Below are 64,938 nucleotides of genomic sequence, written 5' to 3' on the forward strand. Positions count from 1 at the left end.
ATTTTAAATCAAATACTCTCAATGTGGCTGCAAATTGCACTGCATTTGCTACAGGAATTGTGGGAGCAACACTTGTGGGGTATAGAAATACAGCAGCCCTTAAAAATGTCAGATCTGAAGCAGCCACTTCTGAATTTGCCATGCATTCATTCCAGGAGCAGGGAGGGCTTCTGCGTAGAATTGTAGGACATGCTGTGGCCACTACCCCGAAAGCAGCTCTTTGCTTTAATGCTCCTTTTGTGGATAAGGAATGGTACTGCAATACTGATTAAGATTTAAACATTGCAGTTGTGAAGTACTCCTCATAGCAGGAGATGTTTGAATAGAAGTGCTGCAGTATGTTACCACCCACCAATCCCCCTAGATGGGTGCCTGCTGACCCTTGGGTGTAAATCGGAGAGGGAACTTATGAATTCATCTGTCTTGTTACAAGTAAGGGGAATAATACTTTGGTTTCTTCACCATTCTGGTGTCTTAATATTCCAGTCATGATGATCAGAAAGGATAATACATTGCCTCTTAGAGGCCTTTCCCTTAAAAGGAGCTGGAACTAGGTATTCTCACTGGGCCTTCCTAGAAGCTCTCTTCACCCTTGAGAGTGCTGATGTCTGTGTGGTCACTGAGACATGTTTAAGGCTGCGGAGAGCACACCAATAGTGTAAGGGTAGTAATGCCTTCCACACATTTAGACCAGCAACTACACAGACTGAGACTGTTTCCTCCCCATTTTCTCTTCTCAGTCTTTATTTACCTTGCTTCCTACATCTCTACTCAACCCCTACAACCTTGTACTCTTTATCTCCAAACATGACTATAACTGTAAAACCTAAACTCACCAAAACCATGTTCTTAAGCATAATTTCTACTTTCCTTATTTATTCCTACATCACCTCATTTGAAAAACCATACCACTACCACTTTTATTACTCCCATAAACAAACAACAATTTACAATTCTATCATCACTAAAGGTCAAATTAACATTACATCAACTCCCAGCTACCTTCTCCCTAAATACCATAGAATCTCACACATCAAATACCATACATCCACAATAAGGAAAGAGAAATTTCTAACAAACTTTATAAATATCCCTACATCACGACTCTGTAAACCCAACTTAAAAGATGGTGACATCCACCCCAACCTTGGCCCCACAAATCCCACTCTAACAACCCAGCCCAATCCTCCCAACTCTTTCGTAATAGGACACCTGAATATCCAAAGCATTAATAACAAAATAACCCATCTCCATGCCCTCCTTGATACCCATAACTTTGACATCCTCTGTCTAACAGAAACATGGTTAAAACTAACAACCAAAGACAATGAAATCATTCCACAAGGCTACAATATACTTAGGCTAGACTGTATAAAAAGTAAGGGTGGTGGAGTTGCCATCTTATTCAGAGGGACTTCAAATCTCCACTTTACCATTTGACCCACCTAAAAATAGCAAGGCTGAGGTACTTATTACCAAATTCCAGACTAACACGAACAAATCCCTATATATCATTTGCATCTACCTTCCACCTGGTAATAATATTAGTAAGATAGAGAATATACTAAGCCAGGTGTCCGCATACCCCCAAGAAACTATTATACTTGGTGATTTTAACACTGATTGGACAACTATCAAAGCTGATAATCCCTCGTCGTTAATCAACCTTCAAGGATTCAGTCAAACTATAACCTCCACTACCAGAATCAACAAACCAAACAAAAAAGAGAGCATACTAGACTGGATTCTTATAAATAGACAACAACAAAGGTACAATGTTGGAACTCTACCCGATATTAGTGATCATACTTTAACCTATATCCTTAGGCATAAAAATGATATCTCAAATCCTCCCATTTATAGAATCATACGTACCAACAAACATTTCAACCCAACATTATTCCAAAATGAACTAAATGCTTGTGACTGGAACCCTTTAAAAATTCTACCACTTGAACAAGCAATTGACTATCTAAACTCTAATTTCTATCTATCCTTGATAAGCATGCACCCAAAAGGACCATCAAAATGAAAGCCAAACCAGCCCCCTGGCTTTCCAAAGAAACCAAACAAAAAATCTTACTTAGAAATAAATCCTGGGCGAAGTGGAGAGCTAACAAAAATACTTCTGAGCAACTACTGTTTAAGCAACTGAGAAATAGTACAAAAAAGGCAATACTATCCGACAAAAAAAACTACTACTATAAACTACAACAAAACCACAAAAATAACCCCCAGAGGTTTTGGTCTAGTATAAATAAACTCCTTTCCCCAGGGCACTCTGACGCCAGCCCCACTTCCAGCAGACCCAAACACCCCCCAGCAAACAGCCAATGCCTTTAATTCCTTCTTTACGGAAACCATACAAACACTAGCAAGCCAACTTACTCTAGACAGCTCAAACCTTGTCACTTCCACACATAGTACTCTACCTGCTTTCTCAATACAACCAGTCTCTACCACTCTTATCTTCAAACTCATCCAAAAACTTAAGCCCTGTACCCCTTCTGCTGACCAGCTACCTTCTGAATACCTCCAAAAAGCAGCCAAAGTAATTTCTTATCCTATATCCATCCTCATAAATAGAACCATTAACATCTGGAAAATCTCCCATATCATTCCCCTTCACAAAGGTGGAAACTCAAACGACTACTCTATCGGCCAATAGCACTTTTATCTCCCTTAGCTAAAATTATGGAAAAATGTGTTCATCATCAACTGTTAAACCATTTAACTCAAAATAACTTGATAGCTAAATGCCAACATGGTTTTAGGCCATCCCATAGTACCACGACAACCCTGCTATCCTTTACAGATGTTATAAATAGAAATCGCAATAACAACCTCTCATCTGCTCTCTTTATTGACCTCTCCAAAGCTTTCGACATGGTTAACCATGCCCTTCTTAACATTCTTGAATCCTTCGCCCTTGACTCTTTAGCAATTAAATGGTTCAGGTCCTACCTAACCAATAGACAACAAGCAGTTCTTTGGGCAGATAATATATCATCTCTTCTACCTGTCACCCTGGGAGTCCCTCAGGGCTCTATTCTAGGTCCACTTCTCTTCTCTCTTTTTATTAATGACCTGCATGTAACAATCCCAAATGCCACCTACATTCAGTATGCAGACGATTCAACATTAATCTGTTCAGCAAGCTCACCATCTGCACTACATTCCCTGACACAAAGTATTCAATTCAGTTGAAACTTGGTTCACTAAACGTTGTCTCCTTCTTAATGCTAAGAAAACCAAGCTCCTTCTTTTTACACCAACCAATAAGTCCACCCCAATAGATTTCTCTCTCACTTCCAATAATGATACTATCATACACCCTGACTGCACAACCAAGTTGTTAGGAATTACTATTGATAACCTTACATTTGATAATCACATAACACCATTAAAGCTATCAGCAAGAAAATTGGTTCCTTATATCGAATCAAATCCTTAATTCCAACAGCTAAAACCCAAATTGCACACTCCCATTTAATTTCTACTGTTCTTTATGCCTCTCCCATATATACTAACCTCAAAAAGAATAACCTTGTCAAACTAGAGCATGCCTATAACAACATCGCCAGATTTGCCATGGGTAATCCTTTTCGTACCCACCACTGCCTAAATCTCATGCAGCTGGACTGGCTAGAAATTCAAAACCTTCTAAAAATCTCCCAACTAACCATGGCCCACAAGATATTTTATCAACCTAATAGAACTCCTATACTATCCAATCTCATAATCCCCTATAAAAACCTAGATATACTACGCTCCTCTAACAAGCTTCTAGCTAGCATAACCAAAACTAACAATTTGGCTGGAAACTCCCTGTTTTCTAACACTGTGGGAAAAGACTGGAACCTACTTCCCAAAGAAGTAACATCACTCTCTTCTTTGCCTCTCTTTAAACAAAAGCTCAAAACTCACTTTAAAATACACTGGTTATGCCCATGCAGTTAACCAGACTTAACCCTTCCTTGCCTGTGCTCATATTTGTCTATACCATACTAAGTTTTTTTGTTTTTTTTTCTCATTTCTCTTTTGAGGAACTGAACTGGTGATCACAATGATACATACCGGTTGACAAAAAAAAAAAAACCCTGTGCAAGCATGTTAATAGCTGCATAGAGGCAGCTGTACCCACCAGGAAAAAGTACAGAACTAACTCAAAACAAGCCACCCTGGTAGAATCACAAAGGCTGTATAACAGAAGGAAGAACATCATGGCAAAAATTAGGAGGTGCAGCACCCAGCAGCATAAAAGCACTCTCGTCAAACTAAAACAACTTTGAGGGCAAATAGTCTACAAAGCCAAATTTGAGGTAAATTGGCCAAGGACAACCACACAGCATTATTCAGCTATGTCCACAACCTCAAAGGCAGTACACTGTTGTGTGCAAAGCTAGTTGTAAATGGAGCCAACTACACTGAGCCAGATGTAGCAAACCTACTGGCCAATAAATTCTGCTCCAACTTTACCCCTTGCTTCCCTTCAACCTTCCTTCAGGAAATACCATAGTGTAACTTCCCTTATCACTAGGGAACATGTCTTTAGTGAGAGCATTAAGGCCTGGAACATTGCATCAGTAGGCCCAGACAATATCCCAGGATGCTTTCTAAATAGCATGAAACATGACCTATCAGGAACTGTGGAATTGCTATTTAACTGCAGCCTCCATATAGGCTTCTTGCCTTATGAATGGAGAACAGCAGCAGTCATCCCTCTGCACAAAGGTGGGCCATCTACAGAGCCTGGAAACTACGGACCCATAAGTCTCCATGGTCTTGTATGTAAAGCCATTGAAAGAGTTATGGAAATGATCGATGGTGATATGATATAGTAAACCTCCAGACACTAGACCCAACCCAGTTTGGTTTTGTCAAGGGCAGGTCATGCCTACTCGACCTGGTGGACTTCTGTGAGAAGGTCACCAAAGCGATGGCAAAATGGTTCACACTGCCTACCTTGACCTGGCCAAGGCATTTGACTGGGGCATTGTTGACAAACCAGTGAGTTACCCAGAGGATAGCCATCTGGCTCACAGACAAGGACCCAAGAAGTTAGACCTGGGGAGTCCGCCTCTACAAAGAGGTTAGTCACCAGTGGAGTCAGTTAGGATCAGTTCTTGGACTGCTCCTTTTTGGCATTTACTTCTCTGAAGTAAAGGACAATGTCAGTGGTCCCTGGCTTACTAAATTTGCAGATGATTGCAACTTTTGAGTTGTCATTGAATCCCACACTGACACAAATGTTCTTCAGGAAGGGCTGACACAAGCAACTGGTGTCAGAGCTATAGACTAAAGGTAAATACCAGGAAATGCATAATGGTATCTTTTGGGAAGTCATCCACCCCTGGTAACATTGACAACACACCCCTTAGAGTTGAGCCAGTAGTCAGGGACTCTGGGACACGCACAGTAATCTAGCCTTTGACCATCACTTGTCTACAGTAGTGAGGAAGTCATTGTGTGTTGCATTACTTGTAAACAAAGGTATGGCATCCAAGTCCAAGGAAGTCTTGTTAGACTGTGTTCTGCATTCATCAGACCTATCGTTGAGTACAACCCCCCCCCCCCTTTGGTATGTACCTCACTAGACCTAATTGGTACATGTAAACCACCTCAAGACCATGTCCCTGTCCTAAGCCTGGGCCCCAAGCCAGTCTCCTACAGGTGTTTGATGGGAGATCTATGCCTGGCACACAGGGCATTGTCAGACCTCACTCTGGACCTCACAGAACAAACAGCACCAGAATGACCAATTCTAAAGACTTAAACCTTGCCTGTGATACAAGTAGGACCAGTTGGAAAGAGGTATGCATCCTAGAGACTACCCTTTCTCTGGAACATGCTCCCCATCCATTTGAAGCAGAGTTCCTCCCTAACCCAATTCAAGTGCAACTTGGACAATTGGATGGAGAGCAGGAAATGTTATCCCTGGCTTGGCATTTGTCTCCAATGGGCACAGGCAGACTGTATATGTTTAATCTCCCAGGCCCTTGCTTGTAAATGTTTAATCTCCCAAGGCCGTGCTTACACTTAAAAGCATCAGAACTTGTCAGAGATTTGGGATGCATGGCTAGGCTTAAAATGCTATTGTAGTTTTCCTTGTAAATACCTATGAACCTATTTTCAGGCATACAAGAAACGTTCAGAGTTGACCTTATCCCTAAGTAGTAGGGGACATAAATGTAGGCCTTATTTTCCACCAGGCAGTATCTAAGCATGTTGGCCAAGGTGCTTGATCTGTACTATCCAGAGCATGCTTAGCCAAACTTGCACTTCTTTCACTGATTGTCAGTTTAACATTTTGGGTATGGGAAGGAGGTTCCCCCTTCCTAGGGACCTTTAAAGCTTTGATCGGCCAGCTGGAAGGACAGACATAAAGTTTTGGTAGCCCTAGCAGTGACCTTTGTATTCAAATGTCTTTAATGGTGAGTGTATTCGGACAGGTCTACTGTCCCTGAAGTAGAACGTTTCAGTTGTAGCTACAGTTGATTGCTTCCATCACCATTGTCACATTAGTTCATAGCTGGCACACCCAAAAACATTATCTATTGCCTACAACAAACACTATTCTCTCAGCTGCTGTAATTCACCCTCTGCCCACTAGTCACCTATTTGTATACCTTTCGGGAACTTTGTCTTCTGACTCTACAGTTTTGAGATTTGTAGATCACCAGAAAAAGGAGTGTGGGGATGACTGGGCTTGCAGAGCTGCGGGAGACTTCCCTTATTTTTCTGCATGTCTTTTGGACTGTGAGCAACTTCACAGCAACCATAAAGAACACATTTGGCATGCTTTTCTAGCTTTAATGTTGGCAGTGTCATGTGTCCATAATAAATGGGCCTTACTGTGTCTGCTCCATAGTACTGGCTGAAGCTATACTTTTTCCATGTGCTCTGCTTAGAGGTTTGCTTATACCCTTTGTTTGTGCTTCCAGGGCCCTTTCTCTATAGAGTGTAGTAATACTTCCTGTTTGTAGTTAGTAGCTTTTTTTCTGGATATTCAGTGGAAGAGGCTGGCCAAGATACCCTACCACCACCCACAGTGAGTAAAATGTAGTACATTAATATAGTAGTACTATGATTTTAAGTTTTGTCTTCCTCACAACTGTTAGAATTTAATCTAGCAAGTTGTGGAACTTTATAGTTATGTAAAATGAATGCCTCAAGTCAGCTAGCAGTAAAAGTAGGTACTTTGTACTACCATTTTAAAAGCCTAGATGGTAGGGACTGTTCTGGAACTGAAATTTATTTAGGAATTTTAAGTCATTTGATCTGGTACATAGTCATTCATGTGTGTCTGGTTATATGCAGAAATGCAGTAATGAAATTTGTTGAAAAACGTGTAAGTAGATTGTTGGTTGGTTATAAAAGAGCCATGTGGATGATGGAATAATTGAGAAGGAAAAAATTATTGGTGTAACCACAATTCTGATGGTACGATCTTGACACACACACTGTTTCAGTAAGAAACACGCTTGATCAGTCTGTAGAGGGAGGGGGTGCATAAGGGATGCAGTTTTTTCTCTGTTTTCATGTTTTTGCTTTTCATTATGAAGGAGCCCAAGTCTTCAGGCCAGTTACTGCAAGAGTGGGGCATGGAAGACATTGATCACGCATTCAGTGAGGAGGATTACCGGATGCTAACAAACTACAAGGCCTTCAGTCAGTTTGTAAGGTGAGACTTGTTAAAAAAAATCTTCTAGTTAAATTGGTTGTGTGCTAGAAACTGGGCACAAGGCATGTGGGGCCTTAAGGGCTTTTTAATTGTAAGGTTAACTGCTTTGCTTTGATCTGCAGCTGTAAAACTGTCCTGGCCTCCTACTTAACCCATTTTTTTCTCCATGTTTACCGTTTAGACATACAATGTGATGTAGTCCTGTTACAGCTGACTCTTTTTTCCTTGTGTCTGTCAACTGGTCTGCAGGCATGGTATGCGATGGCATGCTTTGGAACTTATATGCATGTAGGCTACACCTCTGCCCCATTACCGTCCCCTGTCCCCCCGGGCTAGGTTTTGATCTCTGTTCCAGGACCTTCCTGCAGCAAGGAACCCCCCCCCCCCCCCACCACCACCAATATTAGGTTTGATCAAGTTGCTACTCTGGCATGTCTGTGTGGTGCAAGTCCTTCACTTTTTGGATTATTTGACTCTAGATGATGGTGACTGCTTCAAGGGATGTGTTCAGTGCTTTTGTGGTAAATTATGTATTTTTTTCTCTTTAAGGAAACATAAAGGTAGTTTGAGGCAGATTTCTAGCCAGGGTGGGATGCGGAGTGGATTTTTCATTTCTTTGTTTGCCTCATCTGCTGGATTTGAAGAGAATCTGGTACTTCTCCCTGAGTGCTGTCTGCAGTCTTGAATGCCAGTTAACTTTTCTGTGTAGATGTTCTGTGTTTCACTGTTGCAGTCATCACACTTGGGTTGTCTGCCTGCAGGTAGCCCTCATTCGGCCCGAATACCAGAGACTTAGTATTTCTACGTCAGATGCTGTCGCTCCAGGACTGATGTCAGCTCACCTGGGGTATAATAACAGGCAGCTGATGCCATTACATCAGTCTTTCTTGCCAAGGAGCCTGAAGCAGAAGCAGTTTGCACGAGTGCTGGTCCGCCGTTACCTGAGTTTTCGTTTATGAATTGAATCATCCTGAAGTCTTCTAAAGCTAAGTACCCCACTGGGGATCCTTTTTTCTTGCTCTAACAATTGTCTTGCCTGTGGAAAGCAAATACCCCAGAGATTTCCATTCTTACTGCGTCACCTGTTTAGGCCCAGACCACGATGTACCTCGCTGTCTGATGATCTTCGTGTTTCACTGTTGCAGTCATTACATTTGGGTCATCTGCTTGCAGGTAGCCCTCAGTTGGCCTGATTAACAAAGTCCTGGGTCCTGCGTCGGTTGCTGTCCCTTTTTTCATGATGTCAGGTCGCCAGGGATATAAAACATGCAGCCAACGCCATTACATCAGTCTTTCTTGTCGTGCGGTGCCCGGAGAAGAAGCATTTTGCAAGTGCCAGTCAGCAGACTCCTGAAATTTTCATTTTAGAGTTTCAGAACCGAAGTCTTCAACTAAAGCTCAAGTACCCTGTTGGGGAAACTTTTTCTTGCTCCTTTCCAATGTCAGTAAAAGTTAATAATTGCATTACTTGTGGAAAGCAAATACCTCAAAGATTTTCATTCGTACTGTATTCCTTGCCTAGGCCCTGACCACAACGTACCTTTGTGTTGGTTTTGTGCTTTATTTAATCAGCGCACTATCCATCGTCTGTATATTTTCGCCTCTAAATATTTCTGTTCTCGGTTTAATTATCCAGAAATGTCATCTGATAGCCATCCGACTACCGGGATTCTGAAAAAAGAAACAGGCCGCCGAGGTCCAAAACTGCCGACGACGCTTCTAAGCCAGTCGCCAGTTCGCCGTACTCAGTGAGGCGCTTTCGCAGCCCCTGATACCTGCTACTTCTGATTCGCAGGCCTCTACTGAGACCCATTCGGAGTCCGGTATGCCATGAGATGCTTCAGCTATGGAACCCGCGGATGTCTCTACCTTGTATGGGTCCCGAGCTGCTGTGCAGGCACCGCCTTCTGAGGGTGTATTCAGGCCTACAGACTTGCATATTAAACAAACGTCTCCTTTGCTTAGACCTAAATCTCGAGCCATGTCTAAAAACCAGCGCTCAGGTCACATGCTCAGGCCTCTATGCCTAAAAAACAAATAAGAATGGCTGAAGATCTAATAACTCTAATCAGGGGTAGCCACCCCCCCCCCTCTTCTAAGAGGCCTAGGACTGAAGTTGATTATGAATCTTCTGATCAGGATTCTGTTTTTCCTGATTTATCTGGATTTGCCCTTATCTACTTATGAAGATTCTGATGCAGAGAACTCAATTCCCTCTGCTTCCCCTCCTGAGGATTTTTCTTTTGGGGAAACCTTACATACTCTAAGGGAGCATTTCCACTGGGAAAGCCAGGATGTCCTTCAAGGATGCATCTGCAGTCATCACATATGGGTTGTCCTGCCTCAGGCAGCCCTTCGGTCGGCCGGATTCCAAAGTCTGGGTCCGGCGTCAGCTGATGTCGCACTTTCCCCGACGTCAGAGCGCCTGGTGTATAAAAGCATCAGCCGACGCCATCTTCCTCAGTCTTTCTTGCCGCGTGGTGCCCGAAGCAGAAGCAGTTCGCAAGTGCTGGTCGGCCAGCTACTGTAATTCAGCTACCGAAGACTTCAAAAAGCTAAGTACCCCATTGGGGACTCTTTCTTGCCTCAGCCGATGTCAGATAAAGTTAATAATTGTTTAACTTGTGGGAAACAAATACCTCATAAGGATTTCCACTCTTACTGCCTCCCCTGCCTAGGCCCAGACCACGACGTCTCGGCCTGTTCAGCCTGTTCAGCCTGTGCTTCCTTCAACCGACGCACTTAGACGTCGGGCGGAGTTTGCAGAGGAATTTTTTGGGGCTAGTTTTTCGTATAAGATGCCGTCGGAGACTCCGACTTCACATTTAAGAAACTGAAGGACAAGGACTGACACGCAGGCCGCGGTTTCGGCTGAAACCACGGCCAGGCCTACCGCGAGTGTCTCTGTCTCGGCTGAAACAGAGTCCTTGGTACTTCCAATTACCGAAACCGCTCAACCGACTACCTCGGTCCTGGAGGCCCCGGCTGAGTCTGTTATTGAATTTCCAACAAACTGGTGTCAAAGCACGTGGTGTAGCTAGGCCTCCTGCTTCCATGTCCATTAAGGCATTCTCCAGGGCTAAAGCTGCTAAACTCTCAAAAGCTTCGCCTCCCAAGGTTATTCCTCAGGGACCCTCTACTGGTTCACAGATTCTAAGCTTAGCAGAGGATCTTATCTCCTTAATTAGGGGCTCTCAACCTCATCTGGACAGGGGCTCTCAACCTCCTCCAGACAAAAGGCCCAGGGTTGAGCCCTCTGATCCCCACTCCTCAGATGAGGCCTCTGATGGCTGTACTCTCTCGGACCACCAGGAGGAGTTTTTTTTCGGCCTACGAGGATTCTGATGCCGAGGAATCTATTCCCTCGGCCTCCCCTCCTGAAGAGTTTTCCTTTGGGGAGACACTACACACTATGAGAGAGCATTTCCAATGGCAGGGCCAGGAATTCTCTGATTCCAGGAAAAGATTAAGTACCTTTTTACATTTGCCTCAGCATAGACCTTTAGCTATTCCTCCTGTTTTGAATGTCATTGATGATGTGTACTCTGACTCTAGCACTACCCCTGATTCTCTCCCTCCGGCTCCTGCCAAACCCGATAGGTACTACAGGGTCCCGGACTCGCATCTTTACCTTTACAAGGCCCACTCTGCTGATCCAGAAACTATTTCCCAGGGCCCTAAAGGGGTTGCAGCTGCCACTGCTAAAAATCCTCTCCCCTCCGAAAGGAGTCCAGAGCTTTAGAGAGATGGGGTAAAAAAGTGTATACTTCTGCTCCTCTTTCTATGAGGGCATTAAATTGTCAATTTCATATGATACAGTACCAAGAGTATTTGTTAGATGAATTGCATAAAAAACTGTCTTCACCTGATCCCCTAGACCGCAAGTCACTTCAGGATCTGGTACATAACTCACAACAGGTTAGCAACCATTTCTTGCAATGTGGCTATGATGCATTGGAAGCTTCATGTAGGTCAGCTATGACTGGCGCAGTCATACGTAGGCTTGCTTGGCTGAAGGAACAATCTCTGCCAGACCATGTTAAAGCAAAGCTGCTGGATGCTGCACTGGAAAAGCAAAAGTTATTTGGCTCCACGGCTCAGGAGGTCCTAAAGAAATTTGAAGAAAAGGCTAAATCCGTACAAACAGTCAAAGATTTTCTCCAAGTACAACCACCAAGATTCAGCAGGAATTGGCCTTCCAAGAATAGGTCCATTCCAGACAGAGAGGTTTCAGAGAGGCAAGAACAGGCGTGCCAGAGGTAGAGGGCAAGCTAGAGGCTCCTACAGAGGAAGTCAATGGCAACCTCCCAACCAGATAGGTAATGCAGGACCTTCAACTGCTGCACAAGGACAGGCTCAATGACTTTACTTTGACACCGCCAACCAGGGCTCAATTGGAAGCACCTTTGGGCGGAAAGCTTTCTTTATTCTCAGAAAATTGGCACAGTATTACAAGGGACAAATGGACACTACAAATAATAGACAAAGGATACAGGTTCCATTTCCACACATTACCAAAAAGAAAAGGCATGCCAGACCTGCCACCGAATCAAAGGGCAGAGGCTTTGAAACAAATTCCCAGCTTAATGCAAATGAAAGCTATAGAAAAGGTTCCTCTCAGAACAAGGCCAAGGATTTTATTCCAGACTATTCCTTGTTCCAAGAAAAGAAAAACAATGGAGGCCTATTCTCGACTTGTCCGCACTGAATACTTATCTCATTGTGCCAAAGTTCAAAATGCTGACTCTACAGCAGCTCCTTCCCATGCTGGGCAGGGGGTCTTGGCTGGTAACTCTAGACCTCAAGGAGGCATACCTGCATGTCTCTATCAGACAAAGTTGCAGAAGACACCTCAGATTTCTTGCAGGGTCAGAGCATTATCAATTCTCAGCATTGCCCTTTGGCTTATCTACTGCGCCCAGAGTATTCACAAAATGCCTGGCATCAGTAATGGCACACTGCAGACTTCAGGGGATTCAAATATACCCATATCTGGACGACTGCCTTATACAAGCGGACAGCCAGCAAACTTTGGTAAAACACTTGAATTATGCCATCCACCTACTTCAGGCCTTGGGATATACAGTCAACTTTCACAAATCAAGACTTGTTCCATCCCAAAGAATAACTTTTCTGGGTGCAAATCTAGATACAACCACCCAAATGGCCTTCCTCACAGAAGAAAAACAGTCAACTACCAGATTACTTCAAAAATCTGACAAGACAAACCCAGCTGACCGCAAGGAAAATCCTGCAGGCCCTGGGTTACATGGCTTCTTGCATCCTTCTGATTCTGCAAGCAAGACTACATATGAGGAAACTACAATGATACCCAAGGAGTTTATGGACTCAGCACAGTCACAGCCTGGAAACTTTGATACCACTCATTCCATGCCTTCAAAAGGAATTTCTGTGGTGGGCTCAAGCAAGCCAAACGGGGGTCTGCCTTTCAGCAAACCAATAGTCAGCCAAACCATTACAACAGACGCTTCAGACCACGGATGGGGAGCGCACTTGGTGGGCAGATGCATTCAAGGTCTATGGTCACACAAAGAGTTACGCATGCACATAAACGAAAAGGAAATGCTGGCAGTGATACATGCAGTCGAAGCCTTCAAACCCTTTCTGCATCAAGGCCATCTGCTAATAAGGACAGACAACTCCACAGTTATGTGGTACATAAACAAGCAAGGAGGCACCCATTCTTATCCTCTTTGCAGGCTGGCAATGAATCTATGGGAACTTTCCCTGGCACAAACTGGGATTGTAGCTGTATATTGAGCTTCAAGGAAAGACAATATACTGGCGGACAGCTTAAGCAGAAATATCATGGATGCACACGAATGGATGCTGCACCCAGACATCTTTCTACAGATAACACAATCATGGGGGAGGCTGGACATAGATCTTTTTGCCTCCCCCACAATCAACTGAAGAAATTCTGCTCAAGGACATACCACTCACAAGCGTGGAAAGTGGACGCCCTCTCTTTCAGCTGGAGAGCTCTAACAGTGTATGCATTTCCACCTCTCCCATTAATGACCAAGGTTTTACTGAAGATCAGGACAGAGCAGCCAAAAGTGATTCTGATAGCTCCGGACTGGCCAAGACAGCACTGGTACCCACTGTTAAAGAGCATGTCACGCATGAAACCATGGCCTCTTCCTCTATGGCCACTTCTACTGACACAGCACAATTACAAAACTCTGCATTCCAACCTGAAAACTTTGCAACTAACAGCCTGGAAAATACCTTGACTCCTCCTCAGGATAAGCTATCCCAGAGAGTGAAAGATATTATTATGGAAGCTCGCCGGCCTTCCACAAGAAAGGCATATTCAGCAAAATGGAAAAGATTTCACATTTGGAACACCACAAAGGGCCTAGATGCGACAGTGATGAACATGGCACATATCCTGGAATACTTGGCAGAAATGTTCCACAATGGTCTGTCTTACTCTTCCATTAAAATTCATGCTTCAGCAATTTCAGCAGAGTACAATACTAATCCACCTGTTTTCTCTCATCCTCTCCTAAGGCAGTTTCTAAGAGGAATCAAAAACATCAGTCCTCCAAGGAAACCACCTCTACCTACTAGGGACCTTAACTTCGTGTTGGAAAAATTAACACTGCCTCCCTTTGAATCAGCAGCATCTGCAGAACTACAGTTCCTGTCTTGGAAGACTGCTTTCCTTCTGGCCATAACCTCAGCAAGAAGAGTATCTGAGTTACAGGCCCTTATGGCAGTACAGCCATTTCTTATTTTTTATCAGGACAGAGTTTCATTGAGAACCAATCCTACATTTATGCCAAAGGTGGTATCCAGGGTTTCATTAAACCAAGCTATTCACTTGCCTACCTTCTTTCCAAATCCACAAAACAAAGGGGAGAAACTTCTGCACACCCTGGACAGTTGCGCTACTACTTGGACAGAACTAAAGGTTACAGAAAAACTGACCAGCTGTTGGTAGCATATGCTGCTGGTACATAAGGAAAAGCAATTTCCAAACAGAATTTCAAAATGGATAGGGAATTGCATTCGTTTTTGTTACTTCCTTCATGGAAAAACTGTGCCAGCTAACATTAGACCTCATTCCACGAGAGCCACAGCCACCTCCACAGCCTTCTTAAGAGGGGTGGCTACCAAGGACATTTTAGAAGCTGCTACATGGAGCTCCGTGCATACATTTGCCAAGCATTACAATTTACCTATATTTTCCAGATCCAGAGCAGGCTTTGCTACGGCAGTCCTGCAGGGCATTTTAGCTACACCATCCTTTACATAGTTCCTCCACCCCCAGATTGGCTATGGTATTCTACCCATATGTGATGACTGCAGATGCATCCTTGAAGGACATAGTGCAGTTTTGTACCTACCATAAATGTAGATGTCCGATAGGTATGCATCTGCAGTCAGGTTTACCCTCCCTCCTTCCCCTCTGTGGTATTTCTTGGGTACTTACCCCTCTTATAGCTAGCTGGGGTGATCTATTATGGTGTATTTGTTTTTATATTACTGTGCATGTTTGGATTTTTAAATGCATCTCTCCAAATTTAGCCTTCCTTAGAGGGCACCTGGCATCTGGGGCAAGAAAAACTGAGGAAGATGGCGTCTGCTGATGCTTTTATACCCCAGGCGCTCGGACGTCGGGGAAAGTGCGACATCAGCCGACGCCGGACCCAGACTTTGGAATCCGGCCGACCGAAGGGCTGCCTGAGGCAGGACAACCCATATGTGATGACTGCAGATGCATACCTATCGGACATCTACATTTATGGTAGGTACAAAACTGTACTATTTTTCTGATTCAAAAAAGAGGCTTAGGGATTTCTCCTACCTCAGCATAGGCCTTTAGCTATTTCTCCTGTACTAGATATTGTTGATGCTTTTTCGGAATCTAGTTTGGCCCCTGATTCCCTGCCTCCTGCTCCCAGAAAACCTGACAGATACTACTAGGTCCCAGAGTCCCACAAGTTCCTTTTCAAAAATCCTATTGCAGATCCAGAGACTATTTCACAGGGGCCCAAGGGCATTAAGGCTTCTACTGCTAAAAACCCTACCCCTTTTGATAGAGACTCCAGGGCGCTGGATAGATGGGGTAAGAAGGTTTACACTTCTGCAACCTTGGCCGTTAGGGCTTTAAACTGACAGTTTCACATGTTAAAGTATCAGCAACATGTTATTGGACTGCTTAAACAGAAAATGGTTGATTCCTGACTCTGTGGAAAATAAAGAATTAAAGGATTTAATACATTCTGTCGAACATGTTGGAAAATATACTTTGCAATGTGGTTTTGATTCTTTAGAGGCCTCTTGCATGGCTGCTGTTACTTGGTCTGTGCTCAGAAGGCATGCTTGGCTTAAGGAGCAGTCTTTGCCTGATCATGTTAAAGATAAATTGTTGGATGCTCCTTTAAATCAGGACCGCCTGTTTGGCTACAAGGCTGAGGACGTTCTTAAAAAGATGGAAGATGAAGCTAAATCTATGCAAACTGTTAGATTTTTTACAAGTTCAGCCTCCTAGATTTAGTAGACACTGGCCTACTAAGAATTGGTCCTTTCCAGCCCCTTCCAGGTCTTCTCAAGCCAAACCCAGACACTGCAAAACCCCCAGGTTTCAGTCCTAAGGGACACTCAGAACTAAGCAGTAGGGGGGCCTCCACTCCCAAATCTGGGAGAAGACCCCCTGCCATGGTAAACTGTCTCAGTGACTTCCTTTTAAAATTTCCAAGCGCTTAACTGACTGCCCCTTTGGGGGGGACGATTGCTCTTCATGCAAAGAATTGGGAACTTGTTACCCAGGACAAATGGGTTTTAAATAGTGTCCCAGGAATACAGATTTCACTTCCACATGTTGCCAACACCAAGTGGGTGGCCAGACCTACCCACAAATCAGTGGGCAGAGGCCCAAAAACAAGTACCTTCTCTCGAGCATTGGGGGCTATTCAACTGGTACCAGATGAGGAAAAGGGACAAGGTTTCTTCTCAAGACTTTTCCTATTACCCAGAAAAGACGATTCATGGTGTCCGTCCTGGACTGGTCTACTCTAAACACCTTTTTGGAGATTCCAAAATTCAAAATGCTGACTCTTCATTTACTTCCTATGCTAGGAAAAAATGCTTGGTTGGCAACACTAGATTTAAAAGAAGCATACCTGCACATCCCAATCAGGGAATCTTGCAGAAAATACCTATGCTTCAAAGCAGGCTACATGCACTATCAGTTCTCTGCACTGCCCTTTGGCTTATCTACTTCGCCCAGGGTATTCACAAAGTGCCTAGCTCCAGTTATTGCATTTTGCAGGCAAAGAAATATTCAAATATACCCATACCTGGATGATTGTCTAATTCAGGCAGAAAGCCAGGACATACTTTTGAATCATCTTTCCTTTGTAAAAAGGGTTCTAACTTGTCTGGGGTACACCATAAACGAAAATGTCACACCTGGTACCCTGTCAACAAATTACGGGAGCAAGCTTGAATACAACTTGCCAGATGGCTTACCTCACGCCAGAGAAACAAATTCATTTGACAACCTACTTCAAACAAGTGGCCACAAATACCCTGCTATCTGCAAGACAAATACTGCAAGCCTTGGGGTTCATGGCCTCCTGCATTCTTCTAATTCCATATGCAAGACTGCGTATGAGGAAACTACAGTGGTATCTAAAAAGCCTATGGTGTCAACATTCTCAAGACCTAGAAACAATGATTCCTATCCTACCTTGCCTACGCCTAAAGTTCCTTTGGGCAGAGGCATGGCACCAAAACAAGGGACTACCTTTCACACCACCCCCTGCTGCCCAAACCCTAACAGATGCATCAGACCATGCATGGGGCTCACCTGGCAGGGAAGTGCATTCAGGGCAAATGGAACCCAAGTCCAGTGCACCTGAATATCAATCAAAAAGAAATGTTAAGTGTACAAAATGCTCTGTGACAGCCTTTAAGGACCACATTATTCCAGGACCAACTAATGTTAAAGACTGACAACACCACTGTTATGGGGTACATAAGCAAGCGGGGGGTACAAATACTTACCCCCCTCTGCAGACTAGCCATGGCATTGTGGAACACAGCCTTGAGCTACCAAGTGCACCTACAAGCTCAATTCCTGCTGGGAAAATTAAATACACTGGCAGACGGACTAAGCAGGAACCTCATGGGACCCACACGAGTGGAAACTGGAACCAAAGATTTTCAACATGTTGACAAGCAAATGGGAGACCCCAGATATAGACCTGTTTGCCTCTCCCCAGGACTACCAATTGGACAAATTTTGCACAAGGACTTCCCACAAACAAGCATTGGAAAGTGGATGCTCTGTCCTTAAGCTGGAAAAAACTATCAGTCTATGCTTTCCCCTCTCTGCCTCTGCTCTCCAAAGTGCTACTAAAAATCAAACCGGACAAACCAAGGATGATTTTAATTGTTCCAGACTGGCCTCGCCAACACTGGTGTACCCCCTCCTGTGTAGTGTGTCATGGTTATATCCATGGCACCTGCCTCAGACTCCTTCCCTGCTGTCTCAGCAGGAGAACCAGGTTCTGCACCCTCAGCTTCTAACATTGATCCTAGCAGCCTGGCTAATTAATCTCTCCTTTACCATCCCTTAGCAAACCTGTGATTGATATCATTTTAGAGGCGAGGAGGCCTAGTACTAGAAAATCTTAAGCTGAAAAATGGAAAAGATTGTGTGCCTGGAACCAATCTCAAGGGATGAGCACAGCAGCACCCAGTTTACCTCTGATTTTTACATTACTTAACTGAGATGCTTCACAAGGGCCTGTCTTTTTCCTCCATTAAAATCAATGCCTCAGCCATTTCAGCTCATTATAACACGGAACCTTTCCTGTACTCTCATCCACTGCTCAAGCAGTTCCTCGGGGCCAAAAATTTGAGACCACCCAGGAGAGCTCCAACCCCAGCCTGGGACCTTAACTTTGTCTTAGAGAAACTCACTCTACCTCCTTTCGAGCCAGCTGCTACTGCGGACTTAAAATTTCTTTCTTGGAAAACAGCTTTCCTTTTAGCAATCACTTCAGCTGGAAGGGTATCTGAATTACAGGCCCTTATGGCAGTAGAGCCTTTCATCTTTCATGTGGACAGGGTATTCCTCAGAACCAATCCATCCTTCATGCCCAAGGTGGTATCCAGCGTGGCTCTTAATCAGTCCATTCATTTGCCAACCTTCTTTCCCAATCCACAAAATAAAGGGGAACGGATACTGCATTCCATAGATGTGCACAGACAACTTAGATTCTACTTGGGCAGGACTAAACCTCAAAGGAAATCTGAACTGCTGGTGACATTTGCTGCAGGGGCAGAGGGGAAGGCTATTTCAAAGCAAACCATTTCTAAATGGATAAGCCATTGCATTCATTTCTGCTATAAGCACCATGGAAAACCTATCCCCCAGGGGATCAGACCTCGCTCCACCAGGGCTGCATCTACCTCTACAGCCTTTCTCAGAGGCATCCCTACCAGGGACATCCAAGAAGCTGCTACCTGGAGTTCTGTACATTCTTTCACCAAGCATTATCATTTGCCAATTTTCTGTAAATCCAGAGCTGGCTTTGCCACTGTAGTCTTGCAGGGCCTTATAGCTGGCCTAATGCTATCCAAATTCCTCCTTCCAACCATAGCTTTGGGAATCTACCCAAATGTAATGACTGCAACAGTAAAACATGAAGAACATAGTACAGTTGTGTACACTTACCATAAATGTAGATGTTTAAGTGTATTCACTGTCGCAGTCCTGGTTACCTTCCTTCCAGCCCCCTAACTTCTTTTGGCTATACCTCTACTTTTCTTTACTATGCTTAAACACCTGTTTGGTGTATTTGCTTATTTGTTGGAGGTATATCTTTGTACTTTATATTTAAGCTTCCCATTAGGGGAGCACCTGACATCTGGGGCAAGAAAAACTGATGTAATGGCATCGGCTGCATGTTTTATACTCCTGACGTCATAGAAGGGACAGCAACCGAAGCAGGACCCAAGACTTTAATCAGGCCGCCTGAGAGCTACCTGCAAGCAGATAACCCAAATGTAATGACTGCTACAGTGAATACACTCTAACATCTCCATTTATGGTAAGTGTACACAACTGTACTTTTTGTGCCTTGTTCAACGCCTGAACTATTCGTCATCGGGCCCTTAATTGTCGCTAAATACTTTCGTTCTCAATCTCCATATTCCGAAATGGCTTTGGTAAGCCATCCGACTACCGATATTCTGAAAAAAACATAAGGATAAAGACAGACAGACTGCACAGGTCCAAAGCTGCCGACGATGCATTCGTTAAGCTAGTCACCAGTTCTCCGGTACACAGTGAAGCGCTTTCGCAGCTCCTGATGCCCGCTTCAATGAATTTGCAGGCATCTACCAAGACCCGTTCGGAGTCCGGTATGCTGCGAGAGACTTCGACTATGGAACCTGTGGATGTCTCTACCTTGGATGGGTCCGGAGCTGCTGAGCAGGCACTGGCTTCTGATGAAGTTCTTCGCACTACCAATGTTCGACACAACGACTTTCGCATCTTCAGTTCTGCCTAAAACTGCTGAGTTTCTAAGGCCAAGAGTACGTGCTACGCCTAGAAAACAGACTACCAAAGTGCATGCACCTGCTCACTTGCCACAACATCAAATGCTTAAAATGGCAGAATACCTTATGCTGATTAGGGGAAGTAAACCTTCCCCTGCTAAGAGAAAGAGACCCGTCCCCAGCAGCTTCAACAGACAGAGTCCGACTGAGGTATCTGATTATGAAGACACCTCCTTATCTGCTTAGGAGGATTCAGATGCAGAGGGATCCATTCCCTGTTCCTCTTCTCCAGAGGACTTTTTTAGTGAAACCTTGCAAGCTTTAAGAGAGCATTTCCGTTGGGAATGCCAAGACTATCCTCAGTCCAAAAAGAGACTCAGAATTTCTAGATTTGCCACAACATAGGCCTTTAGCTATACCCCCAGTCCTGGAAGTTGTGGATGATGTCTTTATGGAATCCAGTCTTAGTCCTGATACTTTACCCCCTGCTCCTAGGAAACCAGATGGGGTACTACAGAATACCGGACTCTCTCAAATTCCTTTTCAGAAATCCTACTGCTGACCCAGAGATCATCTCCCAAGGGCCTAAAGGTATCAAAGCAACTACAGCTAAGAATCCCACCCCTTTGGACAGGGATTCCAGAGCTTTGGACAGATGGGGTATGAAAGTATGTACCTCTGCAACTCTCGCCATTATGGCTTTGAATTGTCATTTTCACATGCTGAAGTACCAACAACATATTATAGAGCTTGTTAAACAAAAAATAATCTTGACAGACTGTGCAGAAAAAGAATTGCAAGAGCTTATGCATTCTGCAAGGCAAGTCAGCAAGCATACATTGTAGTGTGGCTTTGACGCCCTAGAAGCATCTTGCAGGGCAGCAGTCACTGGTTCTGTACTGAGAAGGTATGCTTGGCTTAAGGAGCAGACCTTGCCAGACCATATCAAATCAAAGTTATTAGATGCTCCTTTGAACAAGGACCATCTGTTTGACACCAAAGCAGAAGAGGTTCTTAAAAAGATGGAAGCAAAAGCTAAATCTATGCAGACAGTCAACAAATTCTTAAAAGGTACAGCCTCCTAGATTCAATAGGCATTGCCCCTCGAAGCATTGGTCCTTTCCAGCCCCCTCAAGGCCATCTCAAACTTGACCCAGGGGAAACAGACCCCCCCCAGACTACAGTTTCAGGGTATGCAGAAAGAATTCACAATGACTTCCTACTCCTCTCCCACCTCTGCCCAGCTGCTTGTGCTGCTAGGAGGAAAACTTGCCCTTCATGCAAAAAACTGTCCATCACCAAAGACCGATGGGTCCTCAACATTGTATCCCAGGGGTACAAATTTTACTTCCCACTCTGCCAATCCCAAAAGGGTTCCCAGTCCTTCCTCCAAACCAGTGGGCAGAGGCACAAAACCAAGTTCTATCCCTGATCTCTATCTGCGGAACAGATGTCAAGGATTCTATTCCACACTTTTCCTGGTACCCAGAAAAGAGGGCTGTTGGCACCCAATCCTAGATATTTCAATTCTCAACACGTTCCTGGTGGTACCAAAATTCAAAATGCTCATCCTGCAGCAGCAGCTTCTACCTATGCTAGCCAAGGATGCCTGGTTAGTCACTCTAGATTTAAAAGAAGCCTATCTGCACATCCTATAAGGAGTCATGCAGGAAATGTCTACGTTTCAGGGCCGGATCTATGCATTCAGTTCTCTGCACTTCCCTTTGGCTTATCCACTGCTCCCAGAGTATTCACAAAATGCCTGGCTTCAGCCATTGCTTACTGCAGGCAAAGAAATATCCAAATTTACCCATACTCTGACTACTGCCTGATTCAGGCGGACAGTCAGGAAATGCTGTTGCAGCACCTGACATTTGTAAAAAATCTAACATCCCTGGGGTACACCAACAAAAAGAAATCAAAACTAGTCCCCAGTCAAAAGATTGTATTCCTGGGAACAAGCTTGGACACAGCATCCCAGATGGCATTCCTCATTTCAGAAAAACAAGCCTATCTGACTGTTTTACTCAGATGGCCACCAGAACCCAGCTATCCACAAGGAAAATTGTGCAGGCCCTAGGGTTCATGGCCTCATGCATCCTACTAATTCCATATGCCAGACTGCATATGAGGAAGCTTCAATGGTACTTTTTGGTGCCAGCATTCTCAGGACCTGGAAACTGTCATTCCTATCATACCCCAAGGACAGAGTTTCTTTGGTGGGCAGCTGCATGCAACCACAAAGAGACTGTCCTTTACTCAATCCCATGCTGCCCAGACCCTAACCACAAACTCATTAGACTATGCTTGGGGAGCACACATGGAAGGCAAGTGCATTCAGGGCCACTGGAGCCAAAGTCACATTCATCTGCACATCAACCACAGAGATGCTAGCTGTGCAGCACGCTCTGACAGCTTTCAGATCCCTAGTCTCACCAGGACACCTGCTAATAAAAGCAGACAACACCACAGTTATGTGGTACACCAGCAAGCAGGCGGGGAACCCACTCTTACCCACTCTGCAGGCTAGCCATGGCCCTGTGGAACACTGCCTTGGACATGCAAGTCCATCCGCAAACTCAGTTCCTACCAGGTAAACAGAACTCACTGGCAGATGACTTAAGCAGAAATCTCCTAGACTCACACGAGTGGCAATTAGAGCCCAGCACCTTAAACCTTCTGATTCAGAAATGGGTGACTCCAGAGGTGGATCTCTCTGCCTCCCCCTGCAACCACCAGCTCAGCAAATTCTGCACCAGGAATCCTCCCAGCAGGGCCTGGAAAGTGGATGCCTTATCTTTTCAGTGGGTAAATCTCTCAATCTATGCCTTTCCCCCTCTGCCCCTTCTCTCAAGAGTATTACTCAAGGTAAGACAGGACAGACCAAGGACAATTCTGATTGCCCTGGACTTGGCCACCCCAGCACTGGTACCCACTCCTGTGCCGCCTGTCACCCGTGCTACCCTGGCACCTACACCAGAACCCAACCCTGCTCTCAGCAGGAGGGACTGATTTTGCATCCGCAACTGCAAACCCTAAATCTTGCAGCCTGGCTTATCCTTCAACTCTCCCTCGGTAACCCTAAGCAAGCAGGTGCTGGACGTCATTTTTGAAGTCAGAAGGCCCAGTACAAGAAAGTGGAAAAGGTACTGCTCCTGGATTCATTCTAAAGGAGAGGACACAAGTCTGCCCTCCCTGCCTCTAATCCTGGATTACTTGGCAGATCTACTCTACAAAGACCTGTCCTCCTCCATTGAGATACATGCCTCTGCCATTTTGGCTCATTACAGCACTGAGCCACCTCTCTTCTCGCACCCTCTTATCAAACAGTTCCCGAGAGGGGCAAACAGATTAAGGCTGCCAAGGAGCGCACCCACCCTGCTTGGGACCTTAACTTTGTGCTGGAAAGGCTCACGCTTCCCCCTTTCAACCTGCAGTGTCAGCAGAGTTAAAATTCTTGTCTTGGAAAACAGCCTTGCTTCTGGCCATCACTTCAGCTAGAAGAGTGTCTGAGCTACAAGCAGTTATGGCTGTGGATCCCTTCATTACTTTCCATGCAGACAGGGTTTCCCTCTGGACTAACCCTTCCTTTATGCCTAAAGTGGGTGTCCAGTGTGGCTCTCAACCAATCCATCCGTTTGCCAACCTTCTTCCCTAATCCTCAAAATAAATGGGGGAGGATCCTGCACTCCTTGGACGTGCACAGACAGCTCAGATTCTACCTTAGTAAGACTAAGTCCTTCAGGAAATCTGACCAGTTATTAGTCAGCTTTGCAACAGGGGCAGAGGGGAAGGCCATTACAAAACAAACAATTTCCAAATGGGATAGCACACTGTATCCGTTTCTGCTACAAGCAACATGGGAAACCAACCCCCTTAGGGGGTCAGAACGCATTCCACTAGGGTAACTTCTACCTCTGCAGCATTTCTCAGGGGATTCCCTACCAGGGACATCCTGGAAGCTGCTACCTGGAGTTCTGTACACACCTTCAAGCATTACCACCTGTCTATCTTTTCCAAATCCGGGGCAGGTTTTGCAACTGCAGTCCTGCAAGGCTTACTGGCCAGCCCCAACTCTTCTTGACTGCCTCCACCCTTCAGCCTTGGGAATCTACCCAAGTGTGATGACTGCAACAGTGAAACCCGAAGAACATAGTACAGTTGTGTACACTTACCATAAATGTAGATGTTTGAGTGTGTTCACTGTTGCAGTCCTTGTTTCCCTCCCTCCCTCCAGCCCCCTGGTTTCTCTCTCTCCTTTCTATGGCTATTACTCACCCCTTCAGGGGTATTGATATTTACTTTTTACTGGTGGTGTGTTCCCCACCATGACTTGGCTCCCTATTTGTGGGGCTCCTGACATTTGGGTAAGGAAAAACTGATGTAATGGCGTCTGCTGCCTGTTTTTTATACCCCCTGAGGACCTGACATCTGTGCTGGAGTTGATAGCATCTGACGCTGAAATACTAAGTCTCTGGTATTCAGGCCGACTGAGGGCTAGCTGCAGGCAAGATAACCCAAGTGTGATGACTTGCAACAGTGAATACACTCTAACATCTTGCATTTATGGTAAGTGTACACAACTGTACTTTGTGAAGTTGAGGCAGTCTTGTGGGATGATCATTAACTTGCTTGTCAGACCTTTGTAGGAGAGGTGTTTCCTGTCGACTTTAAGACTTTTAGTAGTGCTGCAGCCTGACAAGAAAATGTATACCCAGTGCTGCTCGTTTCCAGCTTTGGTACTGATATACAGTCAAGTTGAGAATATGTGCAGTGAAATAACTTTGGAGCTGCTGCAATCCCTGATAGTGTACTATAGGAGTGGCATTGCAGTTACGTGTTCAGGACGGGGGTGGGTTGCGATGGAGAGAATCATAACCTTCACTACCCTTGTAGTCTCTCTCAGCATGAGCTGCTGTAAGCGGTGGAGGAAGACTGATGTGGAGTGAATGTAGTCACTGCCATGCTATTTTCCATGTAGGAGTCCACTGAATTCTGAGGAAGTCACATTTGCTTGCTTTCCATTTCGATTGATGGTATAGTTGGCTTGACCCAGTAGGAATCGCTAAAGGTTGTAGGAGCTCAGTCTAACATAAGTCACTACTGTTTGACGCAAGAAGGGACTGGGAGGGAAATCTGTTTAAGTAATGCTGTAAGAGCTGGGTCTGGAGACAAGTGACAGCATGTTCCATCCTAGCTGCTTTCCAGCAAGAGTCTGTTCAAGCTCTGACTGGTGGGGGAAAGCCGAAAAGCAAATACTATTCATCCTGATGAACAGAAGAAACCTTTAATTTATAAGCTTAAACTAGGGTAAATGTGAGAACTGGTGCCACCCCAGTTTGTTCCATCAATAGTTACTAAAAGTAATGAAGTCTGAGATCAGATTCGTAGGAGGGGAATAGCAATACAACTAACTTTGACTTTTCCATCCTGATTTTGCCATTGTGGTTCATGTTGAGAATTGCTGTAGGAGCACAAACTAGGATGGTGAGGTGAGTGGATAGTGCCCCTCCAGCATGTAGGAGAAATAGGAGGTGGGAGAGGGCACATTTCACTGAGTTTTTCTTGTGTCACAGTAAATGTTTTCTTCATATTTTACAGACCGCTGATTGCTGCGAAGAACCCAAAGATTGCAGTCTCAAAGATGATGATGGTTCTGGGGGCTAAGTGGCGAGAGTTCAGCACAAACAACCCCTTCAAAGGGACATCAGGGGCATCAGCAGCTGCAGCAGCTGCCGCAGTGGCTGCGGTAGTTGAAAGTATGGTAGCCAACACAGAGACTATATCTGTACCACCTCCTGTAGAGGTACAGCCACTCAGGAAAGCAAAGACGAAGGAGGGAAAAGGTGAGCATGGGCAGGTCTGCCTTTGAGAGGTGATGTACAAAATGTTCATGTCATGGGAACTCTGTGTTCAGTTTGACTGAGTTAGTGTACAAGACTGAGTGTAGCAAAACTTCGACAGTGTAGGCAAACGATGCATGTGTATCTAATAAAACCATTGCAACATTTGGCTTAGTAGAGTAGCTGGAAATGTGTTCAAGGGAATGCAGCCAAAGTAGCATTGTTTGAGACTTTTGTGTTAGCTTGTGTAAATGTTTGTTTAGCCCTTTTTGAGACAGTTGTCTGTAAATATTTTAATTCAGTTTTGTGATAGTGATGCTTGTAATCAGTCCTGCACTACCACTATCAGAGAGTGGGAACATGACCATCTGGTGTTAAATTGATTATTATGCACCGTTTACCAAGAAGTCTTATTTTGTATGGTTGGTAATTTTAAAAGTCATAGCAATGTATTATGATGGTGTAAAAATGAATAAATTGAAATTGTTACCAAACCTTCCATAAACGGAGCGTTAGGCCTTAAACACAACCTACCTTGCAAGATCCTGAGGTGCATGTGCTCTGGAGAGGTTCAGTCTTATTGGACCCTGGCTGTTTTGTCCTGGTTTCCAGCTTTTGCTGCTCCTTGCAAACAGTGGAACAGTCGCATCACACAGTTAAAATTCTTTGAATTTTTCAGACATGCGCATGGAAGGCACATGCTGCTAGTCTGCTCTCATTCCTATGATATTTAAATGCAGGAACCTGTGGTCCTCTGCACAGGAGGACACTAAAGTCTTTTTTTTACATCTAAAATATAAAAGGGAGGGGGGTAGATATTCTCAGAGTTTACCTTGCAGGATTGATGCTTAACAGTTGGGTGCATGTCTGGTAATCCCCACTAGGAGAGCTGTCTTCTGGTTCTGCTTCTCCTGTCCAAATAAAGGGGGTTCTATTCCCCCAGCTCTTTCAGGCCTTCTCATTGAAAGATGTCCCCTATGGGTTGGGAGGGGAAAACTGAATTTAAAACAAGAAAATTGTAAACTTTTAGAGAAAGATCTATGGGACGTCTGCAAAGTGTAGGCAGGCATGTTTATTGAGGAACCCAAGCTTGTGACCAGTCCAGACAGTCTTTCGCGAATGCTTCTCTTGAGCTAGTTTCACAGCCTTTGGGTACCCATGAAACTGGCCCTATTTTAATGTTTTGTACTAGTGTATCTTGTTCTAGGGCAACTTTGAATGCCCCATGTACAAAATGCTGTGTAGGCTTTCATTGTACAAAAAAAGGGCAAGAGGGACTAAAATTGATGAACAAAAAACTGGGATCCCTTTACAGAATTGAGCCCTTTCTAACTCCAATAGCTAGGGCTGTTACAGCCAGAACCCACTTAATCTCAACCCTATTCTATGCCTCCCCTGTATATACTAATTTACCTAAAAACAGCCTCAACAAACTGGCCACATCCTATAGTAATATTGCTAGGTTTGCCACAGGCTCTCCATTCAGAACCCATCACTGTCTGAATCTTAAAACAACTAGACTGGCTAGAATTTCACAACCAGCTTCAATTTCTACAGCTTCCCATTGTCCACAAGGCCCTGTATAAGCCCACCAACACCCCTATACTCTCTACCATCATTACACCTTATAATAACAATAAGAACCTATGTTCCTCCAATAAACTGCTGATTAATACTTCAAGATCCAATCACTCAGCAGCTGACTCCCTGTACTGTAACTCTGTAGGAAAACTGTGGAATTTACTACCCACTGATCTCACTACACAAATGTCACTGCCACTCTTTAAAAAGAATCTAAAGCTCTTTTTTAAGACGCACTGGCTTTGCTCCTGTACTAACCCTGACTAACTTTTCTCCTTTCAAATTACAACTACTCTAATACCTAATAATTTCTGACTTAAGAATCTAAATACCAAGTTATTATAAATATAATGCATGTATACATAGATATTGCATCTCAAATACAATACCCATTGATTATTACTGCTAGTTCTATTCCTTGCTTAGACTAATGTATCTTTTATATATTAAAAAAAAAAACTGTAACTGCTTTTTTAGTTCTTGGTAAGTTTTAACTGCTATTACTTTTTTAAATGTATGTGTGGATTTTCTATTTTTGTTTTTTTTTTTTGGAGCTTTTCTCCCTGGGCCTCTACTGAAAATGGACATGTATCCAGCTAGACTAGCCCGGTCAAAAATGTAAAATAAAATAGAGGAAAAAGTAAATTAAACCAAAACAACTGTTTAGTTCCCGGATGAGAGTACTCCATATTTTTTTCGTCATGTAGTGGCCCGTAAACAATGTTAGCAAGTAGTTCAAACAAAAGGAGATGTGGACTGGTCCCTCTTGTAGTCAAAATGGTAGTTCTTAGTTAACTGTCAAATTGTCCCTTTTCTGCACTTGTAGAAGGGAGTTTTTTTCCCATCAAAAACAAGGGGTTTGAACTGCCCACAGACTGTGGGTGAGGGAGCTTCATTGGGAAGCTTGACCTTGGGGCATTTCTAAACATTGCCCCCCCCCCCCCTCCACAGCTGCAGAAATGGTCCTGCCCTAGCAGATAAGGGGGCAGGGTTTTACTTGAGAATCCTCCTGGTCTTTAGAATGAACAGATCCTGGAGACCCATTTAGAGCTCTTTGATCTTTTTGTAAGGTTCTATCCCTTCAATACTTCCTTACCTTTTTTCTTACTGGTCCTTAATGTCAGGTCACCCTGTACATGAAAGCTGTGTATGCATATAAGCCAGTCTGCAAGGAGACTTGAGATATTCTTATTATAGTAACACAGCATTTCCAATTCACATCTAGCCATTATGAGCTTGCTAAACTGCTTCCAGGTTATTCATAAAATGCTTAGCCATCCTAGGTTAAAGATCGTATATGTTTGAGGACTACTTGCTCCAGGCAGCTTTCCTGGAGGTGCTTTCATAAGCCATGGGCTACACCTCATACCTGACCAGTCTAGGTATCTTGCTTAACTGTCTAGTCTTCTTTCCTAATACAGGACTTTGCTCTCCACAGCAAACAGGACTGCACAAAGCAGACAGTCCACCCCCGTGACAAAAATGTCATTGTTGCCACCTTCTTTGAAGTAGCATGTGTTTGATTCAGTGAATCGTTAGAGGTGTCTGATATGTTAGCCTCCTTAAGTCATGGCTCCTGCTGCTGCTGTGGTCGGACAGCAGCACTGTGGCTCCTGCTGTCGGACTTCACATGAAGAAAATCTGTTTGCATCTGATTGACTTGTATTGCTAACCTTTTTACACACCGTAGAAGGTGCTACCACTCATGCTTGCCACCCACTGTTGAGTTCAGATGTTGCACTACCCAGATAATAGCCAGCCCTGTGCTGTGTATGCATTTATGGGGACTCGAATCCTGATAGCAGATACACTGGACTTTGGATGGGGAAGGTGGGACAACCAGGCAAAAACATCCATACTGGAGAGGTGTTCGTGTCTGGAAGCAAAGGATATTACACATGGTCACAGACATTACCACTGTCATGCTGTTTGGGACAACATAACACCGTTTGGGACTTCATAAGAGGTAAGAATGTTTATTCACATTAATAGACACTTTTTGTGACTTATTTAAATTGGGAGCATGTATGGAGAAGTTTTTGGGACAATGAGAAAGAAAAATCCATGGAATTTGTGTGTAAGTATTTAGTAGGGAAACAAAAAAATATATATATTCAGTTTGAACTGAAGTTGAAAGGGTCAAAAGCATAAAAATTGGCAGGAACACCACAGCTTCACACAGTAAAACTATTTGTAAAAATGGGCCAGATAAGTGCTTTCACATTGTAAAGCCAATGTTTCTTAGAAAGTCAAACATCAGTTTAAAAACAGATGTTCAATCAGCTATGGTAATCAGTTTATTAAACCAATTTCCTCCCTTTCAATAGAGGTTTTAAAGATACACAAGCATTAATACCAGGATGTTTATCGGCCTGTAGCCTCAAGATCCATTTAAGTTCTACTGTTTCAGTATAGTTAGTAAGATCAAACCCCCCCCTCCCCGGTGACCCAAATTAACTATTTATAGTACTCTAAAAACTCATGTCCAGCATTTTCTTTAATATGTTTAGCTAGTGCATTGTTCATATTGCAAGTCCTAATCTCGTAAGAATGACTAAAAATTCTATCTTTTAATCTTATTGGTCTTACCAACATAGAATCCTGTGTAGGACTTGCATCTGGCTAAGTAGATCACATTTGCTGTGCTACAGTCTGCATATTTGTTCCTGTGAAATATATGTACAGGCTCTGCAATGCATGCAACTGTATGTACCACATCTGGCAGATATCAAGTTACTTGACCTAGTATTAAAATTCCCTGTGCACAGTTGTCTTTTCAAGTTTAACCAGTTTTTGTACATAAAGGAGGGATTATTCCCAACTATTTCAGCTGTCTTGTCACTTGAGTATTCCCCAGTTTTTTCATATACTTTAGACCAAATCTGAGTTTACTGACAAAGCTCCTATCCTCATGGGCACTAGAAGTATGTCTAGAGAAGTATGGGGCAGCAATCGTTTTTCTATCCTTAACCACCCTCTCTCTCTGCTGTATCAGAAGGTCCTTGTGGAAACTTAGAGAAAGAACTTGTAAGTAATGACTGAGTTTTTGAGACTTGTAAGAGAACTGGAAGATAATTAAAGTTGGACACAACAGTGGCAATGCCTCCATTTGGAGGCTTGTCTGCACTGTAAAATTATCCCTAGGGGATTGAGTGCTTTGTATGCCTAGATGTTATGTAGTCCTATCTCGCTTACATTCTTACCCGTGGGTTCGGAGCCGAATATCTGTTCCGACTCCGCCGATTTTTACTAGCTCAAAGTCTCTCATTGGCTGGACTAAGAGGTTATCCCATGGTGCACTGCTCCCCATCCCCAGATCTCGTTTGCCGCTTGTATAGCTCTGATGTGGTCTCACTTGGCTGTGGCTAAGCTCTTTTTTACTATTTCTCTTTGAGAAAGTTGTTCAAACCCAAAAGCTATTTTAATAGCTATTCTTGCTGATCGCTAATTTGTGTGTTTCAGTGCTGTGTGTTAGTTGTTTGGTATCCCTCCTGTTCCAGCGGGCTAGGCCTGTTTTAGAGGACCTAGTCCTCCCCTCTGTTGAGTTAACCTTTGGTCTTGTGTTTTCTGAAGAACAGTTTCAATTAGAGGTTCTTGTGTGTGACTAGTACTGCCTTCCCGGTGTGTCTTTTTGTGTGAACCGTTTTAGGTTAGAGGTTCTCAGTGTGCCTGTTGGTTTTTGTATCTGGTGGTCAAAATTGTGTGGCATTTCCCACCTTTTTTTTTCTTGCTTGCGAGTTACATCTAGGCTTCCTTTACCGTTCGTTGTAAATGTCCAAAGATCAGAAGGAACATAAGCCTTCTGGCTTTAAGAAATGTTCCAAATGTGGATATAAAATGTCCAGGATGGACATTCTGTGTGTCTACTACCTCAAAGCCATCCATTTACAGGAGTTGTGTAGCTTTTGCCATGCATTCAGTCCTAGGGTGCTCCAGGAGAGAGAAAACAAGTTAATTTTAAAAGGGCTTTTAAAACCATCTTTTGAGGAAGCAGGAAGCTATTGATTCGGCTTCTAGTACTAAGTCTAAAGCTTCCAAGTCCAAGAAAAGGTCTCCGGCTCCTTCTGCCACTTCGGAGTCCCCGGAGAAGATTAAAGGTTTGGACTCTACCTCCTCGGCTCCACTGTCTTCGGGGCCGCAGAAGGTATCTGTATTAACCGAATCGGCATTGGCTCCAATTATCCTTGAGCCCATTTGGAGCTGATCGCCCAGTGTCAGACTTGGTTCACCAGACAAGAGATCCCAATCTCCATCCATCTCCTCCAAATCCTCCAGGCTTTCTGATTTGGATGTTGACAGGGTAGTGCCGAGGCTCCTGCAATTGCTGGTGTTGGCCAAATTGTTTTTGGCTCTGACCCACTCTGCTCCGGAGCTAGTTACCATGACCGTTTCGATGATTCCTCCTCCGAGCACATCCTTGTCTGAGCCGGTATGCTCCGCTCCGAGTGATGTTCCTGCGCCAGCTCAGATACCCCCTTTGGGTTTATCGATGCTGACTTCAGCTCCGACCATGTCTGCTCCATCCACAGGGTTCGAGACTCTGGTCTCTTTGGTCAGGCTTGAGGGGGATACTTCGGGACAGCTGTCTGTTCGAGTCTCCCACTCGGTGCATCGGCTCGGGGGACCCCGGTCGGTTTTCAGAGCTGGGAGGACCTGCCTTCGAGGCCATGCGGATCGCTCTGGCAAGATGGTCAGCTACATCACCCGGGTCGGTCATTCCATCTCCCACCACCCCGGCGAGAGCCTCTGACACTCATATGTCCTTGGACAGCAGAGCGCCAGGTCCTAAGGACACCCCCACGAGTGGTCCCCAACCTTCTGAGGGTCTCCCAAAGTCTTTGCCTGAGGAGCCCCCTAGAAAGAAATTGTGCAAGAGGAAGCATAGACTCCCAGGATATGTCTCACGTCCGATACTGACCTTGAGGAATCGGAAGGGTCCCCCAAGTCCTCCTCTGATGAGGATTCCTTCTCCGATATCCTGGAGATACTGAAACAAAGAGGAGGCTGGCCTTCCAAAACTCTTTCCGAGGAGGAGTCTGTATTCCTTAAGGCTTTTGGCGCTCAACCTTCCGCCTCCTGGGTGGTCTCAACCCTTCGAACTGCTTGACCTCATTTGTCGAAGAGTGTGGGAAAATCCTGATTCTGTAGAGCCCGTGCCCAGGCATCCCAACAAGTTCCTGTCCACACCCCAGGGAAAAGAGTTTCTATCAAAAGGAGTCCTGGTAGATGCCATGGTGGTGGCAGCAGCCACCCAGAAGCAAGTTGCAGAATCTTCCTTGTCGGTCCATCCTCCTAACAAGGAGTCTAGGACCATGGACCGGTACGGGAAGCGTACCCTATCTTCAGCAACCTTCACCTTACAGCCGCTGAATTATTTATCTCACTTCACTCTGCTCCAGAACTGGGAGATACTCTTGCAGGTAACCTACCTGAAGCGGTAACTCAGACTGTTAACGCACAGGTTTCTACCCTCAACTCCATCACTAACTCGTCCATTCGGCTCATCTCATATGCGGCCGAGGGAGCGTGTAGGGCAGCGAGCTCAGGGGTTGCCCTTAGAAGGCAGGCCTGGCTACACCCGTGTCACTTCGTGGAGGCCTTCAAGTCTTCCTTCACTGACTCCCCTTTTGACAGTTCCTCCTTGTTTGGGACCAAAGTGAAAGACACGCTCACCATGTGCGAGCAAGAGGGAAAGACCCTGTCTGCCATCGGGGTCTGTTTTTCCCTTCCTTCTAGGCCTTATCCCAAGGCCCAGCGGGGGGGTGTTTCAAGGAATCAGAGGTTTTTTCCTGCCGCACAGGGTGAACCCCCCCCCCCTCCAGAGGCAGTGGAGGGGGGAGTTGCTCAGGGAGACATCACCCCAGAGGCAGAGGGGGCCCCGGCAATTCGGGAGACCGTGGCTCTCCATACTCTCATTCCTGAGGGTGTGCCCTACTGCGCTTATCCGGAGCCAGTCGGGGGTCGAATCGTTATACCAGGAAGCTTGGGAGAGCATCACTGAGGACCAATGGGTACTAAGGATAGTTTCCGGAGGTTACCTCATCCCATTCTCTTAAATACCCCCGCCAATAAGAAAAATCCCAGATGTTCCACCCAGTCAAAGGGATCAAGGCAGCCTCAGAGGTGTCTCAGCTGCTGGAAAAAGGATCCATCCAACCAGTCCCCTCAGACCATATCAGATTAGAGACTTAGTCAAGATTCTTTTTGGTGCTGAAAAGAACAGGGGACCTGAGACCCATACTAGATCTCAGTCAACTCAACAATTACGTACACAAGTCCAAGTTCCATATGGTTACTCTACAGTCAATCCTCCCATTGTTGGGAGAGGTAGTTTGGATGTGCTCCATCGATCTCAAGGATGCTTATTACCATATCAAAATGGACAAAGCATCCAGAAGTCCCCTACGCTTCCGGCTGGGAGCCAGTCACTTCCAGTTTCGAGCCCTGCCCTTTGGTCTCACCACACCCCCCAGAGTTTTCACCAAATGTATGGCAGTGGTGACGGCTCACTTGAGACGTCAATGATTCTAGATGTTTCTGTACCTGGACGACTGGCTCCTTACCGCCCCCACCAGGCATCAACTAGTTCAAACAAAGGATGCTACCATTAGTCTGTCACCAGTTGGACAGAACGATAAACTGGGAAAAATCTGCCTTATTGCCCTCACAGCATGTCACCTTTATAGGAGCAGAGCTGGACACCATTCAAATGCGAGCATTCCTACCACAAGCAATGCCGTGATCCTTTCAACGACAAATTCATATACTGATGCCACTCAGACAAGCGCAGGCCAGAGTGGTTCTACAATTCCTAGGGACCATGGCGGCGACTATCATGCTAGTCCCTGTAGCGAGATTAGACATGAGGCTCCTCTTTGTCCAATGGTCTCTACAAAGACTCCCACTATCTCATCCCATCTTAATCACAGACAGGTGCAAGCAGGACCTCCGTTGGTGGCTGTGCACCAACAGTTTGAACGGGGGAAAGCCCTTTGTTCCTCCTGTCCCTGTTGCCATGGTGACCCCGGACGCCTCCCAGATGGAGTGGGTGGGGGGCATTATCTCGGCAGGACAGTCCAAGGCACGTGGCAAGAACATGAGATACATTTGCATATAAATGTCCTAGAGATGAGAGCAGTGCTTCTTGCGTTGAAGGCACTTCAGGAAGTTCTTCCTCTAGGGACTATTGCGATATCTCAACAAGCAAGGGGGGACACGATCATACCCCCTATGCAGAGAGGCCATGCGAGTGTGGAATTGGGCAATAGCTTCCCAACGGTTTCTGGTGGCGACGCACATTCCAGGGAAGTCCAACGTAATAGCGGACAGGCTAAGCAGAGCAATACTTATGCCTTATGGGTAGTCCCTGAATCGCCTGGTTACAGAGCGTATCTTCAGCAGGTGGGGTCAGCCTTGCTGCGACCTGTTTGCCAGCCCTCTCAATGCGAAATGCAGCAATTACTTCACGCTGATCCCCCAGGGGGAATCACCCAGGGACGCTCTGGTTCACGATTGGCCATCTGGTCTGCTTTATGCTTTCCCTCCTTTTCCCTTTCTCTCAAGGGTGATTCAGAAAGCTCAATCCTTAGGAAGCAGAATGATTCTGATTGCCCCACATTGGCTTCAAGTATGGTTCCCCTTTCTTCAACCATACGTTGTGGACACTCCTTGGATTCTGGACCCTCTACCAGATTTGCCGAGACACATGGGACAGTTCCACCCCTGTCTGAGGACACTCCGGTTGACAGCCTGGCTACTCTACTTCCATCCCTAGTCAGACGTCATTTTTCACCGGAGGTGGTCCATATTCTATCGTCCTCCCATAAGCCATCCACTAGAAAGATTTACTCTAGCAAATGGAAAAGGTTTTTCCATCTGGGCTCATACTAGAGGTATCGATCCTTATACAGCCCAGATAGATTCAGTTCTGGAATTCTTGTCAATGCTTTTCTGTCAGTGATCTGCATCAGCCACCATCAAAGTTCAACTGGCGGCAATATCTAATTTCCCTGTGGCGAATGAACCTAGTCTTATGGCCCACAGACTATGGAAAGCATTCCTCAAAGGTACCCTGCTACTTCGTCCCCCAGTGTCTGAACCAGTCATGCCCCGGGACCTCACTTTTGTTCTCCAAGCACTCACACTGCCACCATTTGAACCTGCAGCTACCTGTGAGTTAAAATTCTTAACATGGAAAACAGCATTTTTAATAGCAATCACTTCAGCACGGCGGGTCTCAAATTCAAGCCCTCCATCAAGCCCCCATATTTAATCTTTCACAAAGATAGGGTCTCTCTTAGACCAAGCCCATCATTTCTTCCTAAAGTGGCTTCTGTGTCTAACATTAATCAGTCCATTGAGCTGCCAGTATTCTTTCCCCACTTCTCTAACAAGGCAGAATTTAGATTTCACCAATTGGATGTGCATAGACAGTTACCCATCTGTCTACACCGGACAAAGGATATCCGGAAGTCTGACCAACTCTGTGTCCTTTTCGGAAAGCCGATTGGGTTCTCCGATATCCAAGGTTACGCTGTCTAGATGGATAGCCAGTTGCATCTCTTTCATCTGTCAGGCAGGAGATAAAAATTTGCCGTTTCCAGTCAAGGCACATTCTACACGGGCTGTTTCCACATCCACAGCCTATCAAGCTAGATTGTCAATGGATGATATATATGCTGCAGCTACTTGGGCTTCTCCCCACACCTTTGTTTCTCATTACAAATTCGACATTGTTTCCAGGGGCAGATCTTCCTTTGGTTCCACAGTATTTTCCTATGAGCCACCCAGGATGTAGGTGCTAGGGACGCTGTCCCATGGGTAAGAATGTAGGCGAGATAGGACTACATAACATCAAGAACATCAAGAAGTTATGTACTCACCATAACGTTCGATGTATGTAGTCCATTTCTTCTCACATTCTTTCTTACCCTCCCACCTTCCCCCTGCCTGGAGGATTTGGAGTATAAGATTTGGAGTATAGGTTGTCACCTGCCGAATCCCTTTCTTTAGTGACTGTTTTATATGCATGTGAGGTGTGTATGAAGTGTGTGTATATGTGTGTGTGTGTATATATATATATATATATATATATATATATATGTGTGTGTGTATGTGTGTATATATATATATATATATATATATATATATATATATATATATATATATATATATATATATATAGTTTCACAGCAAACTTGATCTGGGGATGGGGAGCAGTGCACCATGGGATAACCTCTTAGCCCAGCCAGTGAGAGACTTTGAGCTAGTAAAAATCGGCAGAGTCGGAGCCAATATTCGGCTCCGAACCCACGGGTAAGAATGTGAGGCGAGATGGACTACATACATCGAACGCTGTGGTGAGTACATAACTTCTTGTTATGGTGAAATGCATACAGACTTAAACAATGGCAACAAATGAACTTGGACTTAAGCTTCAAATACATCAATCTGTTTGAATATTTTTTGATTTTTGAGCAAAGTTTATTGGAGCCAGTAGAAGCATGCAGGTTAAATACTGAGCAGCACTTTAAAGGTGAAGGGTATATGCATACTCTAGAAAATACCTTCACCAATGTGGCCAATTATGAACAAACTTCAACGCATAAAAACTGGAAAACTAGTAAGGGATTAGAATGACTTTATATCTGGTCATATTTTTGTATGGCCAAGAACAACAGAGAAGAGGGGTGGCCAGCAAAGGGCTCCTGAGCATGACCAGAATGATATGGTAGTGTCAGAAAATCAAGAACCTAGACTGGAGCAGGATGTTGAAGGAGCAGGTGATCCTTCCGTAAAAAATTGATGTTCTGCCTTCCCATAATAGTGTACAGGATGTTGCATTGAATAACACTCTAGTGCAAGATGCTCCACAATCTAGTAATTTGAGGTCTGGAGGTAACACAGCACAGCAGCATAATATGGGAGCCAGACCAAAAGAGACCAACTGAGAAACAGGGTTTTCATCCCTAACCGGTGATGAAGTCCTCTTGTTTGCTCAGCAGAGGACGCCACAAGGAAACATTCCAACAAGCACCCACAAGGAATACGCAAGATGAGGTGAATTGTATAGTGTATAACCTTTCTGACCATATTTTGACAGAAGCAGAACCATCTGTTCTGAATAAGGGAACTCAGTTTTATTCCCTCTGCACAATCAGAGGTGAGTGATGTTCTGATTGATCTAAGACGTTTTGGAATTTGACTTTAAAACTAATGTTTAATGACAATAATGATACCAATAGACCGTGATTCAGGCGGCAGAGTGTTTTTGTTCCATCTATGCTTTTTACATGTACAGCTTTTTATAAAAATATGTGAAAATAAGTTGAGTATCTGCATGGAGAAAGGGCTAAGGGTTATTGCAATTTAACAGCGTCACAGCACAAAGCCCTAAATGACTTAAAGAATAATCGGGCTATAAGCATCAGACCCTCTGATAAAGGAGAGTCTGTAGACGTCATGAATCACAAAGATTATAATTTGAGTATGCTTGCCATGCTGAATGAGGATACAACATATGTACAGATCAGCATGGAGAGGGTAAGCTCTATTATTGATTATGTACATAGTGCTTTATATGAATTATTTATGGAAATTTCCATTGACTGACTTTTGATTTTTTTTGTATGTGACTGAACACAAGATATAGTTGACAAAGGGCCTTCCCAAGGTTCATAAATCTTTGACTATACCACATCTACATTTGATTGTGTTAAGGGAAGGGTGGGTCACACAAACATTTCTTTATATGTGGAAAGTAAGCTTAAGGCAATGTTGGCTTTGGTCTCTGTTGTACTCTGGGACAGTGAACAATTTTTAACTGACCTCATGTTTTTGGAGAGTTGAGGTGATATAACAGTTTTTTTTTTCTTGTGCCCCTTGATGTAGTGAATTTATTTACGTGCATCCCGAATGAGTATAGTCTTGATACCATTACAGAACTGTTGACACACAGGGAATTTCAACAATAGTCGGGTTGACATTGTTTGCTGCTTGTTGGATTTGGTTCTAAACAGTAATTTTTTTGTATGGTGACTGTTTGTGCACAAAAATGGGGGGTGGCCATGGGCACCCCCTGTGCAAATTCAGTAATGAAAAGACAACTGTGCACAGGGAATTGTAATACTAGGTCATGTAACTTGGTACAGTTGCAGGCATTGCAGAGACTGTACATATATTTCACAGGAACAAGTATTTAAACATCCATGGATGAAATATATTTTTTGTCCCAGATTCTATACAGATTTGTAATACAGCAAATGTGATTTACTTAGCCACATGCAAGTCTTGCACTGTTGGTAAGACCAATAAGAGATTAAAAGATCGAATTTTTAGTCATTCTTATGAGATTAGGCCTTGCAATATGAATATACTACAAATAGTTCATGTGGGTCACCAGGTTGGGGGGGGGGGGTGATCTCACTAACTATACTGAAACAGTAGAACTTAAATGGATCTTGGGGCTACAGGCTGATAAACATCCAGGTCGTAATGCTTGTGTGTCTCAAACCTGTATTGAAAGGGAGGAAATGAATTTAATGAAGTGATGAATTAACATAGCTGATTGAACATCTAACTGTTTTTAAACTGAGTTGTGACTTTGTGTTTTTTATGATCTGAAGAAGCATTGGTGTTGCAACGCGAAAGGACTTATCTGGTCCATTTTTATAAATAAATACTTTTACTGTGTAAAGCTGTGGTGTTTCTGCCAATTTTTATGCTTTGGATTTTCAGTGTTTATCTGGCAGTTAACCTTTATCAGTGGCTGGGGCTTGGTTCTTGTGTTTGCCCCAAGTTGAAAGGGTCGCTACAAGAATATTTAAAGACTGCGTGTAAAGACGTGATGGACATTAGTAAAAGTTATGACGATAGAGGTTTGTGGGCTGGGAATATCGTGTTATATTAAAAATGGAAAATGAAACGATAATGCACATTCCAAGTGATAGATGAAGATGGAAAAGGTACAGCGAAATACTGGGGGCAACAAAAAACTTTTTCCACAAAAAAGTGATTAATTATGATAAAAGGAAATGTACATTTGTGGCAGAGTGAGTCATGATGCAAAAAGATTTGAAATAAAAATTGTTTTAACTAGCAGATCTAGGAGACTATCTTTCTGTTGCCCTCCCTGTGGGAGGAATATAGGCTTTGTTGAAGTTTCCAGTAATTCAGTTAAGCAGTTAGATGGACGAGTGTTCTTGTTCTAATACATTACATTCAACAGGTCAGTTATTTAAAGGCAGTTACAGAAATGGTGGGAGGGTCTATGGGAGCCGATTGGGGGGAAAGTCTGGGAGATGGATATTATATGAAAGTCTAATATCTTGTATAACGGAAAATGTTTTCATTGCTTATAGGAGGCTCATGTACATGATTAATGTGAACAATCACAAGAGAATATTAGCCTTTCATATTGTATGTCCGGAGATGATGAACCCTGTAAAGTGGCCACAACCACTCATTTTACATGCGATACTGGTAAAAGTTCTGTAATAAAGATTTCATACTTGACTCCAAAGAATATGAGCCCAACTGGTGCAGGCACAGCCTCTCATTTTGTGTGTTTTTGCTAACAAAGCCTGGTAATAGCCTTGTAAAAGCAGGCATTGTCAGTGTTCAGTGTGTAAACCACTCTGTTAGATGGACCTGATGAAGATCAGACGAAAATGTTTCTTAAATGTAGTTCTGTAGTTGTAGCTCATAATGTGTTGTCGTGTTTTGTTTTAGAAGTTAAAAATAAAACCTTTTAACTAAGAGTGAGTGCCCATAGGCTGCTGAGCTGTCATTCTGATGGGCCTTTCAGGAATATTCAAATAAGGGACTAACCTCTTAAGCTTTGAGATTGGCTGCTTGTTTTTCTATCACCCGAATTTTCTTAGTCAGCTCCCATGGATCCTCCCACCATTGTCTGTAACTGCCTTTAAATAACTGGCCTGTTGAATGTTGTGTATTAAAACAAGAACACTTGTCCATCTACCTACTTAACTGAATAAACTACTGTAAACTTCAACAAGGTGTCTTTATTCATCCCACATGGAGGATATGAGAGTGTCTCCTAAGTCTGCTAGTTAGTGATTTTATCTGAGCTTGTCCTTTGTGCTGTTGTTAATCCTGTCACCCTCTGAGTCACAGGTGAGATACTAGACTTCACTTGAGCCTTTTGGATTGCCTCTGAAATAAGTGAAGAGATGAAAGAATTCCATTGGGAAAAGGGTAAAAGATGAAAGAAAACTCCATGGTTTATATTTGAAAGAAAATATAGGGGAAAGGTTAATTTAAAAGAGGAATACAAGAAAAATGAAGAGCTGAGGATTTTAACAGTAAATGTTTATAAAGAATGTAATACAAAGAATAGGGATATTAGAATGGTGTGCAACACTTGATATGGACATGATTTTGTCAGAGGACACAATATTAACAGAACAATTACAAGGAGAGATGTTGTGGGGGTGAGTTTATTTGGAATATAGGGTAAGAAACATGTTCAGGCATAGGAATCAACATTTTTGTATATCACATTGGTAACAATGGGTACAGTAAATGTATATGTGATGGAAAGCTCACTTATAGAATTATAACTATGTAATATGTGACAGGGGGATGTGTTCCAGAACATTCTAGATTGTGTGAACATGGATTTAATGTTAGTGGGTGGTGATGTAAAAACAATGTTAGAAGTGATCAAAAGTGGAAAGTTATATATTTGGGATAACAAGTAGTGGACATACAGAAGTAATTTAAGGACAGAGGTACATTATTTATGAACGTTTAAAAATACAAGAAGGAACAAAATGTACAGGATTTTTAGATCCTTTAGCAATTTGGAGAGAGATTCAAGAAAAAGACGTGTAAATATAGCGAAGGGTATTAAGAGACTTTATGGAAAAGAGATAAGGTGGAAAGATCATGTAGGAATGAGAATTCTACAAAAATTGGACATTCTGGTGGATACGTTTAGATAAATATAAAAGTTTGGAATGGCAAGGTTTAAAATGAAGAGGGGAAGAAAAAATATAAAGTAATTGTATTTGCAGATTTAGTAAGAAATGTGTGGAAAAATGAGACTGATCAAGAAGTTCAAAAGGCAATTTAAACAAAGATATTTTTACAAGTGAAAAGGGAAGAAATGGCGCCAGTAAAAGAAAAAAGGATATTAAGAGAAAATGAGAAAAGTGCAAGAAGTCCATAGGAAATGTAGTAAAAAGATTTGGGGGAAAAAAAAAACAAAGGAAAAAAGTGGAAAATTAAAAATAGGATATAGAATTTAGAAAAAGAAATGGGAAAAGTGAATAATGAATCTGCAACAGGACTGGATGGGATAGAATACTACAAGTAGAGGTATGTTAGATTGGCAGAAGTATTTCGTGAAAGTATTAAATGAAAAGTTTTGGACAAGAAATGTGTTGGATCCAAAAAATTTATTTGGAAAAAGGGGAAACCGAAGACATGAAATTGGGAGCTGTTAGTACTTAATTCTATTAAGATTTTCTTGATAGAAAAGAGACTGGAAAATTTAAAATATTAGAAGATGCACTATTTGAGAGAAAGGGAAAAGGCAGTCATGAGGTAATAGAAATTGTAGATATAACCGATAGGAAAACAGAAGTTAAAATCTTGACAGGTGACTTCAAAAATGCATTTGACAAGATACAGCATGACATTTTATGGGACATAATGAAAAAATGCAATATAAGTGAGAAGATACTAAAATATTTGTCCGTGTAAAAGTTAGTGAATGGGTGGTTAAGCGAAGAAGTAGACTTAGGATTGTATATGGCAGGGATTTCCTAGCGACTAGCATTGTTTTCGTTAATCATGAGTGCAGTAGTTAGTAAAATAAAACCCATCGTTAAAGGTACCATAATATAGGACTATAAGGGGAATTGGAGTACCAGTTTTATGTTTTCAGATGTGGATAAGAGTTAGTGAAAAATAAAAAAAAATGGATGGAAGAAGCTGTTAAGCAACTCATTTTTGTAAGCCATAGGCATGAGTATAAATAGAGATAATAATAAAGGAATACGGGAAAAGGCAAGGTAAGAGAAATATTCATTTTTAACATGAAGAAAATAAAATGGAAATAGTAAAAATAGAACAAAGGGAAGATACAATAAAAAATAGGGTATGTTTGTTTTAGAGAACATATAAGCTGTCATAAAGAAAGTGTACCTTGTAAATTCTGTGTTAGGGAAAAATTGCATACTTGACAAACTTATGATTACTATAAAATGTGAAAAATGACCGTTTTCATATAGGTATCCAGATTAAACCCAGTTAAGAGGAATATTTAAATTAAGGAAGAGGGTTGGGTTTGATAAATCTGGTGGTATATATTTATTTATTTATTTATTTATTTTATTTTACATTTGTTGACCGGGCTAGTCTAGCTGGATATATGTCCATTTTCAGTAGAGGCCCGGGGAGAAAAGCTCCACACAAAACATAAAAGAACAGACTTGTTAATAAAAACTTACAATAAAATAGAAATAAACATCAACTTGTTAATAAAATCAACATATGTTCTGGAACTCAAACAGTTAGAGATCATACATAAGTTAGATCAGATTCACAATAATTTTACATAGCACATAAAAGGATGTACAATGTCGCAATTGCAATAGTGAATAAAGGTTTAAGCTCGGAGGGGTAGAGAAGTAGAAGGAAAAGTGAGATAAATAATAGTGATGGGACAGGAGTCAGGATTGAGAGAGACAGTTAAGAGGAGGTGAGAGAGAAAAGTAGGACAGCAGGGGTGAAGAAGTAGGGTAGCAGCTAAATATTAAGCAAACAGAAGGGTTAAAGGTACAGAGTGGATGGGGTGAGGGAAGATTACCCTGGAGTAGTACAGGAACAAAGCCAGTGGTTATGGAAGTACAGTTTGATTTGTTTTTTGAAGAGAGGTAGAGATGAGATTGAAGTTAAGTATTTAGGCAGCAAATTCCATGCCCTACCAACAGTGTTTGTGAAAGGGAGTCACCAGCTACGTTATGGGCCTTTATGGGTTTGGTCATAAGTTTACAGGACGAACGAAGAGAAGTGAGATTGTTATAAGGGAGTATAAGTTGTGATAGAATAGGAGTGTTATTAGGTTGGTACAGTAGTTTGTGGGCTATTGTGAGTTGTGAGATAGTGAGATAGTTTTGTAGTTCCAGCCAGCCTAAGTGTTTCAGATTAAGGCAGTGATGGGTTCTAAAAGGTTTACTAGTGGCGAAGCGGGCAATGTTATTGTAGCAGGTTGCTAGTTTGTTAAGGTTAGTTTTCTTGAGGTTGGTGAAGATAGGAGAGGCATAAAAGAGAGTAGATATAAGATGGGTGTGAGCAATAGTAGCTCTAGAAGAAGGGGTGAGAAATGGTTTAATGCGGTATAAAGACCCTATTTTTCTGTTAACTGATTTGAAAGTATTGTTTATATGTTGGTCAAATGAGAGATTGTTATCAATGGTTATTCCTAACAGTTTAGTTGTAGTATCAGGAGAGATAACAGTGTTGTTGTTTGAAGAGATGGTGAAGTTTAGTGGAGGGGTGCGAGTGGTGGGGGTAAAGAGGAGAAGTTTGGTTTTTTTAGCGTTGAGAAGAAGGTACCGTCTAGAGAACCATGTTTCTACTGTGTTGAACATAGTTTGGGTTAATGATCTGAGATCTGGAGAGGAGGATGCTGAGCAAATGATGGTGGAATCATCAGCATATTGAATGCAGGTAGCTTGAGGAATTACAGAGTGGAGATCATTTATATAGAGGGAGAAGAGGAGAGAAACAAGAATGGAGCCCTGAGGGACTCCAATAGTAATGGGCAGTAAGGAGGAGATGTGGTTTTCCCACAGAATGGCTTGTTGTCTGTTACTGAGGTATGATGTAAACCATTTGATGGCAAGGCTGTCAAATGAGAGTGATTCAAGAATATTTATTAAAGAAGAGTGGTTGACCATGTCAAAAGCTTTGGAGAGGTCAATAAATAGGGCAGAAGAGAGAAGATTATTGTTGCGATTGTTGTTAATGGTATCTACAAAGGAAAGGAGGGCAGTGGTGGTGCTATGGTGAGGTCTAAAGCCATGCTGACAGTTAGCTATAATATTGTGAAGAGAGAGGTATTGTAGAAGTTGTTGATGAATACATTTCTCCATAATTTTGCTAAAGGGGAGAGAAGAGCAATAGGTCTAAAGTTGGAATAGTCAATAGAGTCACCACCTTTGTGTAGTGGGATAATATGAGAGATTTTCCAGATGTCAGGGATGGTTCCTTCTTCGATGGTCCTGTTTATAAGTATAGTGATTGGGTAAGCTATTTCTTTGGCTGCCTTTTGAAGAAAAAGGGAAGGGAGTTTGTCAGCAGAGGGGGTACAAGGTTTTAGTTTGTGAATAAGTTTATAGATGAAAGAGGTAGGAATAGGTTGTAGAGTGAAATTGTAAGAAGAGTTTACTAGATTATTTGGAGGATAGAAGTTATTATTGTTTAGTTGTCTAGCTAGAGTTTGAATTGTTTCAGTAAAGAATGAATTAAAAGTGTTTGCAGTTTGGAGAGGGGTGTTTGGGTCAGCATTTAGTGGGGAGGGAGTTTTAGCTGTTCCTGGTGAAAGGAGTTTATTGATTGAGGACCAAAACTGTTTGGGTTTATTTAAGTTTGTTTCTTGTAGTTCATAGTAGAATTTTCTTTGTCGGAGAGTATAGCCTTTTTGGTAAGATTTCTAAGATGGCGAAAGTGAAGCAAGTCAGAGTTAATTCTATGGGACCTCCATTTGTTCCAAGCCTTGTTTTTGGAGAGGATTAGTTTTTTAGTTTCATTTGAGAGCCAAGGGGCTGTTTTAGATTTCATTCTAATAGTACGCTCAGGAGCATGTATATCCAGAATAGAAAGGAAAGTAGAATTAAAGAATGATACTGCTTCATTAAGTGGAAGAGTTCTTAAGGGGTTCCAGTTGCAAGCTCTGAGTTCATTTTGAAATAGGTCGATTTGAAAGTGTTTAGTGGACCGTATTTTTCTTATATTAGGGAGATGGAGATAGTCTGTCTTCTCCCTTATAATGTAAGTTAAGCAATGATCACTGAGGCCGCCAGGCATAGTCCCTACTTTGTAGGTGATGTTCTTATTGTTTATAAGAATCCAATCTAAAATAGTTTGTTTCATACTTGATATATTAAGCCTAGTTGTAGAGGTAATGGTTTGAATGAAACCATTTAGGTTAATGTGAGAGGTGGGATTGTTAGTATTGATAGTATTCCAGTCGATGTTTAAGTCACCGAGAATTATTGTTTCTTGGGGGTAGTTAGTGGAAACCCAACTGAGAAAGTCTTCTACAATTGGTATATTGTTTCCAGGAGGTATATATATGCAGATTAGGTAAAGGGCTTTCTTAGCATTAAGTTGAAGTTTGGTGATGATGGCTTCTACCTTACTATCTTGGGTTGGACAGGCTGAAAGGGTAGAGATGTTAAGATGATTTTTAAACAGTATTGCTACTCCACCACCTTTCCGTTTAGTACGGTCAAGCCTAAGTATATTATAACCTTGTGGTATAATTTCAGTATCTTTAGTGGTTGGTTTTAGCCAGGTTTCAGAGACAGAGAATGTCCAAACCGTGGGTATCTAGGAGGGTGTGTAGGTAGGCAACTTTGTTGTTTATGCTTCGTATGTTTAGATGCCCTATGAGGAGGGTGTTTTTGGACGAAGGTTTAGATGCTTGAGAGGAGGGGTAAATGGGGCCTGGGTTGGGGTGAATGTCACCATCTTGTAAGGTAGGGTCATTAGGCTTAGATGTGAGTTTAATTTTGAGTAGGGTTAGAGGCCTTATTTTCTTATCAGAGGGTGGGGTATAGGTCAGGTGAGAGCACCTATGGTATTTGGATAGGTAGTAATTAGGGGTGGAATTGCAATTAGAGAAAGTAGTAAGAGTAGTATAAAAGGAAGATGTAAGTGTTTGTGAATGTTTAGGCTGAAAATGGAATGGGTACTCTATCAAGGTAATAAGATAGGTAGAGTAGAGAGTAGTTATAAGTAGAAATGAGAGTATAAGCAGTGTGGCAAGGTTGTGACTCATTATTAAAAGTTGGTAAATTAGAAGTGGTTATAAGGAGAAGGTAAAGGATTAGGGGAAGTCAGGAGGAAGCAAGTGTAGGTAATGAAAGGAAAGATAATATACAGGTACAACAGGGGTAAGGTATAGAAGGAACTATAAGGTAGAGGGGGGTAAGAATGTGTGGAGAGGTATAGAAAGAGTAGTAATAGAGGTAGAGGAGAGTTGGTAGGAAAGGATAAGAGGGCTAGTGTGTAAAAGAGGAAATGAGGAGGAGGATATGAGGTGTGTCAAGGGGAGGAGATAAGTTTGGCGGGAGAGAGGAGGATAGGCTGATAGGGTAAGGGGTGTGACTAGAGAAGTATAAGTGTAGGACCCCTGGGGGTGGGTGGGAATTGGGGGTAGGGAGGGGAGCGGAGTGAGCCCGCAGGGCGAACGGACGGGTTGCACAGATTAGACTAAGGAGGAATGAAAAAGTATCAGAGAAAGCCAGGTGCATCAAGGTCAGAGAAAGAGGTCTGAGGGGGAGAGGATAAGAGAGAACCTCAAGAGGAGGAAAGGGATAGAAGTAGGTAAGGTACAGTAGGAGAATTAGGCAAGAGTAAAATCCAAGTACAATGAGTGTAGAAGGTGATAGGGAGACCTCTAGTGGGCAGAAGCGGAGGTGCAGTGAGCAAGCACAAGGGTTCTCAATGTAGAGCCAAATCAAAGTGTGAGAGGTACAGGCTAGGTGGCAGTTCGAAGGGAGTAAGAGGAAGGTAATAAGCAGTAAGGGGAGAGGGCTGCTGCTGGCAAGCTTAGCTGGGGCAAACAATAGAATCTAGCAGGGTAACTTAATTATAATATATTACACGTTGGTATAAGTAGACATACTTTGATGGTAGCTTGAGGTAGTGGGTTATCAAAAGGCAATGTCCTGAACTTTCCACGGGTAACAGGCAGAGAGCACCCTAAGATAGTTAAAGGAGAGGTTCAATCCAGCCAACAACACAAGGTGAATCAAGGGGTAGATCCATACAGAAGCAAATCAATACATAAAAAAGGAGACTTTCATTTATTTATGTATTTAAGACATCCATGGATCACAGGCATAACGCATCATAGTTCATCGTTGTCTTGTACCCTCTTAGGTGCTACAGGATTTTCATGTGCACCTGCCAATTTCTTTCAAATGTCTTCATTGGCTGATATCACTGTAATAGCGACGACCCTGTTGCTCCATGTGTGGAATGCCAGCCGCATAGGTAATGGCCTTGGTTGGTTTCTGAGTGTTCTTCACCCTGAGGCCAGGATTTTGCATCACATTCTGCTACATCAGCAGAATTTCTAAAATCTCTGACGCAGCCAGTTGCACTGGAAACTGACTCACTAAGGTGGCCTTCAAGAAATTAATCGGTGTCTATTTCAGAAAAACAGTGTCAGATTGTGAAACAAGAAAACAGACATAACTTATATTGTGTTAACCTATTAGGACTTGGTACTATTCTGTTATTAAATCATGGAAGTCAAAAGTGTGCAAAACCATTTGGCCCTCAAATGAGTGTGTCATCAAGCAAAAGCCAGGCAGCATTATTGAGTCGCCTCAGTCAGACGCTGTCCGTTCGATTCTCAGCTAGAGCGTCTTCTGCGTGGAGACATGCGTGGAGACATGCGTGAATGGGCGTACCTTCGTTGAAGGTTGTGCGTCAGGGCTGGTAACTCTGCACGTGAAAATCAACTACCAATCATTAGCAGACCGGAGTTCCGCTGTGGCGACCCCTAACCGGGAAAAGCCGAAAGAGACAACAACATTGAATCTATAAAGTGTTGAGATGGATGAGAGGAAAATACAAAAAAATGGTGTACGATTACATTTAAAGAGAAAATGTGAATGGACAAGTGAAAGACAATCAAGAACAAATAAAATTGTGGAAAATAAAGATAAGGGATATAGAAAGACAGAAAATATAGTATTTAACCACAATGAACAAACGTATGTTTATCCATCCATGGGAAAGAATTAAAAAAAAAATATATAAGACCAACAGAATGTTATTAAACTATGTAGACTGTAGAGATTCTGTATAGAATATAGAGATTTTCTATGGATATTAAAAAAATGCAGGTGAAAGCTAACATGCCATCTCAAAAATAGAAGAATATACAAGTGTGGTGGTGAAGTTGAAACAGCAGAACATGTTTTTTTTTTAAAGATGAAGAAATTATGGGAAAAAAGTTGTGAAGACAATTACTTGGGAGGAATAAAGAAAATGGAGAATATACATATGGATATGTTGAAATATGGATATAGATGAAGCGAATTTGTGAAGAAAATAGATGTACATAATATGGACAATATGGAATGGATATTGGCAGAAATATTACAAACATTTTGGTTGAGAAAAGGGGCAAGATAAAATTAATGCATGTGAAGAGATAAATGTACATAAAGTTATGCAAATGATGGAAAATTGGTTGTAAAAGATTGTAAATAGTGCATAGTGTGTAGATATTGTAGATAATGTATTTAATAAAGAACCCCTTCTCTTTATGATAGGTGCCATTGGAGCTTTTGCATCCACTTGAGCTACTAGCAGTTCAGGCAGATGGAACCTGTTTTTTATCCAAAGGATGACACACTTAAGTGCAGCAGCCGCATTATTCTGCACTGCCTTGTCCGCAATCCATCTGCCTACTGTGGGAATAAAATCTGTAGTTACTGAAATGTATTTGCAGTGAAATGACCCCTCTCGCTGTGGTTTTAATATCTAGTTCTTATTTAGACCTTTCACTGAGGGTATTGGTGTCTCTGGAGGGGGGAATATCAGTGTTTGTTTACAAAACCAATCACCTCGCAGTTGTACAAGATTGACCTTGAAAGCCTGCATATTACAAATTTACAAGCAAATTTCAGCTACTTTTGCTGACTGTAGAAGCCTGCACATGACACTTATCTTGTCAAACCTTAGACTCGAAGTATTGACTAATTCACTCTTTATGCGTAACTGAGTATCTAGCTATAAATTAGCAAGCACAACACTGCAAACAAGATTGTATATTCTTCATTCTGAAGGATGCATGGGCTTCCTCGGAATTGATTGCATGTGTAGATCTGTGGTCGTAGGACTGTACAGATCCGCTGACTTCTCAAGATTCTAACATAATGGAAGTTTTAAGACAGGAGAACAAGTCTAAGATGACTTCCTCTGCTTTGTTTAGCATAAGCATATCCGTGTCAAGTTGGGAATAGAAATCAAACCATTAGTAGACTCAAATCAGGCAACAACTCTGTGTGTCAAACAAAATACAAGGTGAAGAATCATATGACAATGTAAGAAATGTGGAAAAGGCATAAATATAATTGAGTACAGAAAACTCCTGGAACAACCTCATGTTCAGGATCTGATCCAGGAATGGTTTAGGAGAGGTGAATTTAAACCAAAAGATGAAAGCTTAATATTGGTGGCCCAGAATAGTAGACTTGTGTACAATGCTGGTTTACGAAGTCCATTCAGTATGTTAGAGAGGCAAGTACAGGTTTTATAAAACAGAATTGGAAATGGTCACACATCTTGTCGCTGGGTGTGATACACTAATGGCAGAGGGTCTGTATACTAAAAAGCATAATAATGTGGCAAGACTGTTGCATTGGGGATTGTGCAAACATTTCAGTATTGAAGTGGCTGAGATGCATTTGAAACATGACCCACAAAGCGTTACTGAAAATTTAACTTTATATCACATGGGATCACCCATTGCCAACAGTTCAAAAATAGATGCGAGAAGTACAGATACAATAGTCCATGAAAAGACAAGTGTCATTGTTCATTGAAATTGCTACATCCATTGATGTACAGAGATGCACAAAGTTGTAAAATACCAGTATTTTCAGGCAGAAACGAGGGCATTATGGAAGTATATCCAGACAGTTCCAGTAGTAGTAGGAGCAATGGGTGTCGCAATGGGTGTCATAAAAAGAATTCAGTCTTGCATAGATATGCTACCGATAAGTGTAACTCTGTATGAATTGCAGGAGTCTGTTCCTGGCATGTTGCAGGTGCTCTGAAAAATACTTTTGGCTCGCATCAGATTGAAATAATACTAATTTCATGAACATTATTCATACTTTGACTTCAAAACAGGGTCCATTCATTTAATGGTATTAGAAACCTAAAAAAGACTTGGAGAAATTCAGCAAAGACAAACAAGTATGCACAGTGGTTTCTAAACACTCATTGGGTTGGGACGGTGGCCTAATGGTTAAGGTGTATGCCTTACAAACACAAGGTGCAGGGTTTGAGTCTCACAAGGGATAATTGGCTAAGCTTAAAATGGCTCGCAAGGGCAGTTAGCTTAGTACTAACCTATGAACCTATGAACCTATTTAGTACCCTCCCTTACTAGAAGCACAAACCTGTGGTTTCCTTCCTACTAATATAGCCCTAGTGTGCTCCCCTCCTATTTCATAACTGGTTCAATCAGACTCCCATGTTATAATCCTTAAGAACCCAGTCCTAGGTTCCCATATCTGACTGTCTTCATGGATTTGTTCAAGGCCACTCTCTTAAACTAGTTAATGACCTATGTGCTATCTTGACCTTAAGAGAAGCTATTTTCTGCTCATACCACTGATTTTCTATTCTCACTTGTATTGCTTTATAGAAACATCTGCCCTATCTGCCAAAAATGCAATGCCAAGTTTAAAAGTAAGCTCTTATTGTGGTCCCATAGTGCAAGTAAATGCTATAAGAGGAGGAGGACTGTTGGCCATACACAAACTTGAATGGCTCCCTCACTAAATCTCAAAGTTAATTGAAGAGCAAAGGAGACGAATCAAACCTCTTAATGCAGCAATGTTTAGTTTATACTGTACCTTATTTAGGGACTACAACAAAGTATTCTTTCAGGGAACTGTGGAACGATTTTAAGCACTGCATTGAGTTTGTATCCATTGGCACCTCCAGCCAGACCTTGAAGGAAATATGTATACTAATGGACAGGCTTCGCTTAAACTTCAACCCCCCCCCCCCCCCAAAAAAAAAAAAAAAAAAAATCACCCTTTGTAATTGTCTTGGAGTAGGTCATAGAGGCCTTCTCAAAGTAAGAATAAATACTTGGTCTGTGAGTGCGGATAAACATATAGGGTCCTTACCTTGTGAAACACTGCTTCACTATCCCCCCCCCCTCACAAACATATTCAGCCTTGGCCTTTCCATGGAGTATTTGCCAGAAACATGGAGCATTGCTGTTGCTGCACACCTTGACCAGGGCGTTTCTCACTGACCCTTGCAATTACAGGTCATTTAGGCTTACTAATTGTAAAATTAAGTATATAAATTGCAGGACTAGAGTAAAAGTCCTAGACCCAATCCACTTTGACTTTCCGAAGGACTGAGCCTGCTTCAGTTGATGGATTTCTCTGAGAGAGTCTGTTTCACTAGATGAAAGCAAGTCAATGTACATTCCCTACCTAGTTTTGGACAGTGGCTTCAGTACTATTCCGCACTGGCATGATTTGAAGGAGCATCTCATCTGAATATAGATTTTGTAACATGTTGGATAGCTAGACTTGCAGACAAGGTTGATGGCACACTTTCCTCTAAAAAGACTTTCCACCATTAGCAAGTCCCCGGGGTTTTGTGTTGTGACCATTACTCTTTGGGATGTACTTTGCTGATGTCAAAGGTGACTGTTAAGGGCCTGTTTAACCAAGTTTGATTGAGATGACTGCAACTCAGTTTACACGGACACCCATATCCTTCAGAACAGCTTATTCCTCACTAACTCTTGGTGTCAAGACCATGGACTAAAGCTAAATACAAAGAAATGGAAATAGGAGCACTCTTGTAGTCCTGTCATAAATAACACTCCCCCAAAGTACATACAGTCAGAGACCTGGGCATGTATGTAGTCCGTGAACTGTCCTTTGACCACCACATATGTGCCATGGTTAAAAAATCTTTATATTTAGCCCAGCAAATTGTGTTCGCCAGATCAAAATAAGTTCTCTTTACTCTTCCTTATTAGGTCCATATTTGAATGTATTGCCCATTTGCATGTACCCCTCCAGCTTCTTCTTCTTTCGGCTTTTCCCGGTTAGGGGTCGCCACAGCGGATCACCTTGTCCGCACATTGAATGGCAGTGGAGTTTTTACGGTGTCGAGTTGCCAGCCCGGCGCCCAACCTTCCACAGAAGGCACACTCACATGCACACCTAGGGACAATTTAGAGTATCCAATCCACCTGCAGCATGTCTTTGGGATGTGGGAGGAAAATGTACCCCTCCAGCTATATCACTCAAATAGGAAAAAGCTCTCATTTCTTTACAATGAATCTCTAGTGTGGGCTTCTAAGCTAGATCAGAGTGAGTAAAAGTTCTCTAGTGTTTCTTACAGACCTCTACGTTGTGACATTTGGTAGTTGGCAGAGAGGGTTAAGGCTGTGAGCTGTAATTCTTGAGTGGTACAGTGTTTGAGCCCCTCGGCCCTCATTTGCCTACTGTGTGAACTTGTCATTTAACCAGACAGTGCTTGGGGACGCCTGAGAATTGGAGTCTGTGGTCCTGTGGACTTCAAGCCTTGTACCTACTGGAGTCTCTCGCCTGCAAGGCAGCAAACTGCCCTGTCCTGCTATTTCCTTTACAAGTTCATAAAACTGGCAGTACTACAGTTGCACTTAATAAGGAGCTGAATCTGCATCGGAAAGTAAACAAAGCCTTTTGGGATCAATGTCTTTCGTAGATAATCTGCTGCATACGGAACAGGCTTCCTGTCTTTGTTAAAGTTGCTCCCTCTTGTATAAGTGGATGGAGATCTGGAAGGCTGAGAGTTTGCTTCTTGAGGTCCATGGTTTTGGCCCACTCAGCATTTGATAGAAATCTACTCCTGGGCTGATTCTGAAAAAGGTCCATATAGATTATTGCAGTTAAGTGTGTAATTAACTGTTGATGATGAATCTGCTTGAGTCTAGGGGCTGTTACTTTCAGTTTTGCTCCAGCAGATGCCTCAGTGCAGCCCTTTCCAGTTTTACATAGTTGAGAAGTATTTGAATAGGTGGGGATTGGATTGCTGTCGAGACAACGGTGGACAAAGAGGTAGGTATTTGTACTGAGGGCATGTAAAGAACTGTTTGTTAAATGGGAGGTTTTAATGGTAGCCTTGGTCTTGCCGCAAAAAGTGCAAGTCCTACAGATGTATGCACACCTGCTGTCTTGCTTTGCATACAGCTATTGCTGATGGCTCCATAAGATGGATTCTTCATAAATCTGCCGAATACCAGTGACATTTCTGTGGGATGGAGACAAGTCAGTAGCAAGTTGGAGTAAGCTGACCCTGCCAAATGTGTGTTTGGGGGGGGGGGGGTATGGTGCCTTGATTTACAGTTTGGACTTTTCAGGTTAGGTTCGGGTGCATTTGCTAGGTTGAGTCCTATACAAATTGAAGGCTTTTATACTGGGAAGTGGTTTGAGTTTCTTCTGGTCAGCAGTTATCAGAATGCACAGCAGGTTTTTGATAAGTTATAAAATACTAGACAACAGAGCAAACTCTTGGCTCTGGCATGAGTTTTGTCCATCAGTGTTGTCTTGGTCAGGAGACCACAGTACTGAAAGCAGTTATACAAGGGAATTACCTGAACATTGATACTTGGATCAAGCCAGACAGAGACATATCTGGTCTGAGGTGTGGTGGAGGTTTTTTTTTTTTGCTATATCTTCAGTTAATTAACAAGGAATTGTGAAGTTGGATATGAAAGATTAACTTTGATACATATGCAGAGTAGGTGCGACACTAAATTAGGGCTTTTTCAAGGTTTGGGATGTCTGTGTCCTGTAAATGCTCTTCTATTCAAGTAAGTAAAATGATTCCCATGTTAGTAAACTGCTAGAGATGAAAACATGTCAGGGAGGGACCAGCTACAAGACCTAGCTTGCAGGGGGGAAATCCAGCCATTTGGGATAGATTGACTGCAGCTGTTTTCATGGTTGGGATACATATTTATTTAATTTGTTTACCGAGTTAGTGCACTGATCAATATATCGCTCAATTTCAGGCTCAGCCGGGGTGAAATACAAAACATTTTACAAACAAAATACAGACCGTAACAGAATGGTTCAGGCTTGTAAACAGGCACAGATTAGTGTACACTGAGTGAAATGTACAATGTATACATTAGTTTCTAAAACAGGGCAGTCTTCAGTAGATTTTGAGAGAGGAGACTTGGAAAGGAGTTGGGGTAGTGTATTAGGTGGTGACTGCCATGTTGAAGCAAAGCAGGAGCATTCGGCTTGGATGAAGAGGTGATTTTGAGTTTTGGCGGTGGTAAAGTTCATGCTGGGTGAATGTCCTAGTAAGTTAGTCTCGACAGGGTGGGTGCCCTTTTCAGGTAATGTCGCTTCCTGAAAAGTGTCCCGACATGATAGAAGTGTAAAAGTAAGGGGGGACGGTGATGATCTTGTGTTCCAGGATGTCATGGAAGTTCTTCATGCTGTACTTGGACTGCATTATCAGGCACGTGTAAGGTATGTGGATAGTGGTTGCAGATAAATGTATTTTCCAATAATGTTACATTTATGGATACCTTATTGTTCAAATGTTGATTACGGTCACCTACGTAGTAAAGTTTTAATTCTGAAATTTCAAGCAAAGTAATGCTGAAAAATGACAGTTGGGTAAAAGGCCAAGTGGTATAAAAAGGAAGAATGCGTTTTTGTTTTTGTTTGGCATCTTTGATTTATTTTTCTTCAAGGTCCTAATGCCAGACGGAAGACAAAAAGCCCACGGCCTCCTGAAGTTAAGCAAAAAGCCAAACCTAAGAAAGTTGCACCACTGAAGATTAAACTGGGAGGTTTTGGCAATGCCAATGCCAAACGTAAACGGTCATCGGTAAGTGGCAGTAAAGTTGAGCTATTTGTAACCTGTGTTATGCACAGTTTGTCTAGATAAAGATTGGCACAGATCAGCACTGAAGAGATTATATGGGTAGAAGAAACTTTCACTGTAGTTCAGAACTGTACAAACATTTGTATTGGCAGTGGAAAAAGAAAACGCCTTTGTTTATGAAACAGGTGGGAGAAAACTTCACTTTAGTTTGATTGTACAAAGCAAAAACAAAATACTAGCTGTGGAAATAGTGTGCATCGATTTCTTCAAAGAGGGACTTCTAGAATGAACACTGAACCCTGTTTAAACTTTTGTGGCAGCTTTAGTTTGGTGCAGTGGTTTTCTCTAGGGGTTGCTTTGATAATCCAGTAAGATTTTAGCTCAAGTTTTTCTTTTGTTTTGGGTGGAAGCATTCTTAGCTGCCTTTTATGTATTGTTACTTTTTGTAGTGAATTTTGACTTTTATTTTCCCCACCAGAGTGAGGAGGAAGACATGGATGTGGACTCTGATTTAGATGATGCCAGTATAAACAGCTATTCGGTTTCTGATGGGTCCACCAGTCGAAGCAGCAGAGGACGGAAGAAGTTTCATGTAAACAAGAAAAAGAAGAAAGGTATTTGGGAGAGTTAGGGCAGTGTAATGTGTTAACGAACAAGAACTCTGTATGCTTTGAGAGAGAGCTTAAGTTGCTTGTTTGTATGTTGTGTAGTCTGTTAACTAAAACTGGGGGGGGGGAGTAAGGTGCTTTGAAGACTGCAGCAGAGCAGACACTTTACCATTTATGATGGTGGGGTGATAGCTACGTGACCCAGAGATGGTCTTGCGAGGCAGTCACACCCATGAGAGTTTTTGATTAGTGTTAATCCACTATCCCTGTGGCAGCCTGGCAGCCTCTGTGTATGAGTCAGTAGGCCCATTGACCACTGTTGTATCCTGTAGGCCAACTGATTCCACAGAGTTTCAGGGCCTGCCCCCCTTGGGATCAAATGTTGGTCCAGGGATGTCTACCCCAGCCTTTTTTGGTTACTGAAAAATTACCAGTAAATGCATTGCATTGTGGCAGGGGACTTACATTTCTCCTTCCCTGGGATTGGAACTTTGTACTTGGCCTTCAGAATGCTTTGAAAAGAGAGCATCCAACCTTGCTAGTACCTCAGGCTTTCATGTTGATCTTGGGCATGAAAAATTAATGTGCATCCCCATTTTTTAAGGAAACGGGAGGCTCTACAGGCTTTGGGTGGGTTGTCATCTCTTTAGTTTACCTTCATGTCATTTGGGCTGTTCACTGCTGCCAGATTAGTCTCCTAATTCTTAGTGTCCTTGTTTGGTCGAACCACATTAGTGTTGCTGGATGAAGGATTATCCAGGCTTCCTTTCTTGGAGCAACTATTGAAAGATCTGAACATCACTGTGACAGACTTAACCTTCAGTTACTAAAAATAAATCTTGTATCCCTCAAAATCTAAATTATTTCTGTGGCCATATGGGAATCATTTTATGTAAATTTTTTTTGCTGAATTTAAGTAAATGTTTTCTTCTAAGCAGAGTAATTTTGTTTGGCAAATAAATCCTCAAGGGTTTTTTCCTTTGTTTTGCTTGAGCCCATAGCATGACATGAGCAATCTCTGCTGTCAAGCCAAATGTCTCAAACTACATAGTTTAAAAGAAGGCATGTGCCTGGTCTGTTTTTGGCATTGGGCAGACCTCTGAACTCCTTCCCAGAAGCACAAGCATTCCAAAACAATTTCCAGAAGGCTGTGAAACTGGGAACAAGCCTGGTCAAATCAGTTTCACAAGGTCTGACCACACTTCCGGGTTTTGGTGCTTTTGCAACCCCCATCATTGGAGTAATTTTCAGTTGAGGCTTCTAGCGTAATCAGTTTGGAGACGGTTATGCCTTCAGCTTTAGGCGTGCCCTAGCTCTTTCTCTTTACCTGTAGTCTGTCATCCTCTGGTAGGAAGACTGTATTTAACTGCATTTAACCTTGCAGTTAAAACTTCTGCTTGGCCTCATCCCACTCTTACCTTGCATGCCTAAATTTGTTGCATCGTTTAACTTGCCTACTTAAATTGCGAGCATATGAAATTTAAAGTTCAATTTTTAATATATTAATTTCCTATTTTATTACCTACTGTTAATTTTATATAAAGTTATTTTTAGGGTGTAGAGTTGTTTGTGTTTATATACTATGTTGTTTTTATGGCTATGGCATTTTTTAATTGCACTTGGTACTTTAAGCATATAGAGCTATTTACTTGATTAATTGAATCAGGTGATGCTTTTATGCTATAAATTAAACATGGTTTTGTTTTATTTCAGTTCTGATGAAGTTAGCCTGTGGTTGCTGACGAAAGCAGTTAAGTGATGTTCATCGTGCATACAGCTGCGGTCATAACAGATGGGTTCTCCTGCCGTCAGGCGGGTCCTCGGTCGGCCAAATTCCAAAGTCTAGGTCCGGCGTCGGTTGTCGTCACTTCTTCCCTGACGTCAGTGCGACAGGGGTATAAAAGAACCAGCAGATGCCATTTTCTTCTGTCTTTCTTGCCGCACGGTGCCCGAAGCAGAAGCAGTTCGCAAGTGCCGGTCAGCCAGCTCCTGAGATTATGAATATTTTTCAACCGAAGACTTCTAGAAAGCTAAGTACCCCGTTGGGGAAACTTTTCTTGCCTCAGACCAATGTCAGACGAAGTTAATAATTGCATTTCATGTAGGAAGCAAATACCGCATAAGGATTTCCATTCCCTCTGTATACCTTGCTTAGGCCCAGACCATGACTTGGCCTGTCGTTTTTGTGCAACATTCAACAGACGCACTATTAAGCGTCGGGCGGAGTTTGCCCAACACTATTTTGGCAAAAAGTTTAACTACAACATGTCTGATACTCAGACTCCAATTTTGAGTAAATGACGTAAAGATAAGGACCGACATACGAGGTCCGCGACTTCTACCGACACCACGCTAAAGCAGACTACATGTGCTCCGGATCACAGCGAGGCGCCTACGCAGCCCCTGACTACCGATGACACTTCATTAGCGGTGTCTTCTGTGCCCGAGGTCGCAGGCTCTTCGGCCCACACCCCAACTACAGATACCGAAGTCACTCTTGGCGAGCAAACTCAGAGTTCAGACAGGCCTGCCACCTCTCAAGGTGTCTTCAGGCCTCCTCCTTTTTCCATTAAGGCTTACACTATATCTAAAGCAGCCATGCATTCTAAAAGACAAGCTCCACAGGGCCCCTCTCAAGGCCCCATGCCTAAAAAGCAGATGCTCAAAATGGCTGAGGATTTGATTACTCTTATCGGGGGATGTCCTTCAAGGATGCATCTGCAGTCATCACATATGGGTTGTCCTGCCTCAGGCAGCCCTTCGGTCGGCCGAATTCCAAAGTCTGGGTCTGGCCTCGGCTGATGTCACACTTTCCCCGACGTCAGAGTGTCTGGGGTATAAAAGCATCAGCCGACGCCATCTTCCTCAGTCTTTCTTGCCGCGTGGAACCCGAAGCAGAAGCAGTTCGCAAGTGCCGGTCAGCCAGCTCCTGTGATTCAGCTACCGAAGACTTCGAAAAAGCTAAGTACCCCGTTGGGGACTCTTTCTTGCCTTAGCTGATGTCAGATAAAGTTATTAATTGTTTAACTTGTGGGAAACAAATACCTCATAAGGATTTCCACTCTTACTGCCTCCCTTGCCTAGGCCCAGACCACGACGTCTCGGCCTGTTCAGCCTGTGCTTCCTTCAACTGACGAACTCTTAGACGTCCGTCTGAGTTTGCAGAGGAATTCTTTGGGGCTAGTTTTGCTTACAAAATGCCGTCTGAGACTCCGACTTCGCATTTAGTTAAACGAAGGATAAGGACAGACACGCGGGCCGCTGTTTCGGCTGAAACCACGGTCAGGCCTGCCGCGAGTGTCTCTGTCTCTGCTGAAACAGAGTCCTTGGTACTTCCTATTTACCGAAACCGCACAACTGACTACCCCGGCCGAGGCGGTTACTGAATTACCGATTGAATCCGGTGTCCAGGAACCTTCCGACACCATTCCTTTAGACAAGTCTACTCCTGCATGTGGTGCAGCCAGACCCCCTGCATCCATGTCCATTAAGGCTTTTTCTAGGGCTAAAGCTGCTAAACTTACTAAAGCTTTGCCTCCCAAGGTATCCTCTCAGAGACCTTCTACTGGCTCACGGATTCTTAGCCTAGCAGAGGATCTTATCTCATTGATTAGAGGTTCTCAACCTCATCCGGACAGGGGCTCTCCACCACCTCCAGACAAAAGGCCCAGGGTTGATCCCTCTGGCCACCACTCCTCAGATGAGTCCACTGATGGCTCTGCTCTGTCAGACCCCCAGGAGGAGGCTTATTCGGCCTACGAGGATTCTGATGCTGAAGAATCTATTCCCTCGGCCTCTGCTCCTGAAGAGTTTTCTTTTGGAGAGACACTACACTCAGAGAACATTTTCAATGGCAGGGTCAGGAATTCTCTGATTCTAGAAAGAGATTAAGGACCTTTTTACATTTACCTCAGCATAGGCCTTTAGCTATACCTCCTGTTTTGAATGTTATTGATTATGTGTACTCTGATGCTAGTACAGCACCTGACTCTCTCCCTCCGGCACCTGCCAAACCTGATAGGCACTACAGGGTCCCGGATTCACATCTACACCTGTACAAGGCCCACTCTGCTGATCCTGAAACTATTTCCCAGGGCCCAAAGGGGGTTGCAGCTGCCACTGCTAAAAATCCTCTACCCTCTGAGAGGGAGTCCAGAGCTTTAGCAAGATGGGGTAAGAAAGTGTATACTTCTGCAACTCTTTCCATGAGGGCGTTAAATTGTCAATTTCATATGATACAGTACCAAGAGTATTTGTTAGATGAATTGCATAAGAAACTGTCCTTTTCTGAACCCCTTTATCGCAAATCCCTTCAGGATCTGGTGCATAACTCCCAGCAGGTTAGTAACCATTTCTTGCAGTGTGGTTATGATGCATTGGAAGCTTCATGTAGGTCAGCTATGACAGGTGCAGTTATACGTAGGCATGCCTGGCTGAAGGAACAATCTTTCCCAGACCATGTTAAAGCTAAGCTTTTGGATGCTCCTTTGGAAAAGCAAAAATTATTTGGTTCCACGGCTCAAGAGGTCTTAAAGAAATTTGAAGAAAAGGCAAAATCTGTGCAAACAGTCAAAGACTTTCTGCAAGTCCAACCACCGAGATTCAGCAGAAATTGGCCTACTAAGAATTGGTCCTTTCCGGACTCAGACAGATCCCAGAGAGGCAGGAATAGGTGTTCCATAGGTAGAGGGCAAGCTAGAGGCTCCTACAGAGGCCGTCAGTGGCAGCCTCCCAACCAGAGAGGTAGTGCAGGAACCACAACTGCTACACCAGGACAGACTCAATGACTTTATTTTGACTCCACCGACCAGGGCTCAACTAGAAGCACCTTTGGGCGGAAAGCTTTCTTTATTCTCAAAAAATTGGCACAGCCTTACAAGGGACACATGGACACTACAGATAATAGACAAAGGATACAGGTTCCATTTCCATACATTGCCAAAAAGAAAAGGAATGCCAGACCTGCCACCAAATCAGAGGGCAGAGGCTTTGAAGCAAATTACCAAACTAATACAAATGAAAGCCATAGAAAAGGTACCTCTTTCAGAACAAGGCCAAGGATTTTACTCCAGATTATTCCTTGTTCCAAGAAAAGAAAATCAATGGAGGCCTATTCTCGACTTGTCCACACTGAATACTTACCTCATTGTGCCAAAATTCAAAATGCTGACTCTACAGCAACTCCTTCCCATGCTGGGCAAGGGGTCTTGGCTGGTGACTCTAGACCTCAAGGAGGCATACCTGCATGTCCCTATTCGACAAAGTTGCAGAAGACACCTCAGGTTTCTTGCAGGGTCAGAGCATTATCAATTCTCAGCATTGCCCTTTGGCTTATCTACTGCGCCCAGAGTATTCACGAAATGCCTGGCATCAGTAATTGCACACTGCAGACTTCAGGGGATTCAAATCTACCCATATCTGGACGACTGCCTTATACAAGCGGACAACAAGAAAATTTTGTTAAAGGACTTGGACTATGCCATCCACCTACTACAGAACTTGGGATATACAGTCAACCTCCAAAAATCAAGACTTGTTCCATCCCAAAGGATAACCTTTATGGGTGCGGATCTAGACACAACCACCTAAATGGCCTTTCTCACAGAAGAAAAGCAAAAACAACTACTGGATTACTTCAAGAATCTGACAAGACAAACTCAGCTGACTGCAAGGAAGATCCTGCAGGCCCTGGGTTACATGGCATCTTGCATTCTTCTGGTTCCACAAGCAAGGCTGCATATGAGAAAATTACAATGGTACCTAAGGAGTGTATGGACTCGGCACAGTCACAGCTTGGAAACTTTGATCCCACTCATTCCATGCCTTCAAAAGGAATTTCTGTGGTGGGCTCAAGCCTCCCAGTCGAACAGCGGGTTGCCCTTCAGCAAACCAAAAGCCAACCAAACCATCACCACAGACGCTTCAGACCAAGGTTGGGGAGCACACATGGAGGGCAGATGTATCCAAGGGCTATGGTCACAAAGAGAGCTGCGCATGCACATAAACCAAAAAAGAAATGCTGGCAGTGATGCACGCAGTCGAGGCCTTCGAACCTTTCCTTCATCAAGGCCACCTGCTCATAAGGACAGACAACACCACTGTTATGTGGTACATAAACAAGCAAGGAGGCACCCATTCCTACCCTCTATGCAGATTGGCAATGAATCTATGGGAACTTTCCTTGAAACTCAGTATACAGCTGCAGTCCCAGTTCGTGCCAGGGAAAGACAATACACTGGCAGACAGCTTAAGCAGAACCACCATGGATGCACACGAATGGATGCTGCACCCAGACATCTTACTCCACAATCATGGGGAAGGCCGGAAATAGATCTGTTCGCTTCCCCCCACAATCATCAACTGAAGACGTTCTGCTCAAGGACAATACCCATAAGCATGGAAGGTGGACGCTCTCTTTCAGCTGGAAAGCTCTAACAGTCTATGCTTTCCCACCTCTCCCATTAATGACCAAGGTTTTACTGAAGATCAGGGCAGAGCAGCCCAGAGTGATTCTGATAGCTCCAAACTGGCCAAGGCAGCACTGGTACCCACTGTTAAAGAGCATGTCACAGACGAAACCGTGGCCTCTCCCCCTATGGCCACTTCTACTGAGGCAGCACAATTTCAAGACTCTGCATTCCAACCTGAAAACCTTGCAGCTAACTGCCTGGAGAATACCATGACTCCTCCTCAGGATAACCTATCCCAGAGAGTGAAGGATATTATTATAGAAGCTCGCCGGCCTTCCACAAGGAAGGCATATTCAGCAAAATGGAAAAGATTTCACACTTGGAACACAACAAAAGGCCTAGATGTGACGGTGATGAACATGGCACATATACTGGAATACTTGGCAGAATTGTTCCACAATGGCCTGTCTATCTCTCTCATTAAGATACATGCCTCAGCAATTTCAGCAGAATACAATGTTAATCCACCTGTCTTCTCGCATCCTCTCCTAAGACAGTTTCTAAGAGGAATCAAAAACATCAATCCTCCAAGGAAACCACCTCTACCTACTTGGGACCTTAACTTTGTGTTGGAAAAACTAACTCTTCCTCCCTTTGAACCAGCAGCATCGGCGGATCTACAGTTTCTGTCTTGGAAAACTGCATTCCTTCTGGCCATAACCTCAGCAAGAAGAGTATCTGAGTTACAAGCTTTAATGGCAGTGCAGCTATTCCTTATCTTTCATCAAGACAGAGTTTCTTTGAGAACCAATCCTACATTTATGCCAAAGGTGGTATCCAGGGTATCCTTGAACCAAGCAATCCACTTGCTTACATTCTTCCCAAAACCACAAAATAAAGGGGAGAAACTTCTGCACACCCTGGACATACACAGACAATTGTGCTACTACTTGGACAGAACTAAAAGTTACAAAAAGACTGACCAGTTTGTAGCATATGCTGCTGGGGCTCAAGGAAAAGCAATTTCCAAACAGACAATTTCAAAATGGATAGGAAATTGCATTCGTTTTTTTACTCCTTTCATGGAAAAACTGTGCCAGCAAACATTAGACCTCATTCCATGAGAGCCACAGCCACCACCACAGCCTTCCTAAGAGGGGTGGCTACCAAGGACATTTTAGAAGCTGCTACATGGAGCTCCGTGCATACATTTGCCAAGCATTACAATTTACCTTTATATTCCAGATCCAGAGCAGGCTTTGCTACGGCACTCCTGCAGGGTATATTAACTACACCATCCTTTTCTTAGTTCCTACACCCCCAGATTGGCTATGGTAATCTACCCATATGTGATGACTGCAGATGCATCCTTGAAAGGACATAGTACAGATGTTCTTCGTGTTTCACTGTTGCAGTCATAACTGTAGGGTGCTCCTGCCGGCAGGCAGCCCGAGGTCGGCCAGAATCCCAAAGTCTGGGTCCGGCGTCAGCTGTACAAGCTAGTACCCTGACGTCAGTACGCTCTGGTACATAGCAGTCAGCCGACGCCATCTTCTCCAGTCTTTCTTGCCGTGCGGTGGAAAGCAGCTCGCAAGTCATTGGTTGGCGATTTTCGAACAGCGTATTTTGTTGTTGTCTGTCCGAAGTTCTTACTTCTCTTCTCAAAGCTAAGTACCCCGTTGGGGACTCTTTCTTGTTCCTCCGATGTCAGAAAAAGTTAATAATTGTATAGCGTGTGGGAAACAAATACCTCATAAAGATTTCCACTCTTACTGTCTACCTTGCTTAGGCCCTGACCACGACGTTTCTTGTCTGTTCTGTGCCAGGTTCAACACTCGTACTATTAAACGCAGGTACGATTGGGCTTTAAATTATTTTGGCAGACGCTTCAATTATAGAATGTCGTCGGACACTACCGGAGTTCAAAAGAAGCGCAAAGACGCCTCCGAGGTCCAAACAGGACTCGTTGCAGCTGGAGCCAGCGTCCTGTTCGGCTGTCGTCAGTGAGGCGCTTTTGCAGCCCCTGTCGTCCGCCACTTCTGAACCGATGGCCGATACGGACTCCCATGGGGAGCCATCAAGGCCCACTATTTTAACTGCTGCAGGACCTTCGGACGTCGCTCCTTCAGATGGGTCCGGAACCGCTGTGCAGGTACCGGCTTCTGAGGGGGTTTTCAGGCCTACTCGCATCACTATTTCAAAGGCAAAGGTAAAGACAAAGACTCCTGTTAAGTCTAAAGTTCCTGCTCAAACTGCTTCTGAATCCACTCCCAAGACACAAAAGCAATTATTAAAGATGGCTGAAGATTTGCTTACCATGATTAGGGGTTCTCACCCCCCTCCTGAGAAAAGGCCTCGATAGGATGTTACTCTGGATTCCTCTGACCAGGCTTCTGCTC

The 64,938-nt window shown here is 43.2% G+C and overlaps 1 protein-coding gene across 1 annotated transcript; it reads left to right on the top strand.

Annotated features, from left to right (window-relative positions):
* The first annotated feature begins 7,559 nt into the window (after positions 1 to 7,559).
* On the top strand, positions 7,560 to 56,167 carry LOC122808618 (chromodomain-helicase-DNA-binding protein 4-like). Its single transcript, XM_044079580.1, has 4 exons — positions 7,560 to 7,684; positions 25,832 to 26,076; positions 55,388 to 55,524; positions 56,000 to 56,167. Exons 1-4 carry the CDS (start codon positions 7,560 to 7,562, stop codon positions 56,150 to 56,152), a joined length of 660 nt encoding a protein of 219 aa, XP_043935515.1. The 3' UTR covers positions 56,153 to 56,167.
* Positions 56,168 to 64,938: the final 8,771 nt, after the last annotated feature.

The sequence above is a fragment of the Protopterus annectens genome, chromosome 8.part0 (genome assembly GCF_019279795.1).
Source record: "Protopterus annectens isolate FY-2018-M chromosome 8.part0, PAN1.0, whole genome shotgun sequence".
NCBI lineage: Eukaryota > Metazoa > Chordata > Ceratodontiformes > Protopteridae > Protopterus > Protopterus annectens.

Excerpts from the sequence above, each read along its gene's own strand:
- LOC122808618 (XM_044079580.1), top strand. The coding sequence starts at position 7,560 with ATGAAGGAGCCCAAGTCTTCAGGCCAGTTACTGCAAGAGTGGGGCATG. Across the intron at positions 7,685-25,831 it reads GCCTTCAGTCAGTTTGTAAG|ACCGCTGATTGCTGCGAAGA; the intron begins GTGAGACTTGTT and ends CATATTTTACAG. Across the intron at positions 55,525-55,999 it reads CCAAACGTAAACGGTCATCG|AGTGAGGAGGAAGACATGGA; the intron begins GTAAGTGGCAGT and ends TTTCCCCACCAG.